Source organism: Rutidosis leptorrhynchoides, chromosome 9 (genome assembly GCF_046630445.1).
Source record: "Rutidosis leptorrhynchoides isolate AG116_Rl617_1_P2 chromosome 9, CSIRO_AGI_Rlap_v1, whole genome shotgun sequence".
Classification (NCBI taxonomy): domain Eukaryota; kingdom Viridiplantae; phylum Streptophyta; class Magnoliopsida; order Asterales; family Asteraceae; genus Rutidosis; species Rutidosis leptorrhynchoides.
This window is the reverse complement of record NC_092341.1, coordinates 315,716,114-315,788,202: the sequence shown is the minus strand read 5'-3', so window position 1 is coordinate 315,788,202 and position 72,089 is coordinate 315,716,114. Positions and strand designations below refer to the sequence as shown.

The 72,089-nt window shown below is 35.0% G+C and overlaps 3 protein-coding genes across 3 annotated transcripts; all 3 read right to left on the bottom strand.

The window, feature by feature from the left end:
- Positions 1–37,298: 37,298 nt before the first annotated feature.
- Positions 37,299–38,753, bottom strand: LOC139869006 (caffeic acid 3-O-methyltransferase-like). The gene is made up of 2 exons (XM_071857342.1): positions 38,733–38,753; positions 37,299–37,595 (listed from the first exon to the last, which is right to left on the bottom strand). Exons 1-2 carry the CDS (start codon positions 38,751–38,753, stop codon positions 37,299–37,301), a joined length of 318 nt encoding a protein of 105 aa, XP_071713443.1.
- Positions 38,754–49,516: 10,763 nt separating this feature from the next.
- Positions 49,517–50,973, bottom strand: LOC139869005 (caffeic acid 3-O-methyltransferase-like). Its single transcript, XM_071857341.1, has 2 exons — positions 50,953–50,973; positions 49,517–49,813 (listed from the first exon to the last, which is right to left on the bottom strand). Exons 1-2 carry the CDS (start codon positions 50,971–50,973, stop codon positions 49,517–49,519), a joined length of 318 nt encoding a protein of 105 aa, XP_071713442.1.
- Positions 50,974–52,645: 1,672 nt separating this feature from the next.
- On the bottom strand, positions 52,646–68,740 carry LOC139869004 (caffeic acid 3-O-methyltransferase-like). The gene is made up of 4 exons (XM_071857340.1): positions 68,412–68,740; positions 58,135–58,445; positions 56,650–56,873; positions 52,646–52,687 (listed from the first exon to the last, which is right to left on the bottom strand). Exons 1-4 carry the CDS (start codon positions 68,738–68,740, stop codon positions 52,646–52,648), a joined length of 906 nt encoding a protein of 301 aa, XP_071713441.1.
- Positions 68,741–72,089: the final 3,349 nt, after the last annotated feature.

The window sequence follows — 72,089 nt, the reverse complement described above, 5'->3', positions numbered from 1 at the left end:
CAGGTTCAATTCTTGGGGTGGCCAGGGAAGGGTTGGAAACAGCCAGGGAGTATTCCTGATAGGCTGCGTACACTAGAGTATGGGGTCGGATTACTCGCCCTTCCCGGGTAACCCGAACAGGGAAAACCTTACAACTATGTTAGTGAATTATTACATGTTGATGATATTGTGTGATATTATGTGCACTGTGTTTGACGCCAGCTGGGCCTGGGGAGGCTGGGGACTCATAACCAAGCCTAGGGAGGTTAGAGTCCGTATGAGGTCAACCGATCCTGGGGATGTTGGGTCCAAAGGCTACTGATTGTGGAGTATAGTTTGAATGACGCATCCCCTGCGTTCGAATGACTATACTATGAATCGAGTAGCGAGGACTATCGGTAGACTCTAGCCCGATCAACTAGGAGTCGTGTGCTCGTACAAGCCGTCGATCCTCATATTGCCGTTGTCTTTGTTTGTATGCTGTTAGGATGTTAGCATACTTTTATATGGTTGTGGGATTGATGCTTAGACTTGATCCGTTAGATAGATTCTATTCACTTAGCAGTTGTGCTAATCCCCCCACATTTCCACCCTTTGCAGGTTAAGTTCTGTTGTATGTTAGATATCAGGGTAAAGATGAGATGCTGGAAGATATGTTTGACAAGTCGAAACTCTGATGTCGCGTCTTTTGTTACTAGTGTCGTTGTTTTAATGTAACACCCAGTTTTTAATATATATGTAATGGACTTTAAATAAATGATATGATGTAAATAAAATATAGTACAAGTGTCTTTTATATATATGTATCAGATTTAATAAACAGGTTTCCGCTGTGACTTAAAAAAAATCAGGGGTGTTATAAGTTGGTATCAGAGCGTGGATTTGGCAGCGTGTTCACAGAAGTGACATGTTCCCAAATCGCCTGTCGAGTCAAACATATCTTGAAGGATGGGTTAAGTGAATGAGATAGGTATAATGACGTTAGTTGTTAGTTGCTAACCAGTGTTATACTAAGCTTTGGTGTGAGATGTTGTGTAGTACATGTATGGCTGATTGTGACGGTAACGCTATGACCCCCAACGCCCCTGGAACAGTCAGAGCTTCAGAGTACAGATGTGTATCAGGTACAAATTTCGGAAACTGATGTCAGGGTTGTAAGGACAGTTACCGAAGGTTCATGACAGGTAATATGAGTTAGAGCAGTAAGTGTAGGTGGACTCAGATATTGTGCCTTCAGATCAGACGGTCTAGTCAAAGTCAGGTGGGTATTTAGTTTCTGTTTAGATGAAATCGTGGTGGGTAATATTTCTCGGTCACTAATGATGCAACCTCAGTAATAGCTTGACAACAGTACCATTATCTGATACATAAGCATTCATCACCAGTAAAAAAAAATAATAAAATAATAATTTTAATAATAAAGGAAAGGATTCCGCTAGACAGACTTTGAGTAGTTGACCTCTTGGGTATTCCAGGTTAAATCAGTCAGTAATCTAGGAAGTTTAGTGGACTTAACCAAGTAGAAGAATCAAGACGGATCGGTACGGGTTCTTTTAAAAAGGTAGGGGGTGATAGGTACATGTTTCCCTACCTTGGGATATGATTTATTCTATCGATGATATCTATGAGATGTGATATGACAGATCAAGACACCAAGTTGGGTTCTTACAGAGGTAGTATATATATTGGATTTGTCAATGTATAGGACACGGAGTGTTTCAGTATTCGACAGATCAGAGAGTGAGTTCTGGGGCGGGGTCTGGGGCACAGATTTCTTCAGCTGGGTAATCTTCTGCGCTTGTGGTCGGACAAGAGGGAAGGAAACCCACAGTGGATACAGTTGGAGCATACTAAATGTGTCAGAGGCTGGTGATACATATGACGACTCGACTCATGGTACGTGTTTATTACATTTTTGTAATTTTTATTAATACAGTTGGTAATATGTAGTTGCATATAGTAAGTCGTCAATGTGGAAATGTATGCTAGACATTTGTTGCTTGATATAATGGAAACTGTTTAGATGGCCTTACACTAGTTTCCTGCTAAGTAGTGCATAGTGGCTTAATTATAGTAATAGGTTGCCATGCTAATTGAGACAGGTTATTTGTCATGCGTGCAACCTGTTGACGTGTTAGTATTGTTTTAATAAGTGTCATGCTATAGGTATTGGATAGATATCTTGAATGCGATTGGCCTGTTAGTCCAGATTTAGTTTATGTTGTTATGCAATATCTGTTAGTGGGAATTAAGACTTGTATGAAGTCTTTTTCTTTATCGTTGGCTATTAACCGGTGGGACACACGTAGTGCCCACATGGACTGTTTTAGGGCCGTAGTTCCCTTACAACTTGACCAGAGACTTGATCCTTAGTTTGTGGCTTTGTGATGTGTAGTCTTTATGTTTGAAGACAGTGACTGAACCAGTAGATGTGATTGGACCTGTAGTATCCTGGTATGACTGGACTTGTTGTATAGGACCCGGTTGTCCTACGGAACTATCTTTCTTTCTTTGGCCAGACGTGACCTTGTGTGTGGTCCTTAGAGTGTAAATGTAGGTGGTTCTCTTGTATTGGTTTCTTGAGTAGATAGAGACGGACTTTGACCAGACCGAGGAGTGAGTATTTTGGATGTGAGTTGACCATAAGACTAGGGTGAGTGTCCGACTGTGAGTGAATTTTTGATTAGTATTACTTAAGGACGAATCGATGTAATTGATAATACCATGATCGGGGGTATTGTAACTATATAGGACTTAGAGAGAAGTGTCAGAATTTACTAGTGTGTTGCGAAAGAAGGATTACTTGGGTAATTTGAATAGTGAAAATGTGCCAGGATAGTTGTAATCAGATAACAAATTTAGAAACCCTGAGTTTAGAATATATTTGTTATTAGTGGATTTTATAACTGTCAGTGATCAGAGTAAATATGACTGTGATGGATTGACAGATTTGATTAGGGTCTTGCTCCGAAATACCCGAAATGAAGGTATGATTTGGGATGATGTATTACGCCTGGCCAACGGAAATACATCATGGTAAATCATACAGTAGTTTCAGGAGTCGTAGGAGATGTAGTGATTGATAGTCTGTTTTGAATTTTGGAGGATTTTGACCGAAAGTTGACCTTGCTGACTTGGTACCGACAGAGGTAATGTACCTAGACTTTGTGAAAGTTATTGGTTAGATATTTTTGAATTGTGGATTCTGATGGAATCATAACCGAGTGGTGACCTTTATAATGTAACTTTAGCGATGTTGGGTGCATGAATTAAGGTTACTTGAGGGAAAAGACCAGTTGACAATTACTCCCGGTATAGGATGACGGTTATTCTATACTAGGGATTCGTGATTTAGTGATTAGATTTGACTTGCAACTGTGTTAGTAAGCGGTTTTACAATGAATAAGTGGACCATGAATGCCATTTAGTCAATGAATTAGTGAGTGAATATCGACACGATTGAGCGAATTTTGACGAAATTCTTGAATATCAGGATTGAAACAGGTATTAAATTACAAAAATTAGGTAATTTATTGTAATCCGAGTTGACTTAATGATATTGTAGTGATGAAATTAGCTAAGTTTGTGCGTTCTAAGGTAAATGATAGCCATTAATCAGTATTTTAGACTGAGTTGAGTTGGGAAATTCGATGAACGTGACTCGAGAATAACCCCAAATCATGAGTGATAGATATAATGTAGTGGGTCGTTAGTGGTGACTCGAGAGGTTAGGGTGTAACACCTAGACTTGAGGTGGAATTTTTGTGATAATTCATAAGATTGATGACATATCAAGTTTGGGATTCGGACGAAATTAGACTTGTTCAGTTATTTATTAGATAGCGGTAGGATTTGACCATTGAATTCCTTTTGCAGGTGGTGAAGACTGTAATCTATACCAGAGTGTGGGGAAACGATTCAGATATCGTGTAATGTAAGTAAACTTGCAGATCAACGTATAACGAGTCTTGACCGTTTGGCGGTAGTCTTAGCAGACGGTGTGTTTGACTTTGGACCAGTGAGTTAGCTTTTAACCTACGAGAATGGATAGAGCTTTGTAAGGCATATAACCGTAAGACATGTTATGACTTAGGTCTAGTTGTACCCGTTATGGTGGTTTGTAGTACCCATGGCCTTTGTTGACCTTGATTGACCAGATTCTGAGGACGAAATCTCTTTAAGGGGGTAGATTTATAACATCCTGATGACGATATTAGTTAGAATTTACCTTTTTGGCCTTTTGTCTGTTTCGTATTTTAAAGAACATTTTAATGAATTAATTAATTGAGTTTTTTCAATTAATTATTAGTCTAGTAGGTGCGTTTTGTGACAAGGGTCACATAAATATTTTATTTATCAATTTTGGACTTTGTTTGAGCTACCGAACGAAGTGTGTTGCGTTTCAGTAATCAGGTAAATACCCGTATTTTATAAGGAATGGGATTTAATACCCATTTAAAGACTAAAACCGCCCCTTGTTTCTATTTTAGTTCCAGAACTTGGTCTTCCTCTTCTCTCTCTTCGTTCCCCTCGAAACCCAACACCATAAACCCTAGTTCTTTGATTTTTGTTGAAGATGATGATTAATTACAAGCTCATATTCGGATTTCTTGCTTCTTTAACATCCATAACAGGTTTGTCTTCTACTAATCTTGTATTTGATTCTTGATAATATAGGGTTTTTGATAAAAAGTTAGAAAATGCAATTGTTGCTTGAATCTTCCTTCTTGTATTGTTATTTCTTAGATATATGTTAGATTAATAATAATTACATGTTTGTATCTCCAATTTCTTGTTTTGTTCCTGATGATTTGGTGTTTTTGACAAAAATGATAAATATTGTATTTTGTGCTTAAATCTTGAATTGATGTGTTCTTTTGCTTGTGGAATGCTAGATTATTGTTGTTGTATGTTTGTTCATCTTTGAGAACCCTTAACTTGGTCAAAATACTACTCGAAACATGAAAATAGTGGGTGAAATCGAAGGGTTCGGCAGCGTAGCTGCTGCTGCGTTATTTTTTTGCTGCTGTGCAGCCTTGTTGCTGCTGTTTTCTGCTGATTGCTGCTGTAGCAGCCCTGTCATGATGATATTCGCCTACGTGGTGTGCACCCGTTTGCCCGTACCTTTGTTTTGTGGTTCATGTGCGTTGTTTGGTCGCCCGTGTGGCTCATGACCCGCTCGTTTGGCCATGTTTAGTGTATGTATTATATATTTATATATAAGTGTGTATATATATGTATATATAAGTGCATATATAAGTGTATGTGTATATATATTCTTGTATATATATGTGTGTATGATCGTGGACTTGTTTCTTGACCAAAAAACTGCTCGAAACTCGATTTTTGTGGGTGAATCCGAGAGGGACAGCAGCGTAGCTGCTGCTACTATTTTTGCTGCTGCGTGCGGGCTGTTTCTGCAGCATTTTTGCAGCTGGAGCTGCTGTTAGCTGCTGTTTGCAGCCTTTATGCTGCTGCTCTGCTGCGCTTCGCCCACCGTAGCGCGCATCGGCTTGGCGTGGTTGCACCCCGATGACCCGTACACTTGTGCTATGCTTCATGTGTTGATTTATTCGCCCGTTTGACCCCATTTGACCCGCTTGGACTATATTGTGTCAAAATGGGTATTTGTTGGTTTTGATACGTCCACAATGTCGTGTCAAGTGTATATGCATATTTCGATATTTTAAAATCGTTTTTCAGGTTATTTGGGTTAAAGCGGGAAAAATGGGTCATTAGTGTCTAGTTGTCCCATTTGTGTGACTTGGCAATGTCCGTGTGTGTGTGTGTGTGTGTGTGTATATATATATATATATATATATATATATATATATATATATATACATGTGCAAATATGTATATATGCGCGATCACCCGTTTTGACCATTGACTCGTTCGTTATAATATTACGTACTTTGATATTATAACTTTTATATCTCTTATATATATATATATATATATATATATATATATATATATATATATATATATATATATATATATATATGTATATATATATATAAGAGATATAGTTAGTATATGTGGTGCGGTTTACTAACTTGTTCATTATTTGTCCTCAGGTGATACAGATGAGGAGAAGACTCGGTGACATTAGACTACCGAGTTTAGCTGACAATCGGTGAGTGGGTCTATCTAAGGATAGAGTTTGAGTAGCAAGCCGCACTACTGTCATTTACTCTATTTTATTAGACTGTGGTTATATCCGATTGCCATGATTAGATATCTGATTGCCATGTTTAGATAATGGTTAACATGTTAGTGAATTATTACATGTTGATGATATTGTGTGATATTATGTGCACTGTGTTTGACGCCAGCCGGGCCTGGGGAGGCTGGGGACTCATAACCAAGACTAGGGAGGTTAGAGTCCGTATGAGGTTAACCGAGCCTGGGGAGGTTGGGTCCAAAGGCTAATGATTGTGGAGTATAGTTTGAATGACGCATCCCCTGTGTCCGAATGACTATACTGTGAATCAAGTAGCGAGGACTATCGGTAGACTCTAGCCCGATCAACTAGGAGTCGTGTGCTCGTACACGCTGCCGATCCTCATATTGTCATTGTCTTTGTTTGTATGCTGTTAGGACGTTAGCATACTTTTATATGGTTGTGGGATTGATGCTTATACTTGATACGTTAGATAGATTCTATTCACTTAGCAGTTATGCTAATCCCCCCACATTTCCACCCTTTGCAGGTTAAGTTCTGTTGTATGTTAGATATCAGGGTAAAGATGAGATGCTGGAAGATATGTTTGACAAGTCAAAACTCTGATGTAGCGTCTTTTGTTACTAGTGTCGCTGTTTTAATGTAACACCCAGTTTTTAATATATGTAATGGACTTTAAATAAATGATATGATGTAAATAAAATATAGTACAAGTGTCTTTTATATATATGTATCAGATTTAATAAACAGGTTTCCGCTGTGACTTAAAAAAAAATCAGGGGTGTTATATAATGTCTCCATATCTTTAATGCAAATACCATGGCACCTAACTCAAGCTCATGTGTGGTATAGTTCTCTTCATGTTTCTTCAACTGCCTAGATGTGTAGGCAATAACCTTTTCTCGTTGCATTAGAACGCAACCAAAGCCTTGCTTCGAAGCATCGCAGTTGATAGTGCTCCAAATGAACATATATTTAGTAGCAATATCCTCCCAACATGTAAATTATTTAGTTGTAATTGTCCTATTTTAAGTTATAGTCGTTTATATTAAATAAGTGCGAAGACAAAAGGCGAAAATGACGATTTGAAGACGCAAATGACCAAAAAGCTCAAATGTACAAGATACAATCCAAGTGGTTCAATTTATTGATAAGAAACGTCTAAAAATGACAAAAGTACAAGTTGCGGAACGCAAAGTACAAGATATTAAATTATACGAAAGGACGTTTGAAAATCCCGAACCGGGACATGAGTCAACTATCAACGCCCGACGCAACGGACTAAAAATTACAAGTCTACTATGCACAAGAATATAATATAATATATAAATAATTATATTAATTATTTATATTTTATATTTATATATAAATTATGTCGACAAGCTAAGATCCAAAAAATTGTGAGCTGAAAAATCAAACTCCACGACTCGTGGAGTTTAAAGGCCAAAAACTCCACGACTCGCGAAGCAGCCAGATTCCAAAATGCCTATAAAAGGCCACGAGCTTCTGCAGTTTTAAAAAAAATATATATATACATAATAATAATAATACTCTGTAATATATATATATATATATATATATATATATATATATATATATATATATATATATATATATAGTATAGGTTAATTTTATATTAGATTAGTTTGGGTTATGTAAAGGTTATTTTACGGGTTTTTGAAGTCGAAATTCTGTCCGTGTAACACTACGCGATAAATACTCAATGTAAGTTATGTTCTCCTTTTTAAATTAATGTCTCGTAACTAAGTTATTATTATGCTTATTTGAGCCAAATTAATTATGATGTTGGGCTAAATATTAAAGATAGGGTTATTGGGCTTTGTACCATAATTGGGGTTTGGACAAAAGAACGACACTTGTGGAAATTAGACTATGTGCTATTAATGGGATTTATATTAACTAAATGATACCGCATTAAATTAATATAGATATTTACAATTTGATGTAGATATAAATAACCACATACGCTCGATCGGACACGATGGGCGGGATATCTATAAATACTAATAATTGTTCATTTGACCGGACACGGGGATGGATTAATAGTCAATGGACTCATTAAAACAGGTGTGGATTACATTCAAGGGTAATTGGTGTAATTGCTAACAAAGTATTAAAACCTTGGATTACACACAGTCGATAACCTGGTGTATTCATTAAACAAAGTATTAAGACCATGTTACAGTTCAAATCCCCAGTTAGTTGGAATATTTGACTTCGGGCATAAGGTTAAATTTGCCGAGCATTTTATAATTATGATCGATGAATTATTGTGGACAAAAACCAGATCGGTTTCAAATACATCCAGGACAAAGGATAATTAACCCAGGATAATAAATTAAAATCAAAACGTCAAACATCATAGTTACGGAAGTTTAAATAAGCATAATATATTTTATTTCATATTTCCTCGTACTTTTATTTATTGTCATTTTAATTATTGTTATTTATTTTATATTGGTTAAATATCGTCATTTACTTTACGCTTCGCTTAAAATATAAAATCGACAAACCGGTCATTAAACGGTAAACCCCCTTTTATATATTATTATATATAATTATATATATTTTGTACAAATATAGTTATTTAAAATATAGTGTAAAATAAGCCAGCTCCCTGTGAAACGAACCGGACTTACTAAAAACTATACTACTCTACGATTAGGTACACTGCCTATAGTGTTGTAGCAAGGTTTAGGTATATCTCATTTGTAAATAAATAATTAAAACTTGTGTAATTTGTAATGTATTTCATAGTAAAATATAGTACTATCACGTACCCCCACGCTACCACATCAAGTTTTTGGCGCCGCTGCCGGGGAACTCGGTGAAACGCTATATTTTTAATTTATTTTTCTATAAATATATTTATATATCATTTTAGAAAAACAATATAAAATTAAAAAAAAAGGTCTTTCAAACTCCACGACTCGCGGAGTTTGCAGGCTTAAAACTCCACGACTCGCGGAGCCGCCCTGACAGACGCACCCAGAACCCTAATTTGGCATTTATTACGAGTATAATTTAATTATTATTATTAAAACTTAATTAGGTTTATATTTAATATTAATATTTAGTTTTAGTTTTTAAATTAATTTGTATTTTAAATATTAATTAGTATTATTAAATATATATATAAATTAATACTTTTATAAAATAAATAGGATAAAAATAATATTTTTATAAAAATTATAATTTTTACGACTTTAATTTTATTTTTATATTTTGTATTTTTTTTAGTGTAATATTTGTATCTTTATTGTTCGTAGCTAGTTTTAAGTTCTAGTATTTTGCCGTAGCTTATTTTTATTTTTGATTTTTAGGGTTTACCGTTAAATCCCTTCAGTGCTATTTCTTTAGACTAAGATTTAGGTGCTTTAGAATTTTGCGACGATTTTAAAATTTTAGTGCCTTTTAAGTCACGACTCGCTACTTTCTTATTTTTATTTTTCGACGTTTTTCGACGCGCATTCTTTTTCTTTCTTATTTCTCGACGCTTTAGTTTTTAGGACTTAGAAATTTTCTCTATTTCTTATCTAATATCTCAAACGGAAAGAAAAATTATTTAAGTGGTTAAATTAATGGACGTTGACAATTTTCTGCTTCGTAGTAATAGTTGGATTTGTTAGTGGCTGAGTTGTGAGCTTCCGATTTAAAGGGTTCTGGCTCCCTGCTGCATCTTTTGGCTATTCGAAACGTGGGCAAAAGCAGAAAAGTCTATTAATTGGACAACTTATATAAGTTTTTCTATTTTTATAACTAATAGGATAATTAGTAAATGCACCACATTGTAGCTAAAATTTGGCCATCGCAATAAAATGGAAAATTTTGAAAACAAGGCTATGGAAACTCTTTTTGATATCCAAAATCAATTAAATCAATACTCTCAAACGGGTGTTGATGACAATTCGTTCGGTTAATCTTGGATCACAAATGACGAAACAATAACTGGTTGTGAAATCTGTGGAGATTATCACTCAACATGGGAATGTTAGTATTACGTTCCTATTGAAAATTACGCACCCACGGAACCTGAATGGAATGATTATGAAGAATACAATTCAAATTGGGATTATTCCCAAGAATATTTCCAAACTCAACAACCAGTAGACGAGGAAAATTACGTGTCTGAAAATTTATTAGACAATATGAAAATCAAACTCGAAGAACTCAATGCTCAAAATGAACAAATGAGAGAGTTTGTAAACCGGCAAGCTGAAACTCTATCAGACTACACACCTGTTGATCTGAGGAGTCGTGTGCAAGAAAATCTCATATCATCGAATTTTGATGAATTCGAGAGCTCCGAAATCACCAACTATCCCGATGATACTTTTTATTCAGTCTTACCAATTTCATAACATATCGACACATTAGCCTCTACCGACGAAATCATCGATCCATCGATGGATAAAGAAGAAGTAAGGGTGACAAATTGGTACTCTTGGGAATACGATAACGTTGAAAATTTTACCCCCGAGGCCAAACCGAACTTCACCATTCCACAACCTTCCAACCCAATATTCTCAATAGACGAGTCATCCACCGGAAATGAACTACGAGCTGTAATAGATAATGACACCTTGAATTTCACCCAATTAGGTAATAGAGGTGAAAACTTTAATCCTGAGAATAAAAGGAAGGAAATATTAGGAATTGTCCACCCTATAGAAATAAGTATGTTGGTGTATATAGATCCATTTGACCAAAAACCAGAAAAGAGACATATCCATTTACTAAAAGCTACACTTAAAAAAGAATTAAGTAGTGACAATCGGGCGAGTCTAAACTTTAAACCCATTGATATATTATACACCACCCGAAATGTAAATAACTGGCTCACTACTCTAATTCGTGGAACTCATTCTACCGACTTCACATGTCGTCAGCTAAGTGTGGGGAAGTCTAACCCCACTTAACGTTAAATTCGGGGTTCGGGTTAGTGCATAACTCGTTAATAAAAATGCATGATAATTTAGGGTAAAATACGTATATTCAAAGATTAGCAAACAGTTCAGAAAAGCAACCGTTTTTGAAGAAAAATATGTGTGATAAAACAAGAAGGAATGAACGATGAGGCGCGCCATCTATCATTTGACGAGCTTTGTAATTATAAACTGGGTATTTTCAATCACTTTTCTACACTAATCACCCACATGAATTTATAATTAGAGTCTGATTTCATGCAAATGAGGGCATTGCATGATCTCAAGTGTGGGGAAGGGTTATAAATTCTCTCGGGTTTATACGCCAAATTTTATGAAAATTTGAAAACTTTTCAACTAACTGAATTTAAAATCATATTTATATATATTTATGAACGGTGAAAACTAGGTGTTAATAACGAAATTATCGTTACCTCGGAAAAGACATAAATTGAGAAACACCCTAAAACGCTTGAATTCATTTAAAATGGAATAAAGGAGAATAAAAAGGCAAAGAAAGAAACTAAGTGTGGGGAGAATGTACCTAGTTATTTAATTAAAAACTATCTAGCACATGTTTCCGTAAAGTTATTGCAGGTGCTTTTGTTTTGGACTAAATTAACTATTTTACCCGATGAAAGAAAAGAAAAGATGGATCTACACGATGAATCAATTCCATCATTAAAAGGAAGTAAAGTCTTCCGAAAAAGACACGCGCTTCTTGATTTAGGTCAAGAAGTTGTCGTCCAGACCAGCTGTAGGTTGACGAAAAATCTAGAAAATTCATCACTAAAATCAGCAGGAAATCCACGGACCTCAGCATCAAACAGGGTCGCCAAGTGGTCAGATTTATCCTAACCATGAGAAGGATTTATCTCGTACAATGGGGGGGACACCGTGCAAATTAGCTTGATAAGACTAATGAATCAGATCCCCAGAAAGGATAATCTCCTTAAAGATTAAAAATCAGCTTTTAAGACTGATATTACTCAATCCTTGAGATTGACCTTAAAGATTGAGAATTCAAACTCATGGAATTCAATGATATCTAAACTCGAACTTGAACGAGAAAATAGTTTGATCAAAATTATAAACCGATTTGTTTTCTAAAAACCCATTTTCAATGCGTTCATTACCATTGAACGTAAAATCCTAGGAATTCACCTGGAATTCATTAGGTCACATGAACCAAATCGGGTGTCAACCGTAAGAATGGTGGTTGCATAGCATGGTCGAAGACAGGACCTTGTGCCAGACCGAAAAATTATAAGGGTGAGCTTTACTATTGCTCCTACAAAGGATAGTAATTGCGTCCGACACGTTATAGACCATAATTAAAAGCATGTCAGGGGACATTGCCTTAACAGTTGCTTGTTCAACGCTTTCCTTTGCAACCGGACGGTAGTTTACCGAAAGGTAATATACGGAGCAAGTATACTGGACGTGTTGCTTTCCTAATACAAGGTTAGCAAGTGGGTGACACAAAACCATAAGTTTTGAGCTAAAATTTTCAAATCTGAAACCCACAAAACCCACAAAAATATTTTGCAACACCGGTGAAGGGTTATTCCGGAAAACTTATCTAGGATAAAAGCTAGAATGAATTTTCAAAAGATCAAATGTTTTCATAAAGATCCAATTTCCTAAAGGATCTAAATTTTTATAGTCATGTGGGACTGTAAACCACATCGTTACTACCATTGTTCATACCGCCATCTCAAAATCACTAATGTATAAAGTGTGAAGAATAAAGAAGTGATTCGTGTGATGTATTATATTTCAAGTTCTGTATTGCTTGAGGACAAGCAACGTTCAAGTGTGGGGATATTTGATAGTGCTCCAAATGAACATATATTTAGTAGCAATATCCTCCCAAAATGTAAATTATTTAGTTGTAATTGTCCTATTTTAAGTTGTAATCGTTTATATTAAATAAGTGCGAAGACAAAAGGCGAAAACGACGATTTGAAGATGCAAATGACCAAAAAGCTCAAATGTACAAGATACAATCCAAGTGGTTCAATTTATTGATAAGAAACGTCTAAAAATGACAAAAATACAAGTTGCGGAAAGCAAAGTACAAGATATTAAATTATACGAAAGGACGTTCGAAAATCCGGAACCGGGACATGAGTCAACTATCAACGCCCGACGCAACGGACTAAAAATTACAAGTCTACTATGAACAAGAATATAATATAATATATAAATAATTATATTAATTATTTATATTTTATATTTATATAAATCAAACTCCACGACTCGCGGAGTTTGAAGGCCAAAAACTCCACGACTCGCGGAGCAGCCAGATTCCAAAATGCCTATAAAAGGCCACGAGCTTCTGCAGTTTTAAAAAAAATATATATATACATAATAATAATAATACTCTATAATATATAATAAATAAATAAATAAATAAATAAATAAATATATATATATATATATATATATATATATATATATATATATATATATATATATATATATATATATATATATATATAGGTTAGTTTTATATTAGATTAGTTTGGGTTATGTAAAGGTTATTTTACGGGTTTTTGAAGTCGAAATTCTGTCCGTGTAACACTACGCGATAAATACTCAATGTAAGTTATGTTCTCCTTTTTAAATTAATGTCTCGTAACTAAGTTATTATTATGCTTATTTGAGCCGAAGTAATTATGATGTTGGGCTAAATATTAAAGATGGGGTTATTGGGCTTTGTACCATAATTGGGGTTTGGACAAAAGAACGACACTTGTGGAAATTAGACTATGAGCTATTAATGGGATTTATATTAACTAAATGATACCTCAATAAATTAATATAGAGATTTACAATTTGACGTAGATATAAATAACCACATACGCTCGATCGGACACGATGGGCGGGATATCTATAAATACTAATAATTGTTCATTTGACCGGACACGGGGATGGATTAATAGTCAATGGACTCATTAAAACAGGGGTGGATTACATTCAAGGGTAATTGATGTAATTGCTAACAAAGTTTTAAAACCTTGGATTACACACAGTCGATAACCTGGTGTATTCATTAAACAAAGTATTAAGACCTTGTTACAGTTCAGATCCCCAGTTAGTTGGAATATTTGACTTCGGGCATAAGGTTAAATTTGCCGAGCATTTTATAATTATGATCGATGAACTATTGTGGACAAAAACCAGATAGGTTTCAAATACATCCAGGACAAAGGATAATTAACCGAGGACAATAAATTAAAATCAAAACGTCAAACATCATAGTTACGGAAGTTTAAATAAGCATAATATATTTTATTTCATATTTCCTCGTACTTTTATTTATTGTCATTTTAATTATTGTTATTTATTTTATATTGGTTAAATATCATCATTTACTTTACGCTTCGCTTAAAATATAAAATCGACAAACCGGTCATTAAACGGTAAACCCCCTTTTATATATTATTATATATATTTTGTACAAATATAGTTATTTAAAATATAGTGTAAAATAAGCCAGCTCCCTATGGAACGAACCGGACTTACTAAAAACTATACTACTCTACGATTAGGTACACTGCCTATAGTGTTGTAGCAAGGTTTAGGTATATCCCATTTGTAAATAAATAATTAAAACTTGTGTAATTTGTAACGTATTTCGTAGTAAAATATAGTACTATCACGTACCCCCACGCTACCACATCAGCAGTAAACAATAAAGTCGTCAGTACCTTCGGGTAAGGATAGAATCGGGGCTGTGGTCAATTTCTCCTTCAGAATCTTGAAAGCAGATTCCTGTTCTTCGGAACCACTCAAACTTCTTCCCTTTTTGATTTAGCTTTGTAAGAGGTTTAGCAAGTAGGGAAAAATCTTTTATAAACCTTCGATAGTAACCGGCAAGTCCCAAAAATTGACGAATATGCTTCGCAGTCTTTGGTATCTCCCAGTTCTGAATAGCAGTAATCATGGCTGGATCGACATGTATTCCGTTTCAATCAACAACATGTCCAAGGAATTGTGCGGTTTTGAGCCAAAACTCGCACTTAGAAAATTTAGCATAAAGTTGTTCCTTTCGTAAGAGTTCAAGAATCATGCGTAAATGTTGCTCATGTTCTTCCTCACTCTTGGAGTAGATCAAAATGTCATCAATGAAAACAATGATAAATTTATCGAGATAAGGTTTGCAAACACGGTTCATAAGATCCATGAACACAGCAGGAGCGTTGGTCAAACCAAAAGGCATGACACAAAATTCATAGTGCCCATAACGAGTGCAAAAAGCAGTCTTAGGAATATCAGATTCCTTGACTCTGAGTTGGTGATAACCGGATCTCAAATCAATCTTTGAATAGATGCTTGACCCTTGGAGTTGGTCGAATAAATCATCAATACGCGGCAACGGATAACAGTTCTTGATAGTAAGCTTGTTAAGTTCGTGGTAATCAATGCACATCCTTAACGTACCATCTTTCTTCTTAACAAATAGAATAGGAGCTCCCCATGGGGACGAGCTTGGATGAATGAAACCTTTATCCAATAGTTCTTGGAGTTGGTTGGATAATTCCTTCATCTCGGAGGGTGCTAATCGGTATGGAGCTTTAGCAATAGGTGCAGCACCGGGAGTTAAATCAATTTGAAATTCAACTTGTCGAGGAGGTGGAAGTCCAGAAAGATCTTCGGAAAACACATCGGGATAGTCTTTAACCACTAGTACATCGTCAATACTCTTCTCTTTCGGCTCAATCATCTTTACGTGGGCTAGAATAGCTGGATAACCTTTCATAAGGTATTTGTGGGTTTTGATACATGAGATAATATTGAGATTGGAACCACTATTTTCACCTTGGATGATGAGAGTCTCTCAATTTCCCAATGGAACATGAACAGTTTTATCGTAACACATGATAGCAGCATGTAATGGACGTAACCAATCCATTCCAACTACGGTGTCAAAACTTCTGAGCTCGACCGGCAAAAGGTCTATCTTAAATTCTTTATTGGCTAAGATTAGGTTTCAATTTTTATAGATTTTATCAACTTGCATGATCTTTCCATTAGCTACTTCCACTAATCGTTTAGTTTCTAAGGGTTGAGACTTTTCAGTAAACACGGTACAAAAATCACTAGACACGTAACTTCTGTCAGCACCAGTATCGAATAAAATAGTGGCACAACAATTATTGACAAGATACGTACCCGTGATGACCTCATCCTCATCTCGAGCTTCAGCAGCAGTGATAACAAATGCACGACCCTTCGCAGCAGTAGTATTAGTTCCAGGAGCGGGATTATCCTTCTTTTTAGGGCAATTTGGACTAATGTGTCCCTTTTCTCCGCAAGTATAACATGTAGGAGGAGCTTTGGCTAGAACAATAGCCTTATCCTTTAGAGGAGTCTTACACGTCTTAGCAACGTGTCCCACTTTCTTACACAACGTACAAGTAGCAGTACACTTCCCTGGATGATGCCTCTCACAACGAACACAGAAAGGATAGGTACCCTTATAATTCGTCCTTGTACTATCCGTAGGCTTCTTACTAGCATTTTGAGTCGAATCTTGAGATGACTCAAACTTTCTCTTACCATCATTACCCTTGGCCTCAACCTGCTTACTAGTCGACGCTCTTCTTCTCTTGGCCAACATCAAATTTTGTGCCATGAGAATCACAGCATCAAGAGTAACCTTCTCGGCAGCAATAACATTCCCCTGAACATCCTCGGGGAGACCTTCAATATATCGTTCAGTCCTTCTAGCTTCGGTAGGAAACATCTCGGGACATAGAGTAGAAAGCTCAAGATAACGGTTGGTGTAGCTTTCAATATCAGTTCCCTTCACCTTGAGTTCCCAGAACTCAGTTTCAAGTTTCTGAACTTGACTTCGAGGGCAGAATTTATTAATCATCATGCTTTTGAGTTCGTCCCATGGAATTGTATTAGCATTGTCAATCCCTACGGACTTGGCATGAGCAGACCACCAAGTTAAAGCATTACCACCTAATGAGCTAGTGGCATACTTTACTCGATCGTCATCACCACAATTGAAAATATGGAAAATGGACTCCATCTTCTCGAACCAACGAACTAGTTCGACAGCTTCTTCATTTCCCTTGAATGCGGGAGGATGACAGTTTGTAAAGTCCTTGTATGAACAAGGTTTCAGCTGAGGATTAACATTATTAGCTTGAGCGTTTCCTTGTGTGGCAGTGAGTAACTATTGGAATTGCTCGGTAGTCAACACGATATTGTTAACAGTAGGTGCAGCTGGACGAACCATGATGTTGCTACATTGAAGTTGACATAAGTCGGATAAGTTAACAAATTATAGGTTTGAGCAATTACAAGTATGAATAAGATAAAGTATTGATATCACATGATATAAATAAAACACTTTATATTATTAAGGAACGAGGCGTTAAATAAGCCTTTTAATACACGATTCGGAAATAGAAAATAGTTTAAGGCATAGCCTTTACATCGATGGAAAATGGAAAAATAACTAAGAAATATTAATATTGAAGTAGTCTTCATATTTCTTCTTCTCGTCCTCAATCTGCTTCATCACTTTGTCCATGTTATCCTTCACAAGTTTCTCTAGCCTTTCGGTTTGAGAGTCGAAGGACTCTTTGATGATTTCCTTCAAGATTTTGTTTTCTTTTTCTAGGTTGTTTAGACGCACTTCTATCCGAGCAACATGGCATCTACTAAACTCACTATTTTTCTCACAACTACTCTGAAGGTTGATGATAACTTCACCCTTATGTGCTTCATGTTATTACAAAATAATGGACTGGTAGTAGGTTCGGGTTGCTTTCTCTTTAGAGTTGAGTTTTCAGACGATTCTTTAATAGGCTCTTCTTCAGGCTCATAATTTGAGAAGTCGCTGTCATAGTTAGGGAGGTCTTGAAGAGCATCCCATTCGGGAGTACTCATTGGTTTATGTACCAATGAGTGAAAAGAGCCAGAGTCAGCAGGATCAGTAGGGCTTTCTCCTTCGCTTTCAGATCCTTGAGTTGGGTGAAAATCAGGAGATACAGGTAGAGTATCTGGACTATCCAGACCATAAGGTGGGCTTTGGACTCATCTCAAAGTTGAAGAGTGTCCAACACCTACTTCGGTGGTAGAATTGAAGCGACCCATATCTTCAAAAGATTTGAAGAGAGTCATTTTATTTGGTTGATTAACGCTTGAGCTTGACATCCTAACATTAGGAAAGAGACTTTGATTAGAATCTTTGAGTCAAGTTTAGTAAAGCATATGTGTTAAGATTATAAGGCAATCCTAAGTGCTTTAAAGTCTAAGGTAGGAAAGGTTATAGTTTCCTAGATTGCTAAGGCACCCTAGCTAGAAAATAAGGCACACATAAAGATGCAATCCTGGTTCTCTATAACAGCCTGGTTATGCTCTGATACCAATCTATCACACCCCCAGTTAGGATCTGGGCAAAATGTGACTTAATATCAAATAAACCAACATATTATAATATACGAGAACAATACTAAATGATAAAATAAACTTTATTGAGTACGCAGCAGAAAATGAAATGTCATTACAAAGGAATAAAGTAAATGTTCAAATGCAAAAGTAGTAAATGCGATATCTCTTGATCCTACATCCAAGTAGCATCACATAAGTAGTAAGTAAGAAAGCTTGAATCAATCAGCACTTGAGACAAAACATGCTAAAGTGTCAACCAAAAGGTTGAGTGAAGTTCATAGGTTTAACAAATAAGTTTGATCGTTGTTTTAGACCACAAGATTTAGTTTGTAAAGTTGATCTCGCAGGATCAAAAAGTTATGCCAATGCGTGATATTTAGACTAAACGTTCAAGTTTGCCCCAAAGACAAGTTGTGTATATACTTGTCGGTTTAATTTCATTATTAAGTAATACAATGACTTGGTCAAATGTATCGGGGACGTTACTCCCGATAGGCCAACCCCCAATAATTAAGCATGCATTCAACGAGTAATTAAAAATATCACTGTAGGGACTTAGTCGGACATAGCCGGGTATAGCATAGTTTTAACAGTTGGCACTTGTGTCTAAATTGTAAATAGTAAAAGTAGCATGTGTCTCACCCCAATAAAAGTAAATAAGTTGCTAGCAATAAAGAGTGGGGCTATGAATTCACCTTAGTAAGTAGAGAGATGAGCTAGTTATTCCTCAGAATAGAAAGTTGGATGAGTGAGCAGAAAAGTCAACCTATTGACATTTAAGAGTAGTAAGTGTTTTGCCCAAGTTTAAGTTTAAGTATGTAAGTGTTTAAGTATAATTTGTTTTACTAAGTTTCCATTCTTAGTAAGTTTCTACTTTTAGAAAGTTTCCATTTATAGAAAGTTTCTATTTTTAGAAAGTTTCTATTTTTAGTAAGTTTCCCATTTTAGTAAGTTTATAATTAGAAAGTTTCTATTTTAAAAGTGTTTCCATTTTAGGATACTTGCCATATTAGATATACTTCCAATCACCTCTTTCCCTTCGAATGGCCATTTCAGGTCTAGGGGCTTGAGCTACAGAATCCTTTAAATCGGAAAATTCAAACCCTTCCGCCTAGAGTTTTGTAGAAACCATTCGTCAAGAAAGTTCGAAGATCTATATATATCTAATATATATCCCAAAATGTTTTTATGTGTTATAATATAGGTAGTATAGTGTATGTATTAATAATAGTATAAGTGTAAGTGTTAAATAATAGTATAAGTAATATTAGGGCTTCATTAATTAATTAGGTTTAATTAATTAGAGTAGTAATTAATGATTAGGGTTTAGTAATTAATAACTAGGGTTTAATTAATGTCTAGGATTTAATAATTAATTAGGGTTTTCATAAATTAGGGTTCGGTTTAGGGTTTTAATTAAAGTAGTATAGTTTAGGTGTAATTAGGGTTTAGTATATATATATGTATGTAACTCGTGTATATGTATATATATGTATATGTATATATATATATATATATATATATATTTTACATGTATATAAATATGTATCGATATGTATATGTATATATGTAGGTTTATTTTGTTTGCTTAATTAACACAAACAAATCTCCTAATTGTTATCTACGGTTTTGAAGATCAAACTTTCCTTTTCCTTTTTTTTTCTAGTCGACATACATGCATACATATATATATATATATATATATATATATATATATATATATATATATATATATATATATATATATATATATATATATATATATATATATATATATATATATATATATATATATATATTTCATGTATAGTTCTAGGTGTGTTTATGTATATGTTTATGAATAAGTTTATAACATGAACATGAATTAAATAAAACTCAAAGTTTATGTAAATAATTAGGGTTGATGTTATACCTTTGAAGATTCGAAGACGACTAACAAAGAAAAGATGAACACGATGAAGATTGAAGATCAAAGCCATTGAAGATTCGAAGAACACCTCGAAGATTCTTGAAGAACACGAAGAACGCGAAGAACACTTGAAGATCACCTTGAAGATTGATGGTGATTTCGATGGTGGTGGTGTAGGGTTTTGGTTTTGGGAGCCGAAACTAGGGAGAGAGGGAGAGAGATTTAGGAGAGAAAATTATTGTTGTGATTTGGTACAATGAAAAGGTTTAGGTTAGGTCTCTATTTATAGGGAGGATAGGAAAATTCTAAAATTAGGGTTAGGGTTAGATTTACTTAGGGAACAAGTTAGCTTGAAGAGGGGGTTAAAGAGTGTTGCTTGGGCCAAAAATTTTAGGGGCATAAGGGTAATTTTACACTTACAAAATCGGCTAGGGTTTAATGGGATTAGGGTTTAACTTTTCCACTTAAATCCTTATACTTTAATTTAGCTTAAATGATTCCTTAATTACCCAGTTTTATTATTTTAAGTACACAATATTTATTTGTTCACGAAAGTTAATTAACTTATTATTTTTATTAACTTGTCAATTAATGTACAAAGTTAATTAGTATATTTTATAATTCTAAACGCTTAACCATTATCGATTAAAGTTTAATTATTAAGTTTAATTATATTGTTGGGCATTTAATATGGAAAAATATAGAACGAAAAAATTGAGGGTCGTTATAGGATGGATTCGTAGCCTCCTTAATTATTGGAGACAAGAAGAAGGTAATCCCTTTCATCCGCCACATTGCCCTCTTGACGAAGAACCTGAAGCACTTACCGACGAACTTGTCCGAAACACCATTTTCTCTCTCATTTTCAGAGTATCTCGTCACGATTATATACTACATCAAATTCTAGATTTTATTTATCCGCTCCTCCGAACCGACAATCACCCCGATGTAATAGAAGAAGTCAACGAACTTCGCGTTCGGGTAGTGGCTTTGGAGAATATGGTGCAAAGGTTACAAACACCTGCAGCAGCATCAGCAGCATAACCAGTACCACCATCATCAACACCAACAGTACCATCACCACCACCAACAACAACATCCGCATCCCACACCTCAACATCACAATCTGTACCTTGAGCATCAACGTCGTACGCACCATAGATACCAAAGAGTACCAACAACAATAACTGATGAAGTATTGATTCATAACTTCATTGGAGAAATATTCTGCGGAGATTATGTAATCTCTAAAGTCTTAGAGATTATCTATTCTAGCTTTAACCATAAATCAGATAAGTGGACCAAAATGATAGAAGGAAGAGTAGAAACCCTGACCGGAATGGTGCACGATTTACAAGCTAGATTTGTTTTACCAACAACATCAACAGTACCGTCATCATCATCGGCACCGTCAGTACCGCTAGCATCACCATCAGTATTACCAACGTCAGCAACACCAATAACACTACAAACTCCACCAGTTACATAACCACCAACGATATCGACCACACCATCACCAATAGATATATTGAAATAACGATTTATGGAGTATTAACTCATTATCTCCAAGAATTTATATAATATTTATATATATATATATATATATATATATATATATAAATTTTTGAAACCATAATATATCTTGTCATACTAAGCTATTACATGTGAATTTTAACTGGTAAATACTACTTGGTAAATTCATGTTACTAATATGCTATGATGTACATCTTTCGTTAACAACTTAACCACCGTTAACTACAATCTCTATTTCAATTCAATAAATTCCATGTCATAATAAACCAAGTGTACTATTCAAATACATGTTTGATATTACGCTTTCATTTTCACTGTACTCGGAACTTTCTAGAAAACATCATTCATATCTTACGAAGTTCACAAGAATTCCATGGGCACCAACATCATTCATCGAGTAAACATCAATAGTGAAGTATTGATGCATGATTTCATTTACGTTGAAGTCATAATCCACGAAGATTACAGAATTTCTAAAGTTTTAGAGATTTTTCATTTCTAGTTCCAGCCGAAAATCAAATGAGTTCAATTTAATATTAACTCATTAAATCTGTATTACATCTAAAGGAAATATATATATATATATATATATATATATATATATATATATATATATATTTATTTATATATATATATTTCATTTATTTATATATATATATTTCATAAAGACTATATAAATAAATAAATAAATAAATAAATAAATATATATATATATATATATATATATATATATATATATATATATATATATATATATATTTCATAAAGACTGTAATAAAATTCTCTTGTACAAAATATTAACTCGTGAAACTTTTAACGGGTAGGTAATACCCGAGAGATATATAAATTCACAATTAATATGTTACATTCTTCGAATTTGATTCAGCAATCATCAAATATACTCTATACTTTCACAACAATATACATTCTTTTATAGAAATCAAAACAACCATACTCATTCAAATCCAATTACATATTCTGATTTTGAAATCGAAGAATTCAATTCGAGATATAGCCGGTATCATCACTCTTAGATTCCTACATCTTTCAAAGCTATACTTTGACTTCAAAACTGTGCTAAAACATCATTTCTATTCATAAAACCCAGAAAAATATTTGTATCATTCAAAATCCTAGAATACCATACGCATATTAACGATTACAATCTGTGTTTAAACCCTTCAAAATTCCCGAAGACACTTCAAATAATGAACAATCGAGATGATGATCCAACCACATGTTACCCATAGTTGTACACCTGAAAAACTTTCGAAACCAAAGTCATAGTTTAACACGTATCCATGTCAGACCCTTTGGCATTTATTAACTAAAATGACTTTTCAATTCCTTTCCAAAGTAGTCAGTTTTGTCACAGCTTCAGCAATTCAACTTCGACTTTTCAATTGAAACAGTCTTATTATAACCTTGATATATACGATGCCCTTTCACCATCGGAGAACCGTTTATGTTCCACCACATTAGCAATAAACTTACCAACAACTTCGCCGATCTTTGATTTTCAGAAAAATCGTTATATTCATTGGAATCCTATCATTTACTCATCCGCATCTTGTAATAAGAATTGTCATGTCAATTACTGGAAATCAGCGATCAATATTTTGAAATCTCGCAGCATGTCTACGCCAAGAATTATATGTGAACATATAACGTCAATCTTCTAGACTTACATACTTAGAATGTAAAGTTTCTGAAAAACACCCTAAACTGCGAACTAGTTCTCCAAATTTTGAAAAATGCTGATGAAGCAGCAAAAACTGTAAACGACCTTAACAGCCAAAAGTTTGATGATAAAGAATAGTGTGTTGGCAAAGCCCAGAAAAAGAGATGGTTTGGAACTGGAAAACGGATTGAGCAAAGTATGAAGGAGGCTGTGGACAAATCACAAAGACTGAACCTGCCTTCAAAGAATCCAAATGATTCAGTATCTGCTGAAGTCATTAACGAATACCTTGCTCCTGACTCTAAATCCTTGCGGACAATATTCTTCATCATCCTCTGATATTAGAAATTCTAAGATATCATCGTATCTTTCATTATAAATATCCTCAATATTTCTGAAGATATTTTCATAATTATTTTTATCTGAAATCATTTACCTCTTCGCGCTATCTGTATTACATCATAAAAGAAACTATTTTAGTTTCTAAATTTTGAAACCTTCGAGTATAAAATAAGAATGTTTTTGAAGTAGTGTTGAGAACTGAAGAATGAGTTAGTATAATATAATGACACTTGATCAACGTGATTATATTACAGTAAGTCAAGCTGAGTTTCTGAATGGAACGTGATGATTCACAGATCATAATATCATCATGTGCCATGTTACATGACTCTTGTATTCTATTTAACCTCTAAAATATCAAAAAATATTTCTTATTGATTCGGTATTTTCCAGGGTATTCTGGTAATTTAACAAATCAAAATCGTACAATTACGATTTCCTTCTTAAAACATTAACTATGTTCATTCCAAAATTCATATCTACGAATTCTGGAACATTATTCGCTTGATTTAAAATCGGGAAGATAAACAAAAGCATGAAGCTTCAAAATATCAATGGGAGTATAAGTCACAGTAAATTGGAGAGAATATTAACTGTGGATGTCAATGATTATGGAAGGACAGAAGCAGAGACATCAAAATATAAGGGAAAATATAAAACCCAACAACAATCTAGAAATTACAAACCATATATGTCTATACATATAGCAACATAAAGACATGGGAGAACTAAAAACACTATAAACCCAGGGGTATAGTAGAAGTAAATAGATTCTTTCGGCGATAGATGAAAAAGAAGAATGACAGATATGAAAGTTAGGAGTATATCAAGAATCAGAACTGGATGAAGCATACTGATGAATGCTTTAAAGTATGAGTTGAGGGAGAAAGAATAGAAGGTGTGAGTTGTAAGGAAATGAAGGGGGTGGATTTATAGTAAAATATCCGACAGAGCAATCAAAACAGATGATCGCATTTAAAGCGGATCCTAATTCCCTTGATTATCGAAGAATCAAATTTTATTACGAAGATTTTCTCCAAATCTCTTGAACTTGGAAATCAATCATATCTACGTCAACAGATATGACGAATCTACACCTACTCATTTCACTATCTTTTGATAGCTTCACTCGTACTCTTCACAAAATCAAATGGTTTTATCCATATTACTCAATGATGATAAAACTCTATTTATCAACTCATGTTTATCATGAAAACATTCTTATTGTTATCCATGACCATCCCAATCAAATTTCGGGACGAAATTTCTTTAACGGGCAGGTACTGTGACAACCCGGAAATTTCTGACCAAATTTAAACTTTAATCATTAGATGTTTCCGACACGATAAGAAAAGTTTGTTAAATTAAATCTCAATAATTTTAAACTGCGTTCATACATTCATTTAACCTCGACCAAATTCCAATGATTCACGAACCATTATATGAATGGATATGATTATATATGTATATGCATATATTATGTTAACAAGGTATTAAATGTATAATACTTTACTTGAACGTAATTGCCACAATATGTTATCGATGGATTAGAATATTATATCAAATGATTGAACTATCAGATACATTGAATTATGATTACGAGTCTCTGTTGAGAGGTCCACGTTGATTTGAGAAATCTTTTCATTTTAACAATATTCGAAAAAATGGTAAAGTGATTTACAAGTAAGAATAAATAGGTCAATTAACGATAATTGGATAAAGGTTAGTAAAGATTAACTTTCAACACAATGATTGCCTCGTGTTTTTGATAAGATAATTATTTAGTTTTCATATTATTGAAAACGTTTATGATATAGATGAAACCTTTTAAAGAATGAAGTTGAATATATACAATAAGTCGGAATGTAAATTGTTAGAACTATATATATAAATAACTTGCATCGTGTATTTAAAACGTGTTTATGAATATTGAAAATATATGATTTCAAAATTTGTTAAATAAACGATAGTAACATTCAGTTATTCGATTCGATTGATTTTTAGAACGTTTGGGAAGTTAACATAAACGTTGGCGCAAAAATGAATTATATCAAGTTAAGTTCTAGAGCATAAATATTAGGTGATATGATAATATCTATTATTTAAACGATTTTAAATTATATATATTGAACGTTGAAATATAAATTTATTTTTGAAAAACTAAAATATAATATTATTAAATAAATGTTTCAATCATGTATAATATGTACAAAATTATATTTTTCTTTAAGAATATATATATATATATATATATATATATATATATATATATATATATATATATATATATATATATATATATATATTGCAAAGTGATTAAATATAATATTAACTAGATACAAAACATTTTGATTTAAATTATCATATGTATATATAACGAGACATCGATTTATAGAAGCAAATGACCAAAACATTCAAATGTATAAGTTACATTTCATGGAGTACAACTATTGGTGAGATAAGTCTAATTATTGATAAAGGTACGTGTCGCGAAACGTAAAGTACAAGTTTTCTAAGCGTACGAAAGGACGTTCGAAAAACCGGAACCTGCATATAAGTCGAGCGTCAACGTACAATTCATCGGTGCTAAAATTTTGAATCAACTATGCACGAGAATATAATATAATATTTAATTAATTCTAAAGATTAAATATATTATATATTAAATAAATATATATATATATATATATGTATATCATAAAAGTGTCGGCAGATGAAAAGTGGTGCATATTTGCTGTCCAAGGGTGCCATGCGATCGCATGGCATGTCACCCTCAAACCCATGCGATCGCATGGTGGGGGGTTGGTGGCCAAATCCTTTAAAACTTGAACGAATTTTGTTATTGTTACACACACTTCACTCATCTCTATCTATATTACTCGTATCTATTTTTTATTATTATTATTATTATTATTATTATTATTATTATTATTATTATTATTATTATTATTATTATTATTATTATTAAGATTATTAATATTAATCTCATTATTATTAGTATTAGTATTATTAGGAGCGATATTATTAGTATTGTACATAAAATACTACACCGAGGTTCTGCTCGCGTGTTTTCAAAATGAGTTTTTCGAGTGGGATAGGGCTAAGGAAATTATGGGTTATAGCTATGAAGGTTATGAGTATGGTTCAGGGTATGCTCGTGAGGTCAATCTAGTATTTATCATCTTCGTTACGTCTACGTACCTTTCCTGCAATATTGAATCACAATATTGATACGTGAGCACTCATAACTTAACTTTTATATATTATTAGTGTATCCCTGACTAGTGCTCGAGTATTTAGGATTATGCATGCTTGTACGTTTAATATTACCGTTAGATATTGAATCCTGAATTAGATACATATGCTACTGAGATAGGGTATATGATATGCATGTTGTTGGAAAGCTAGCGAAAAATTAAGAACTTTTCATTTAGAACTCGAATGGTTTCGATGAACAGATTAGAAGTTATAGTCAACTGAATTGTTGTATTATTGTTAAAATGATTATTATTACTATCATCGTTATTATCGTCGTTATTATTATTATTATTATTATTATTATTATTATTATTATTATTATTATTATTATTATTATTATTATTATTATTATTATTATTAATATTATCCTTATTAATATATGTATCATTATTTAAAAATCGTTATTATTATTATTATTATTATTATTATTATTATTATTATTATTATTATTATTATTATTATTATTATTATTATTATTATTATTATTATTATTATTATTATTATTATTATTGATACTATCATCAAAAATTATTATTAATATTATCATCATTATTATTATAATTACTAGTATTATTATTATAATACTTATTAATATCATTATCTTTAAAACTAATATTAGTATTATCTAATTATTATGATTGCGATTATTATCATTATTATGAATGCGATATAAAAGAGTACTAAAAGCTATTAAACGAATCGATTAAGAAATAATGAGTATGAGTATCATGATGAAATAAAATATTGTAAGTTACTGATTTAGACAAAAATATCATTTTCATTATTTTTATCACTATTATTATTATTATTATTATTATTAAAATTATCTTTTCACTAAAATTATTATTTTTAATAGAAATATCATTGTTATTATAAAATATCATTATTATTATCATTTTAGTATTATTATTAATAAAAGTTACCATTTTATCATAATATCATTTTTAGTAAATATAAATATTGTTATTTTTATTAGTAAAATAATAATAATTATTATTACAAAATATTACAAATTTTATTTATTATTTTTATTATCAATATTATTTTATCAAATAAATATGTGATACAAATATATTTTACTACATATAATATAGTTACATTTATAATACCTATCATTATATTTTTATAATATTAAATGAACTTTATAAATTTTATTACTTAAGATATATAAAAGTATATTTTTATCATATATATATTTTAATTTTTTTTCTAATAAATGACTTTTATTATTTACTCTAATAAAATCTGTTAAATATATTAAACGACTATATTTAAGTTATATAATAATTATGTATAGGTTTTGGAAGTCATTTTGGTCAAGTTGACTTTTGCTGACTTTTGCATATTAGTCTCGAGCATTAGGATTGTGATACACTACGACTTGACCTAAATTGTTAGACAGATATTGACCAACATATAAATATATATAATTAATATAGGTTTGTGAATCCGAGGCCAACCTTGTACTTGTTCAACGACGTCATATGTATTTTTACTACAAAATACAGTATCGTGAGTTTCATTTGCTTCCTTTTTAAATGCTTTTGCAATATATATTTTTAGGACTGAGAATACATGCGCTGCTTTTATAAATGTTTTACGAAATAGACACAAGTAATCGAAACTACATTCTATGGTTGAATTGTTATACCGGATATCGCCCTTGTTGAACTTGGTAGCCTAAGAATTGGTGTTTATTATAATTGCCACCAATTGACGCGAATCCTAAAGATAGATCTATGGGATTTGACATGCCCCAGTCAGAGAATTTGAACTGCTTTAGTACTTCGATGTTATATGTTTAGGGATATTCTAGATGCATTTTGTTAATGTCGGTTACCAGGTGTTCAATCCATATGAATGAAATTTTAAACACTTGCGAGTGTATGATTATTGAATAAATGAAATCTTGTGGTCTATTAAAATTATAGAAATGACTGATTACGATAAACTAATGAACTCACCACCCTTTTGGTTGACACTTTTAAGCATGTTTATTCTCAGGTTTGAAAGAAATCTTCCGCTGTGCATTTGCTCATTTTAAAGATATTACTTGGAGTCATTCATGGCATATTTCAAAAGACGTTGCATTCAAGTCGTTGAGTTCAATAGAGATTATTATTAAGTAACTGACAAGGTTGGATATTATGAAATGGTATGCATGCCTGTCAACTTTCGATGTAAATGAAAGTTTGTCTTTGAAAACGAATGCAATGTTTGTAAAATGTATCATATAGAGGTCAAATACCTCGCAATGTATCCATATGTTATTGTATTCTTCCTTATAGATTAGGACGGGTCGCTTCATCACATGAATCTTAGTCAGCAACGGCGAACAACAATCCACGAGCCCACTCACCAAACCACAACAACCCCCAACAAATAACACTGAACCCAAATCGCTCGTCGGGCATTGATGTGTGCAGTGGTGTAGTACGAAATACTATATATTTTTACTACGAAATACTACAAAATATGACAAGTTTTAATTATTTATTTACAGATGGGATATACCTAAACCTTGCTACAACACTATAGGCAGTGTACCTAATCGTAGAGTAGTATAGTTTTTAGTAAGTCTGGTTCGTTCCACAGGGAGATGGCTTATTTCACACTATATTTTAAGTAACTATATTTGTACAAAATATATATAATTATATATAATAATATATAAAAGGGGGTTTACCGTTTAATGACCGGTTTGTCAATTTTAAAACTTAAGCGTAAATATAAATGACAATAATTAAAGTGCGTAAAATAAATAACAATATAATAATTATGCTTATTTAAACTTCCGTAACCATGATGTTTGAGTTTTGATTTTAATTTATTACCCCGGGTTAATTGTCCTTTGTCCTGGATTATTCGATAAGTCCATCTGGTTTTGTCCATAATAGTCCATCGGTCATAATTATAAAGTGCGAGGGTCTTCGCTAAATTAACCTTATACCCGAAGTCAAATATTTCAACTAATTGGGGATTCGAACTGTAACAAGGTCTTAATACATTGTTAAATGAATACACCAGGTTATCGACTGTGTGTAATCCAAGGTTTTAATACTTTGTTAACAATTACACCAATTACCCTTGAATGTAATCAACCCCTGTTTTAATGAGTCCAGTGACTATTAATCCATCCCCGTGTCCGGTCAAATGAACAATAATTTGTATTTATAAATATCCCGCCCATCGTATCCGATTAAGCGTATGTGATTATATATAGATACGTCAAATTGTAACCTTTATATTAAATTAACGAGGTATCATTAATTTAATATAAAGCCCATTAATAACTCATAGTCTAATTTCCACAAGTGTCGTTCTTTTGTCCAAACCCCAATTATGGTACAAAGCCCAATTACCCAATCTTAATATTTAGCCGAACATCACGATTACTTCGGCTTAAATAAGCATAATAATAACTTAGCTACGAGACATTAATTTAAAAAGGAGAACATAACTTACATTGAGTATTTATCGCGTAGTGTTACACGGACAGAACTTCGACTTTAAAACCCGTAAAATAACCTTTACATTACCCAAACTAATCTAATATAAAACTAACCTATATATATATATATATATATATATATATATATATATATATATATATATATATATATATATATATATATATATATATATATATATATATATATATATATATATATATATATATATTATACTTAAACAGAGGGAGTAATATATATTTTTGTGTGTCTTTAACTCGTCGAATATGCTGGCTATTTATAGGACCTGGCCTGACTTTTCAGGCCATGCGAACGTATGAGTTATAGGCATCCAGGCCATCCGATCGCATGGCCACTGGATCCAGCTCACATTTGTTTGGCCACTTGCTTGTCGACATAATTAATAAATATATATAATATATATATATAATTAATATTATTATATATATATTATATTATATTCTTGTGCATAGTAGACTTGTAATTTTTGGTCTGTTGAGTCGGGCGTTGATAGTTGGCTCGGGTACCGGTTCCGGATTTTCGAACGTCTTTTCGTATAATTTAATATCTTGTACTTTGCGTTTTGCAATTTGTAATTTGCACAAAAAATTATTTTCCTTAACTCCCAAAATCCGCGCAAGTCTTTAACCCACTTTTAGTGGCACTTTTGAGTGTACTATGGCTTTAGTGGCACTTTTCAGGCTTTAGTGGCACTTTTTCTTCAATTCTTTAATCTTCGTGCTTTGTCTTCACATTTATTTATTTAAACGATTACAACTTAAAAAATAGAATAATTACAACTAAAAAATTTACATATTGGGATGATATTGCGACTAAATATATGTTCGTTTGGAGCACTATCAGGCATATAACACCTACCTCGAGAGTGCATCAACCAACAACCTAAATCATAACCCCATTAGTCAGCACAACCAAGCAAACCCAACAATCAGCTCGGAAACCCTAACCTGTTAAAGACCAATCAACCGAATGATCGGGCACCAACCGAGAAAACTACTCCAGGAGACTAATTTTTTGGCGCTTAACAACCTTAAAGTCACTAAGGCGGCAACAACACTGGACCGATCCGAGCCGAAATCAGTGACGAGGAAGATGGAACGAACGGGATCGAACCCAACAAAACTGCCAAGGGCCAAATGAACCTAAAGCCCACAACATCGAACAAGCCACACAAAACCCAAACTAACTAGCCGAAAACAGGCCCAACTCAAATCAAGGCCCAAACCAACCAGGCTTGGCCAGCCTCATACACAAACCCGAAAATCAGCCCCACCAATAAGAGGTCCACTAGTTACCCGTCAAAACAACCGGCCAGATCGCCGGACTCCAGCGAGCAAGAGGGAGGTGAGTAGAGGGTGAAGCAAAATCGCCATTTCTGAAAGAAAAAAAAATATATGAAAGAAAGAAGAATCACCATCGCATCCCTAAACCGTACAAAAAGACGGAAATCCGGCCAAAATTCCGGTCATTGTAACACCCTAGCTTAACATGACCACAATATTGTCCGCTTTGCCCGCAGGCGCACGTCTTTTTCTTGGCGACCACACTCGAGAAGCACTTTCCCAGGAGGTCACCCATCCTGGTAGTGCTCTTGCCCGAGCACGCTTAACCACAACGTACTCGCACTTCTACTCAGCCTGTGATCCCAAAACGCGTTGTGTCATTTAAGCGTGAGTATTACCTTATAATCCCATGATCACTCATGTCCATGGGCGATGTGGGATTTGCCTAGGGTGTTACATTCACCCCCCCTTAGGGACTCATCATCCTCGATGAGGTTTGCCCCACCATCCCCAACGGCACATGAGTGGCTCTGATACCATTCTGTAACACCCCAGCTTAACATGACCACAATATTGTCCGCTTTGCCCGCAGGCGCACGGCTTTTTCTTGGCGACCACACACGAGAAGCACTTTCCCAGGAGGTCACCCATCCTGGTAGTGCTCTTGCCCGAGCACGCTTAACCACAACGTACTCGCACTTCTACTCAGCATGTGATCCCAAAACGCGTTGTGTCATTTAAGCGTGAGTATTACCTTATAATCTCATGATCACTCATGTCCATGGGCGATGTGGGATTTGCCTAGGGTGTTACAGTCATCGCATAAATCTAGTCACAGAACACAAGTGTTCATCGCCTGTAACCAGCTCAGGGGAAGCCACCGGAAGAGACCTCCGTCACACGTGAAGACCAGAACATGAAGAATGCTTATCAATGATAAAACGCAAGATCCAAAGCTCGTGGACCAGGTTCACCACGTTTCGGAGTGGAATGGTTGAAACCTTACCACTCGCCGCATGAAAATGAGAGAAAGGACCATGAAGCCAACAGAAAAGCTAAAACCCACCGGAAAAGCTTTGGAACAGATGGATAGAGGAAAGAGGAAGAAAAGCAGGTAAGAAACAAAAATAAACATGTCGAACCACCGACGAGATGCAGGTGGCCAGAGAAGAGAGGAAGACCGGAATTTACAAAACGTCGGGTACGATCAAGAAGAAGAACATAGTCAATTGGTGCTTTAAAGCTAATAAATGAAGGTGACGATCAGAAGATAATGATGTTGATAATAATAAGATTTTGATGAGAAATATAATATGAAAGGGAGGTTAGACCGTAAAGCTATCGAAGAAAAAAAGTAGATGAGAAAAGTAAGAAGAAGAGTGGCACAAATTTCAAGTTAGAGAAAAGTTGAGAAAAGCTTTTTACAATCAACTAAATCTATGAATAGTAACTCCTTAGGAGACCTTAGTTGTCTTTCCCTTTTATTTTATTTTATTTTTATAAACTCCAACCAACGAATGAATATCATTCACGGATATATTCATTTATCACCCGAAATACAAAAATACAAATAAATATACACATATTTACTAGAATATATGTATCTATTAACGTGTACATCTTTATACATATAGGATTATATATATGAATAGAACTCCTCATGAGACCTTAATTGTCTTTCATTTTTATTTTTTATTTTTTTTTTAACTCCAACCAACCAATGAATATCATCCACGGATATATCCATTTATCACCCGAAATACAAAATACAAATAAAAAATATACACATATTTACTAGAATATATGCATCTATTAACGTATATATCTTTATACATATACACTATAATATTATTAAAAATAAGAATTGTGAAGATATAAATTATTAAATTAATATATTTTTATAAATTATTAAATTAATATATTTTTTTGTTTCACATATACATTAAAATATTCTTATACAAATACATATACATATATATGTACCATTAGTTAAAACATACATGCTCAATTAACGAAAACAGTTATACGTTTTTCAATAATCAACTTATTTTTTTGTATCCCTATATTATACCTTACTTTATTCACTTTTAATTAGACAAAAAATACACGTTAGTCCTTAATGTTTGCAAACAATTTCATAGATTAACCTAAAATATTCTTTAACGTGAATGACCTAATATCAGAAAATATTGTGTGTTTCATCTTGAATGTATCAGGGCATTAAATCCCCACCATTATGTTATTGTGCATCACGTGAGATGCATACAAGGGCATTTTAGTCATTTACAACACCGAGTATATTAAAGCAGATTTAATCTATACATACACTCGTAACCTTTATTTCAATACGTCGTCCAACCTCTTAGAACTCTAAGAAAAAGCTTTCATGTTCGAATTCATAATTTATCCAATGAACATGTATCCAACTTTGTATCATACCGTATAGTTGATTCAATGAACGTGGATCCAACTTTGTATCATAAGTTAGTATGTTGTAAGTCGTCTTTTCCATTCTCGATCAATGTGTGATCGTAGGTTTAGAGTTACGTGATGTTAATATGTTTACGTACGTGGTCGTAGATTACAACTGAAATTTTTAAGATGTAATAAATTACGCCTTATGTCGATTATTTTAGAGACAACAGACTCAACTAGAAAGAATTCGAACAACGTGTTTCGGCAAATGCTTTTGGATATACATTTCTTGGTACCTATTTGTAGTATCAGATGATATTTATGTACAAAATACCAACATATGTTTACGTTGAATATTTTAAAACACGATATATATAAAAACATGATATTTCCTATTCATATGATATCACATTATTCATCCCATGTATGTAGCCGACGAAAAGTGAATTTTTACGAATGGAACTTACCACATACATAACACGAATGTGGCCCAAGAAAAGTGAAACCCTTAGGGTGACACTTACCACATTCCACCGCACCATGTGGCAAACGAAGAGTGTATTCTTACGAATAACACTCACCACATATCACAATCGCAAACGTGGCCAACGAAAAGTGAATCCTTACGGATAACACTTACCACTTTGCATCAAGTGGCCAAAGAAGAGTAAATCTTTATGCGCGGATACCACTAGCCACTTCACCCGCAAGCAAACAAATTATATACGTACACATAGAACTATTCCACTCACCTTGATTATCGGATAAATGAAATCTCAAGCTTGCTCTTCCTCTAATCGACATGTAAACACCTATTACATTTCACACAACGAGCTATAATCAACTATAGCTTCTACAACCCAAAACTCCCAAGTGCAATTTTAACCCATTTGCACTTGAACAACAAGGGTAGGCCAAGACCTTGACCCAAACACACTTAATCACTAATAACTACGGATTAAGTTTCAACTTCACCATTTAAACACAAAATAAGTACTTAAAGTACCAATTTTACACAAAACCCACTTTTACCCATTTTTCAAGTCAAGACTCAAAATCAAGTTTACAACTACTTGATTCAATTCTACAAACACTAATTTTTACAAGTTCCAGTGATTACACTAGCACTTACAAGCTTTTAATCTTACAAATTCGTCATCCAAAACACTAGCACTGCATTCTCGAGTTTTTTTTATAACAGAAAGGAAAGGAAACCGACAGATTAAAAAATAACAGTGATTCTCGAGTTTTTATTTTAAGTGGAAAGGAAAAGAGAGTAGCGGATTAGAAAGGATAGTACAGTTATATTTTATTAACAACACTCTCCGCCCATATTTGGACGGATTAGGGAGGATAGTAAAACACACTCATCCCCTTTCTTTTCCACTCTTTTTCGCTGAAAAATAAACTCGAGAATACAGCGTAGGTTTCAATTTAGGGTTTACACCCTTAAATTACACACCAAGAACCCTAATTTCACAAGAAATTGGGTTTTAGACTCAACATTAACCCAAACCTTAACCCAACTAGAAATTAAACAACATAAATTCGGATTTAAGTTATACCTTAGCAACCAAAACAAACTAGGAAGCTTGCAACACTTGGATTAAGCTCCAAATCAAGTGATAGTAGCCTCCTTCTTCACAAGATTAAGCTCTATATCTAAAATTTACTTCCTCACTCTAAATAGGTGTTTGTTTGAGATGAAATGAATAAAATGACAGACTTAGATCTGTTTTCAGGTCTCCAAAATCGACCATGAAATATTGCATAAAGGTCCGTCATCTTATTTAATTATTTACAGAACATCCATTCATTTTTGGCCAATTTGTGCGGCGCATAAAAATAGTGCGCGTCGCGAGCTACAACTGTAAATCAGGTCAGCTGTTACACTAGAGGATTTCTTCAGCACAATTGGTGATCTATTATATTTAAACGCTCGTTGTTTAAATATTGTTACCGATTTTCGTATTGGGTATAAACAAAAGGGATCAAAGCAATAAATATGAACGCAAATATGAAATGTATGGTACGACATTGATTGTCTACGATTCAATTCTCTGTACTGTTGATGTAGATTTTTTAGACTACACGGAAGAGATTTGCTATTTGGGTGATTCGATCGATATCTCAGTTGACGTAATGATGATTTATAACTGTAAATATAGTTAATGTATTATGTTATTGTTGATGAACTTTCCATTGTTGATGTTGATGAACTTTCCAGATCTGCATATGTGAGGTGTTAACCTTAAAATCTAACGGACGTTATCATGGGGTACCAACCACAAAACTTAAGCAAAACATAAGTGCCAACGATGCGAAAAACAAAGTTTAGGTTTTGTAATGAAAATATAAACAAACTACAGAAACCAACGTCATAATTTTTTCTAAATTTAATATACGGAGTACTTTATTCGATATTTTCAATAATATATAAACTCTCTAATACATACGATTCACGAACAAACACTTTTGTTGATTGTATCTATCAACTTTCATTATTATGTGATAATTTCTCTTTTGTGCACCGTCTCATACACATTTTATTTAATACTCAAATTTGACTACCACTAACACACATGTATTCCATGCAAGTACTATTTTCAACTCAATGTTTGCTAATGACCACCATCCAAGTTCCAACATGCTTCTTGTTTTAGTATGTAAACGTTTGGCATATAGTACATATATGAAATTTTATGAAAATTAATATCCAAGTGTTATAAACCATAACTCCTTAACTACATTGATGGGTTAAAACCCATCTACATACTTGAAAAACAAGCTTGTATTTAAGATATAGAAGACGTGAATTGAAGTACACGTTTTAATCTGAGTCTAGATCGATGATATTACTTATAGAACTCCATAACCCATAATGCGCTAGCAAAGCAAGCCTTTTTGATCCCTGTGAACCCAGCGCCTTTAGCTAATGTAAGAAACTCATCCTCGGTGCGCTCCTTTCCTCCAGGATTGTGTGTCATCATGGCCGCATCAATATGCATGTTGAATTTGTCAATGGGGCTAGTGTTCGGCACGAATGGAAGAATTGCCTCTACGCTAATAATCTTTCCGTCGTCCGGTAAAGCCTTGTAGCAATTTTTTAGTAGCGTCAAACAACGATCATCACTCCAGTTGTGAAGGATCCACTGTTGTTTCGTGTGCGATTGATTAACAAAATGTTCATTAGAATACAAAAAAAGCCTTTGAACTATTGGTAACCATGTATGTCAAGATACCTTAGTAGGTGGTTAATTATAAATATATTTCAGTATAAATCTTTACAAGTTTATTAGATGAACGTGGAACAACAAATATATATACTGTTAACACCTATTTCCTTATGAGGTAAGGCTTAGTGTGCCAACACGATACTAGAAGTAATCTAGCTTTAGGTGGGCGAGTGTTGCCGATTGATGTTTGCCCTTGGGAAATAATCCCTGCAGACCCGGTTCACAAGTATAGAAACTTGTGGGGTGGCTTAATCAATCTGTCATCCGTAGAGCGTAAAATTACTAGCCCGATGACTTCTAGTGAGAGAAAGTGCTAGAGAGAGAGAGAGGTGAAGTCTCTGGTCTCAAATTTGTCAGAATGTCTGAACTCTGTAAAATGACGACCCAAGGGGTCTATTTATAGTGTCAGATCCACCGGATTGTTCGGGGACACGTGTCAGTTGATGATACGTTCTGTTACTTGTGATCCGAAATTTATGCTGAAAGTGGCGTTCTCCGTCTAGGGCTTACGCGCTAGGCGGCCTTCAGGGTTTACGCATGATGGAGCAACCTGTACAGCGGAGAACGCTGGACGGATAATTCCACAAAACTGTTGTTTCCAGTCTTCCTGATGCAACTTTTATGCAACCATTGTACCTTTTATGTGTGTATACGATAGGATACACCATTAAGTCCCCCAGTTTAATGACTTAAGCGTTTGAAAAATGATTAAGTTGTTAAACTTTTGATAACACATCCCAACCAAGTCTTCACGTTTCCCTTTTGCATCGGGGAGCACATTACAGGCATTAAATGATAGGCGAAATTTACTGACATTGTGATGATTGCTTTTTGCATGGTTATAATACCCCACGCGCCTCTAGCTGTAAAGAGGCATTTCGATGTACTCGCTTTTTAATCGTGTCCTTACAAGTGTGTGGTTGAAAATAAATCCCCCAAAATCACCACCGATCACAGCTGTTATATCTTTTTCCTTTTTAACCACCACAAACCCTAATCGATCATTCACTTTTACAGCTTCCTTCTACAGTGTTCATCTTTTACCATCAATACCTTCTTTACTCCCTGTTTCATTAAAACTTTAATGGCATCCATAAAGGATGTTACCGCTATTCATAGCAGAGTAAATGAGAAATATTTGGGCGAGCTACTGCAACGTTTTCCTAGATTAGTTGGTGTTGAACCAATAATTCCTGCAACTAATGCTAGAGCCTGCTCACCACCCCCTGGCAAGGTTGCTATTTATGGCCATTCAATTTTCAATTTTTGTTTGCGACTGCCATTTACGCCATTCTTCTTAGAAGTTTGCAAGTTCTACCGTGTTTCCGTTGGTCAATTCGAACCAGCATCAATTCAAAAAATTCTTATTTTTGAAATGTATTGCCACGCAAGGAATATAGAGCCATCTGTTCGGATATTTTTCCATTTGGTACGTATAGCATCCCACGAAAAAGGTTGGTTTACATTCAACAAAGTTCATGGATTTCCGAGACCTGCAATTGATCATCCCAGCAATGATTGGTACGCTTCATTTATCTTTATAAATGAAGATGCAATTGATGATAAATACTCAGCTGCTCGAGTTTGGCGTAAATATTTGCATACCGTATCAGTTACCTTTCCAAGACTAAAGAACAAGGAAAACATTTTGTTTAAGAGAATTAAAGCTGAACATATCAATGACGTTAAATATGGGGAACACATGCTTTCGTTGACATCTGTAAGCCAGGATTGGGATATCACACAAGGTTATGCTTGTGTTCTTGTTGGGAGGAAGAGTAAGTGCTTACTTTTGCTATATATGCTTAATAAGATGCTCCGCTTTATTTATCCAATTAACCACTGTGACTTTTAATCTTCTGCAGAAATTACTCCGCTTACCGCCATGCGATCGTCGTCTTACTCGCAACTTACCTTTACCACACAGACAATTATTGATGATACTCCCATTCCTGAAGGGGATGCTGTAAGGGAGGAGGAAGATGAAGAAGAAGAAGTAGAAGACATAGGTATGAACCGAGTTGCTTCTAGGGAACGTCGTGCCTCGGGTAATGAGAATGATAACACTGAATTTAGTAAAATACCAGACCACAACCTGTATTTGTTTTCTTTTAGGCTCAGTACTGGTGGATTTTATAATCCAGACCCTTCTTTATACATTATGCCACCCTTGAAATCTTGTGAAGCATATTGGAACTCTTTTATAAGTAACAATTTCCCTTTATCTCCAACAGCTAGCGCATCACGCCAAGACACTACATTAGTGACTCTTCTACCTTCTGCCAAGAGAAGAAGAACTGGTCAAAATCCTCCGTCATCCGCTCAACAAGGAGCTGGGACTAGTTCTTCTCAGAAACAAATTATGCTTCCCAATCTTGATACAAATATACTTTCCTCCTTTTTAAAGGGACCACCACACTCTTACGAGGATTTCATGAATTTTTTGAATGCCATGGTGTGTCCTTCACTAGCCCAATTTTTTAGCAGCCTATCTGATGCAGATGCTAAGAAGGTTAAGGCACAAAGTATCATTCTTAACATTGCTTCTGGGTTAAATGACCTTCAACGCCTATCTGAGTTGCAAAGCAATGAAATCACCACAAATAAGGAACTATCTGCTGAAAAAGAAAAGGTAGTCAAGACTGAACAAGTAGCTACATCCTTAAAGAGGTAATATGATACGATGAAGAGGCTTTATGATAATAGCAACAAACAGAGGGTGGAGTATAAGGAATAAGTCAAAGAACTATCCTCCAGAGAAAAGCAACACTTGAGCAAAATTGATGAACTAGTAAAGGAGAATGAAAAAATACTTGAGCAGAATAACGCGCTGAAAGAACAGCTTAAAACTAAAGAGGAGAATGAAAGATGTATGATAGCTGGGATCCCTGCCCTTGTAGAGCGTATCTTTAATTGTCAAGCTCTGTCTCACAGGATACGCGAGTTCGTCCGTCTTGCGAAGTCTGCTGAACGACTAAGTTTTTTCAACTTTATGAAAAGAAAACTGCCAGAATTGCCAAATCCAATGCCTGTTGTTATTACATCGAAGATTAATGAAAACGCCATGAAAGAAGCTGATGCAGCTGGTGCACTGATAGAAAATATGAAGTTTGCTGATCTTGAAAATCTTTGTAAAAAACCAAATGTAACAATAGACGATGTAATGAATTATACTCCTCAAGATGAATGAAATACTATGTTTGTATACATATGCTTTGCATAACATTTAATATTGTACTTGGTTGTAATTATTAGAAAGGCGCTGTAATTTAGTAAGATTTTTGGAGTGAACAATGCACAAGATATTGATATTGCACTTTGCAACCGTTATGCTTGTAAACATTGAAATTATATTATCCGTTATACGCTTTCCGTCATGAAACTCGTGAGGAAAAGTTATGAATTATTTTCGCCTTTAAATATTTTGCTGGACGCCATGGTCCATTATCCGTTTTGCTCTGCATTTTGTGCATATAAGTTGTGTCATGACATTGATGTTTTAGTGAATTCTACATGTCTCACTATCGATACAACCATTTTGAGTATGATTGCACTTCTACCACCGAAAGGCTATCTTTTTTTCTGCGGGTAGGGATGACACACAGCTATGTGACACATGGGCTAAAAAATCCTTGGCCGGATAAAATTTATGTAAAATATTGCCATAAGAATAATTGCTATTATTCATATTCTTAAAGAAATTTTTACATTTATGACTGTATCTCATGCATTTGACAGTTGATCAAGATGTTCATGCATATAGTGCTACGCGTAAACTTTCTTTAAATTCATTGCATTCCAAGCTCTTTCGTATTGCTCGCCGGAAGGCGCATCAAGCATGTATGATCCATTCTGATTTACTTTTGTGACCTTATAAGGTCTTTCCCATTTTGGGGCTAGCTTTTCAAATTTGATTTGCCTGCTTGCCTCATTATCACGTAGCACCAGATCACCTACTTCAAATTGCACATGCTGCACTTTCTTGTTGTAATATTTTTCCATTTTATGCTTGTGATCTGCTTACCGGATGGCGGCCATCAACCTTCTTTCCTCCAACAAGTTGAGATTCTCCCTTAATGCTTCAGAATTAGCCTCAACATCAAATGCCATAATGCGTTGCGTTGGCACACATATTTCGGCCGGTATTACTGCCTCTGTACCATACACTAGACTGAAAGGTGTTTCCCCCGTGCTCCGCTTTGACGTTGTCCGGTGTGCCCACAACACATTTGGCAGCTCGTCCACCCATCCAGTTTGACTCAATCCTAACCGTGCCTTAATGCCAGCAACGATTTCTTTGTTGGTAACCTCCACTTGTCCATTCGCTTGAGGATGAGCAACAGATGTAATGTTTTGCTTTATGCCCAGCTCTTCACACTAACTCCGAAATGGATTTTCTTCAAATTGCTTGCCGTTATCACTGACTATTTCATTTGGCACCCCATAACAGCACACGATATCATGCCAGACAAACTTCTTGACATTTTCTCCTGTGATCTTTGCTAAAGCCTTTGCTTCAACCCATTTCGTGAAAAAATCAATTGCTACCACCAAGAACTTAGCATTACCAGTGCTTCTATTGAATGGCCCCACAATATCGATAGCCCACTTGCAGAACGGCCAAGCGGATGACACTGGTATCAAGTCATACTTTGGAAGACGCTGAATAGTACCATGCCTCTGACAATTCTCATATGTTTTTATGATTTCTGCAACATCTCGATAAAGGGAAGGCCAAAAATACCCTTGTCGCATGATCCGTGATGCCACAGTACGGAAGCCGGAGTGTTGAGAACAAACTCCTTCGTGCATTTCTTTGACCACCTTTAATGCTTCATCATCGGTTAAACACCTTAACAACGGACCATTGTAAGATTTTCGATAAAGGACACCATTAATAATTTCATACATTGGTGCTGTCACTCTTATTCTTCTTGCTTCCGCCTTATCAACAGGTAACCATCCGTCATGCAAATATCTCAAATATGGAGTCATCCAAGTTTCCTTAGCACCTTCAACTATTGCCATAATTAGTTTTTCATGTATTGATTTCTCCTTAAGCTCTTCAACCAACACTCGTTTGTACAAATGATCAAAGGTTAAAGTAGCTAACTTGCTCAAGACGCCAGCCTTTTTGTTCTTATTTTGAGGGATTCGTACGACTTCAAGGTTATCAAATTTCTTTGAAATTGCCTCCACCAACTTTACATATTTCCTCATGGATGTATCCCTTGCATCAAACGTTCCATTAACCTGCTGGGTGACGATTTGAGAATCAACATATGCTCGTAAATTTGTTATGCCCATTTCTACCGCTATGCGGAGGCCGGAGAGTAATGCCTCATATTCTGCTTCATTGTTTGAAGCATAAAAACAAAATTTCAATGCATAAGTATACTTTTCTCCGTCTAGACTTGTTAAAACTAGTCCTGCACCTGTTCCCTCTTCACTGGATGCTCCATCAGTGTGTAACTCCCACACATGCTGTTGTGGTGCCATTTTGTTGTCATACTCTACTTTTTCATTTGTTTCCAAGAGGAAATCTGCCAAAATTTGTCCTTTAACTGCATTCCGGGGAGCAAAATTGATTTCATACTCCCCCAACACGATGGCCCATTTTGATAAACGGCCAGATGATTCTGGACGCCTGAGTATTTGCTTCAACGGTTGATCTGTTAACACTAAGATAGGATGACCTTGAAAATATCTTCGTAAACGTCGTGCAGTATGCACAAGGGCATAAACCATGCGGTGAAGTGGTGGATAATTTGTTTCACTAAGCTGCAACACTTTGCTAACAAAATATATAGGCATTTGCACGTCATTCCGTTCTACGATTAAGACAGAACTTATCGCTTCTTTTGAGACAGCTAAGTACAAAATTAAGGTTTCCCCTTCTTTTGGTGCTGTTAATGTAGGTAACGTTTTTAGCAACTGCTTGACCTCTTGGAATGAATTTTCGACTTCCGCCGTCCACACAAAAACTTTTTTTTATTTAAACAGCCTTTTAACACCTTCATGAATGGAAGCGACTTTTCAGCTGCTCTGGACAAGAACCTTGTTAATGCTGCTAGACATCCATGCAATCGTTGAACATCTTTCTTGCTAGTTGGCGACTTCATGTTTTCAATTGCTTGAATTTTCTTAGGATTAGCTTTAATACCACGTTCTGTGACAATATGACCTAAGAATTTTTCCTCTTCTACACCAAACATGCACTTCTTGGAATTTAATTTCATATTGATTTTTCGTAGAGATGCAAAAGTCTCTTGTATATCTCGCAACATCTTCTCTTCAGTATGACTTTTGATGACAATGTCATCAACATAAGCTTCTAAATTACGCCCAATTTGATCCTTAAACGCCATATCAATAAGTCGTTGATATGTTGCTCCTGCATTCTTTAAACCAAAAGGCATTTTCATGTAACAGAATATGCCTTCCGTAGTGTGAAAAGCCGTTTTGTCTTCATCTTTTAAAGCCATTGGTATTTGATGATATCCCTTAGCTGCATCTAGGAAACATTTAAATCGATATCCTGCCAATGATTCAACCTTCCAATCAATTTCAGGTAAAGGATAATTATCCTTTGGGCATGCTTTATTGATATCTGTGAAATCCACACACATCCGCCTTGAGTTGTCCGGCTTCCTAACCATGACTGGATTGGCCACCCACGTTTGATATTTAACTTTTAGTGGCACTTTTGAGTGTACTATGGCTTTAGCGGCACTTTTCAGGCTTTAGTGGCACTTTTTCTTCAATTCTTTAATCTTCGTGCTTTGTCTTCACATTTATTTATTTAAACGATTACAACTTAAAAAATAGAATAATTACAACTAAAAACTTTACATATTGGGATGATATTGCGACTAAATATATGTTCGTTTGGAGCACTATCAGGCATATAACACCTACCTCGAGAGTGCATCAACCAACAACCTAAATCATAACCCCATTAGTCAGCACAACCAAGCAAACCCAACAATCAGCTCGAAAACCCTAACCTGTTAAAGACCAATCAACCGAATGATCGGGCACCAACCGAGAAAACTACTCCAGGAGACTAATCTTTTGGCGCTTAACAACCTTAAAGTCACTAAGGCGGCAACAACACTGGACCGTTCCGAGCTGAAATCAGTGACGAGGAAGATGGAACGAACGGGATCGAACCCAACAAAACTGCCAAGGGCCAAACGAACCTAAAGCCCACAACATCGAACAAGCCACACAAAACCCAAACTAACTAGCCGAAAACAGGCCCAACTCAAATCAAGGCCCAAACCAACCAGGCTTGGCCAGCCTCATACACAAACCTGAAAATCAGCCCCACCAATAAGAGGTCCACTAGTTACCCGTCAAAACAAACGGCCAGATCGCCGGACTCCAGCGAGCAAGAGGGAGGTGAGTAGAGGGTGAAGCAAAATCGCCATTTCTGAAAGAAGAAAAAAAATATATGAAAGAAAGAAGAATCACCATCGCATCCCTAAACCGTACAAAAAGACGGAAATCCGGCCAAAATTCCGGTCATCGCATAAATCTAGTCACAGAACACAAGTATTCATCGCCTGTAACCAGCTCAGTGGAAGCCACCGGAAGAGACCTCCGTCACATGTGAAGACCAGAACATGAAGAATGCTTATCAATGATAAAACGCAAGATCCAAAGCTCGTGGACCAGGTTCACCACGTTTCAGAGTGGAATGGTTGAAACCTTACCACTCGCCGCATGAAAATGAGAGAAAGGACCATGAAGCCAACGGAAAAGCTAAAACCCACCGGAAAAGCTTTGGAACAGATGGATCGAGGAAAGAGGAAGAAAAGCAGGTAAGAAACAAAAATAAACATGTCGAACCACCGACGAGATGCAGGTGGCCAGAGAAGAGAGGAAGACCGGAATTTACAAAACGTCGGGTACGATCAAGAAGAAGAACATAGTCAGTTGGTGCTTTAAAGCTAATAAATGAAGGTGACGATCAGAAGATAATGATGTTGATAATAATAAGATTTTAATGAGAAATATAATATGAAAGGGAGGTTAGACCGTAAAGCTTTCAAAGAAAAAAAGTAGATGAGAAAAGTAAGAAGAAGAGTGGCACAAATTTCAAGTTAGAGAAAAGTTGAGAAAAGCTTTTTACAATCAACTAAATCTATGAATAGTAACTCCTTAGGAGACCTTAGTTGTCTTTCCCTTTTATTTTATTTTATTTTTATAAACTCCAACCAACGAATGAATATCATTCACGGATATATTCATTTATCACCCGAAATACAAAAATACAAATAAATATACACATATTTACTAGAATATATGTATCTATTAACGTGTACATCTTTATACATATAGGATTATATCTATGAAAAGGATTATATCTATGAATAGAACTCCTCATAAGACCTTAATTGTCTTTCCTTTTTATTTTTTATTTTTTTTTAACTCCAGCCAACCAATGAATATCATCCACGGATATATCCATTTATCACCCGAAATACAAAATACAAATAAAAAATATACACATATTTACTAGAATTATGCATCTATTAACGTATATATCTTTATACATATACACTATAAACTATTATAATATTATTAAAAATAAGAATTGTGAAGATATAAATTATTAAATTAATATATTTTTATAAATTATTAAATTAATATATTTTTTTGTTTCACATATACATTAAAATATTCTTATACATATACATATACATATATATGTACCATTAGTTAAAACATACATGCTCAATTAACGAAAACAGTTATACAACAACAACAACAACAATACCCAATCCCACACTTGTATAACGACAATACACAATCCCACACTTGTATAACGAAAACAGTTATACGTTTTTCAATAATCAACTTATTTTTTTGTATCCCTATATTATACCTTACTTTATTCACTTTTGATTAGACAAAAAATACACGTTAGTCCTTAATGTTTGCAAACAATTTCATAGATTAACCTAAAATATTCTTTAACGTGAATGACCTAATATCAGAAAATATTGTGTGTTTCGTCTTGAATGTATCAGGGCATTAAATCCCCACCATTATGTTATTGTGCATCACGTGAGATGCATACAAAGGCATTTTAGTCATTTACAACACCGAGTATATTAAAGCAGATTTAATCTATACATACACTCGTAACCTTTATTTCAATACGTCGTCCAACCTCTTAGAACTCTAAGAAAAAGCTTTCATGTTCGAATTCATAATTTATCCAATGAACATGTATCCAACTTTGTATCATACCGTATAGTTGATTCAATGAACGTGGATCCAACTTTGTATCATAAGTTAGTATGTTGTAAGTCGTCTTTTCCATTCTCGATCAATGTGTGATCGTAGGTTTAGAGTTACGTGATGTTAATATGTTTACGTACGTGGTCGTAGATTACAACTGAAATTTTTAAGATGTAATAAATTACGCCTTATGTCGATTATTTTAGAGACAACAGACTCAACTAGAAAGAATTCGAACAACGTGTTTCGGCAAATGCTTTTGGATATACATTTCTTGGTACCTATTTGTAGTATCAGATGATATTTATGTACAAAATACCAACATATGTTTACGTTGAATATTTTAAAACACGATATATACAAAAACATGATATTTCCTATTCATATGATATAACATTATTCATCCCATGTATGTAGCCGACGAAAAGTGAATTTTTACGAATGGAACTTACCACATACATAACACGAATGTGGCCCAAGAAAAGTGAAACCCTTCGGGTGACACTTACCACATTCCACCGCACCATGTGGCAAACGAAGAGTGTATTCTTACGAATAACACTCACCACATATCACAATTGCAAACGTGGCCAACGAAAAGTGAATCCTTACGGATAACACTTACCACTTTGCATCAAGTGGCCAAAGAAGAGTAAATCCTTATGCGCGGATACCACTCGCCACTTCACCCGCAAGCAAACAAATTATATACGTACACATAGAACTATTCCACTCACCTTGATTATCGGATAAATGAAATCTCAAGCTTGCTCTTCCTCTAATCGACATGTAAACACCTATTACATTTCACACAACGAGCTATAATTAACTATAGCTTCTACAACCCAAAACTCCCAAGTGCAATTTTAACCCATTTGCACTTGAACACCAAGGCTAGGCCAAGACCTTGACCCAAACACACTTAATCACTAATAACTACGGATTAAGTTTCAACTTCACCATTTAAACACAAAATAAGTACTTAAAGTACCAATTTTACACAAAACCCACTTTTACCCATTTTTCAAGTCAAGACTCAAAATCAAGTTTACAACTACTTGATTCAATTCTACAAACACTAATTTTTACAAGTTCCAGTGATTACACTAGCACTTACAAGCTTTTAATCTTACAAATTCGTCATCCAAAACACTAGGTTTCAATTTAGGGTTTACACCCTTAAATTACACACCAAGAACCCTAATTTCACAAGAAATTGGGTTTTAGACTCAACATTAACCCAAACCTTAACCCAACTAGAAATTAAACAACATAAATTCGGATTTAAGTTATACCTTAGCAACCAAAACAAACTAGGAAGCTTGCAACACTTGGATTAAGCTCCAAATCAAGTGATAGTAGCCTCCTTCTTCACAAGATTAAGCTCTATATCTAAAATTTACTTCCTCACTCTAAATATGTGTTTGTTTGAGATGAAATGAATAAAATGACAGACTTAGATCTGTTTTCATGTCTCCAAAATCGACCATGAAATATTGCATAAAGGTCCGTCATCTTATTTAATTATTTACAGAACATCCATTCATTTCTGGCCAATTTGTGCGGCGCATAAAAATAGTGCGCGTCGCGAGCTACAACTGTAAATCAGGTCAGCTGTTACACTAGAGGATTTCTTCAGCACAATTGGTGATCTATTATATTTAAACGCTCGTTGTTTAAATATTGTTACCGATTTTCGTATTGGGTATAAACAAAAGGGATCAAAGCAATAAATATGAACGCAAATATGAAATGTATGGTACGACATTGATTGTCTACGATTCAATTCTCTGTACTGTTGATGTAGATTTTTTAGACTACACGGAAGAGATTTGCTATTTGGGTGATTCGATCGATATCTCAGTTGACGTAATGATGATTTATAACTGTAAATATAGTTAATGTATTATGTTATTGTTGATGAACTTTCCATTGTTGATGTTGATGAACTTTCCAGATCTGCACATGTGAGGTGTTAACCTTAAAATCTAACGGACGTTATCATGGGGTACCAACCACAAAACTTAAGCAAAACATAAGTGCCAACGATGCGAAAAACAAAGTTTAGGTTTTGTGATGAAAATATAAACAAACTACAGAAACCAACGTCATAATTTTTTAAAAATTTAATATACGGAGTACTTTATTCGATATTTTCAATAATATATAAACTCTATAATACATACGATTCACGAACAAACACTTTTGTTGATTGTATGTATCAACTTTCATTATTATGTGATAATTTCTCTTTTGTGCACCGTCTCATACACATTTTATTTAATACTCAAATTTGACTACCACTAACACACATGTATTCCATGCAAGTACTATTTTCAACTCAATGTTTGCTAATGACCACCATCCAAGTTCCAACATGCTTCTTGTTTTAGTATGTAAACGTTTGGCATATAGTACATATATGAAATTTTATGAAAATTAATATCCAAGTGTTATAAACCATAACTCCTTAACTACATTGATGGGTTAAAACCCATCTACATACTTGAAAAACAAGCTTGTATTTAAGATATAGAAGACGTGAATTGAAGTACACGTTTTAATCTGAGTCTAGATCGATGATATTACTTATAGAACTCCATAACCCATAATGCGCTAGCAAAGCAAGCCTTTTTGATCCCTGTGAACCCAGCGCCTTTAGCTAATGTAAGAAACTCATCCTCGGTGCGCTCCTTTCCTCCAGGATTGTGTGTCATCATGGCCGCATCAATATGCATGTTGAATTTGTCAATGGGGCTAGTGTTCGGCACGAATGGAAGAATTGCCTCTACGCTAATAATCTTTCCGTCGTCCGGTAAAGCCTTGTAGCAATTTTTTAGTAGCGTCAAACAACGATCATCACTCCAGTTGTGAAGGATCCACTGTTGTTTCGTGTGCGATTGATTAACAAAATGTTCATTAGAATACAAAAAAAGCCTTTGAACTATTGGTAACCATGTATGTCAAGATACCTTAGTAGGTGGTTAATTATAAATATATTTCAGTATAAATCTTTACAAGTTTATTAGATGAACGTGGAACAACAAATATATATACTGTTAACACCTATTTCCTTATGAGGTAAGGCTTAGTGTGTCAACACGATACTAGAAGTAATCTAGCTTTAGGTGGGCGAGTGTTGCCGATTGATGTTTGCCCTTGAGAAATAATCCCTGCAGACCCGGTTCACAAGTATAGAAACTTGTGGGGTGGCTTAATCAATCTGTCATCCGTAGAGCGTAAAATTACTAGCCGGATGACTTCTAGTGAGAGAAAGTGCTAGAGAGAGAGAGAGAGGTGAAGTCTCTGCTCACAAATTTGTCAGAATGTCTGAACTCTGTAAAATGACGAACCAAGGGGTCTATTTATAGTGTCAGATCCACCGGATTGTTCGGGGACACGTGTCAGTTGATGATACGTTCTGTTACTTGTGATCCGAAATTTATGCTGAAAGTGGCGTTCTCCGTCTAGGGCTTACGCGCTAGGCGGCCTTCAGGGTTTACGCATGATGGAGCAACCTGTACAGCGGAGAATGCTGGACGGATAATTAAACAAAACTGTTGTTTCCAGTCTTCCTGATGCTACTTTTATGCAACCATTGTACCTTTTATGCGTGTATACGATAGGATACACCATTAAGTCCCCCAATTTAATGACTTAAGCGTTTGAAAAATGATTAAGTTGTTAAACTTTTGATAACACATCCCAACCAAGTCTTCACGTTTCCCTTTTGCATCGGGGAGCACATTACAGGCATTAAATGATAGGCGAAATTTACTGACATTGTGATGATTGCTTTTTGCATGGCTATAATACCCCACGCGCCTCTAGCTGTAAAGAGGCATTTCGATGTACTCGCTTTTTAATCGTGTCCTTACACGTGTGTGGTTGAAAATAAAACCCCCAAAATCACCACCTATCACAGCTGTTATATCTTTTTCCTTTTTAACCACCACAAACCCTAATCGATCATTCACTTTTACAGCTTCCTTCTATAGTGTTCATCTTTTACCATCTATACCTTCTTTACTCCCTGTTTCATTAAAACTTTAATGGCATCCATAAAGGATGTTACAGCTATTCATAGCAGAGTAAATGAGAAATATTTGGGCGAGCTACTGCAACGTTTTCCTAGATTAGCTGGTGTTGAACCAATAATTCCTGCAACTAATGCTAGAGCCTGCTCACCACCCCCTGGCAAGGTTGCTATTTATGGACATTCAATTTTCAATTTTTGTTTGCGACTGCCATTTTCGCCATTCTTCTTAGAAGTTTGCAAGTTCTACGGTGTTTCCGTTGGTCAATTCGAACCAGCATCAATTCGAAAAATTCTTATTTTTGAAATGTATTGCCACGCAAGGAATATAGAGCCATCTGTTCGGATATTTTTCCATTTGGTACGTATAGCATCCCACGAAAAAGGTTGGTTTACATTCAACAAAGTTCATGGATTTCCGAGACCTGCACTTGATCATCCCAGCAATGATTGGTACGCTTCATTTATCTTTATAAATGAAGATGCAATTGATGATAAATACTCAGCTGCTCGAGTTTGGCGTAAATATTTGCATACCGTATCAGTTACCTTTCCAAGACTAAAGAACAAGGAAAACATTTTGTTTAAGAGAATTAAAGCTGAACAGATCAATGACGTTAAATATGGGGAACACATGCTTTCGTTGACATCTGTAAGCCAGGATTGGGATGTCACACAAGGTTATGCTTGTGTTCTTGCTGGGAGGAATAGTAAGTGCTTACTTTTGCTATATATGCTTAATAAGATGCTCCCCTTTATTTATCCAATTAACCACTGTGACTTTTAATCTTCTGCAGAAATTACTCCGCTTACCGCCATGCGATCGTCGTCTTACTCGCAACTTACCTTTACCACACAGACAATTATTGATGATACTCCCATTCCTGAAGGGGATGCTGTAAGGGAGGAGGAAGATGAAGAAGAAGAAGTAGAAGACATAGGTATGAACCGAGTTGCTTCTAGGGAACGTCGTGCCTCGGGTAATGAGAATGATAACACTGAATTTAGTAAAATACCAGACCACAACCTATATTTGTTTTCTTTTAGGCCCAGTACTGGTGGATTTTATAATCCAGACCCTTCTTTATACATTATGCCACCCTTGAAATCTTGTGAAGCATATTGGAAATCTTTTATAAGTAACAATTTCCCTTTATCTCCAACAGCTAGCGCATCACGCCAAGACACTACATTAGTGACTCTTCTACCTTCCGCCAAGAGAAGAAGAACTGGTCAAAATCCTCCGTCATCCGCTCAACAAGGAGCTGGGACTAGTTCTTCTCAGAAACAAATTATGCTTCCCAATCTTGATACAAATATACTTTCCTCCTTTTTAAAGGGACCACCACACTCTTACGAGGATTTCATGAATTTTTTGAACGCCATGGTGTGTCCTTCACTAGCCCAATTTTTTAGCAGCCTATCTGATGCAGATGCTAAGAAGGATAAGGCACAAAATATCATTCTTAACATTGCTTCTGGGTTAAATGACCTTCAATGCCTATCTGAGTTGCAAAGCAATGAAATCACCACAAATAAGGAACTATCTGCTGAAAAATAAAAGGTAGCCAAGACTGAACAAGTAGCTACATCCTTAAAGAGGGAATATGATACGATGAAGAGGCTTTATGATAATAGCAACAAACAGAGGGTGGAGTATAAGGAATAAGTCAAAGAACTATCCTCCAGAGAAAAGCAACACTTGAGCAAAATTGATGAACTAGTAAAGGAGAATGAAAAAAATACTTGAGCAGAATAACGCGCTGAAAGAACAGCTTAAAACTAAAGAGGATAATGAAAGACGTATGATAGCTGGGATCCCTGCCCTTGTAGAGCGTATCTTTAATTGTCAAGCTCTGTCTCACAGGATACGCGAGTTCGTCCGTCTTGCGAAGTCTGCTGAACGACTAAGTTTTTTCAACTTTATGAAAAGAAAACTGCCAGAATTGCCAAATCCAATGCCTGTTGTTATTACATCGAAGATTAATGAAAACGCCATGAAAGAAGCTGATGCAGCTGGTGCACTGATAGAAAATATGAAGTTTGCTGATCTTGAAAATCTTTATAAAAAACCAAATGTAACAATAGACGATGTAATGAATTATACTCCTCAAGATGAATGAAATACTATGTTTATATACATATGCTTTGCATAACATTTAATATTGTACTTGGTTGTAATTATTAGAAAGGTGCTGTAATTTAGTAAGATTTTTGGAGTGAAGAATGCACAAGATATTGATATTGCACTTTGCAACCGTTATGCTTGTAAACATTGAAATTATATTGTCCGTTATACACTTTCCGTCATGAAACTCGTGAGGAAAAGTTATGAATTATTTTCGCCTTTAAATATTGTGCTGGACGCCATGGTCCATTATCCGTTTTGCTCTGCATTTTGTGCATATAAGTTGTGTCATGACATTTTTTGTAGATTCGTTTCATCGCTTCGATGCTTTAGTGAATTCTACATGTCTCACTATCGATACAACCATTTTGAGTATGATAGCACTTCTACCACCGAAAGGCTATCTTTTTTTCTGCGGGTAGGGTTGACACACAGCTATGTGACACATGGGCTAAAAAATCCTTAGCCGGATAAAATTTATGTAAAATATTGCCATAAGAATAATTGCTATTATTCATATTCTTAAAGAAATTTTTACATTTATGACTGTATCTCATGCATTTGACAGTTGATCAAGCTGTTCATGCATATAGTGCTACGCGTAAAATTTCTTTAAATTCATTGCATTCCAAGCTCTTTCGGATTGCTCGCCGGAAGGCGCATCAAGCATGTATGATCCATTCTGATTTACTTTTGTGACCTTACAAGGTCTTTCCCATTTTTGGGCTAGCTTTTCAAATTTGATTTGCCTGCTTGCCTCATTATCACGTAGCACCAGATCACCTACTTCAAATTGCACATGCTGCACTTTCTTGTTGTAATATTTTGCCATTTTATGCTTGTGATCTGCTTGCCGGATGGCGGCCATCAACCTTCTTTCCTCCAACAAGTTGAGATTCTCCCTTAATGCTTCAGAATTAGTCTCAACATCAAATGCCATAATGCGTTGCGTTGGCACACATATTTCGGCCGGTATTACTGCCTCTGTACCATACACTAGACTGAAAGGTGTTTCCCCCGTGCTCCGCTTTGACGTTGTCCGGTGTGCCCACAACACATTTGGAAGCTCGTCCACCCATCCAGTTTGACTCAATCCCAACCGTGCCTTAATGCCAGCAATGATTTCTTTGTTGGTAACCTCCACTTGTCCATTCGCTTGAGGATGAGCAACAGATGTAATGTTTTGCTTTATGCCCAGCTCTTCACACTAACTCCGAAATGGATTTTCTGCAAATTGCTTGCCGTTATCACTGACTATTTCATTTGGCACCCCATAACAGCACACGATATCATGCCAGACAAACTTCTTGACATTTTCTCCTGTGATCTTTGCTAAAGCCTTTGCTTCAACCCATTTCGTGAAAAAATCAATTGCTACCACCAAGAACTTAGCATTACCAGTGCTTCTATTGAATGGCCCCACAATATCGATAGCCCACTTGCAGAACGGCCAAGCGGATGACACTGGTATCAAGTCATACTTTGGAAGACGCTGAATAGTACCATGCCTCTGACAATTCTCACATGTTTTTATGATTTCTGCAACATCTCGATAAAGGGAAGGCCAAAAATACCCTTGTCGCATGATCCGTGATGCCACAGTACGGAAGCCGGAGTGTTGAGAACAAACTCCTTCGTGCATTTCTTTGACCACCTTTAATGCTTCATCATCGGTTAAACACCTTAACAACGGACCATTGTAAGATTTTCGATAAAGGACACCATTAATAATTTCATACATTGGTGCTGTCACTCTTATTCTTCTTGCTTCCGCCTTATCAACAAGTAACCATCCGTCATGCAAATATCTCAAATATGGAGTCATCCAAGTTTCCTTAGCACCTTCAACTATTGCCATAATTGGTTTTTCATGTATTGATTTCTCCTTAAGCTCTTCAACCAACACTCGTTTGTGCAAATGATCAAAGGTTAAAGTAGCTAACTTGCTCAAGACGTCAGCTTTTTGTTCTTATTTTGAGGGATTCGCACGACTTCAAGGTTATCAAATTTCTTTGAAATTGCCTCCACCAACTTTACATATTTCCTCATGGATGTATCCCTTGCATCAAACGTTCCATTAACCTGCTGGGTGACGATTTGAGAATCAACATATGCTCGTAAATTTGTTATGCCCATTTCTACCGCTATGCGGAGGCCGGAGAGTAATGCCTCATGTTCTGCTTCATTGTTTGAAGCATAAAAACAAAATTTCAATGCATAAGTATACTTTTCTCCGTCTGGACTTGTTAAAACTAGTCCTGCACCTGTTCCCTCTTCACTGGATGCTCCATCAGTGTGTAACTCCCACACATGCTGTTGTGGTGCCATTTTGTTGTCATACTCTACTTTTTCATTTGTTTCCAAGAGGAAATCTGCAAAATTTGTCCTTTAACTGCATTCCGGGGAGAAAATTGATTTCATACTCCCCCAACTCGATGGCCCATTTGGATAAACGGCCAGATGATTCTGGACGTCGGAGTATTTGCTTCAACGGTTGATCTGTTAACACTAAGATAGGATGACCTTGAAAATATCTTCGTAAACGCCGTGCAGTATGCACAAGGGCATAAACCATGCGGTGAAGTGGTGGATAATTTGTTTCACTAAGCTGTAACACTTTGCTAACAAAATATATAGGCATTTGCACGTCATTCCGTTCTGCGATTAAGACAGAACTTATCGCTTCTTTTGAGACAGCTAAGTACAAAATTAAGGTTTCCCCTTCTTTTGGTGCTGTTAATGTAGGTAACGTTTTTAGCAACTGCTTGACCTCTTGGAATGCATTTTCGACTTTCGCCGTCCACACAAAATCTTTTTTATTTAAACAGCCTTTTAACACCTTCATGAATGGAAGCGACTTTTCAGCTGCTCTGGACAAGAACCTTGTTAATGCTGCTAGACATCCATGCAATCATTGAACATCTTTCTTGCTAGTTGGCGACTTCATGTCTTCAATTGCTTGAATTTTCTTAGGATTAGCTTTAATACCACGTTCTGTGATAATATGACCTAAGAATTTTTCCTCTTCTACACCAAACATGCACTTCTTGGGATTTAATTTCATATTGATTTTTCGTAGAGATGCAAAAGTCTCTTGTATATCTCGCAACATCTTCTCTTCAGTATCACTTTTGATGACAATGTCATCAACATAAGCTTCTAAATTACGCCCAATTTGATCCTTAAACGCCATATCAATAAGTCGTTGATATGTTGCTCCTGCATTCTTTAAACCAAAAGGCATTTTCATGTAACAGAATATGCCTTCCGTAGTGTGAAAAGCCATTTTGTCTTCATCTTTTAAAGCCATTGGTATTTGATGATATCCCTTAGCTGCATCTAGGAAACATTTAAATCGATATCCTGCCAATGATTCAACCTTCCAATCAATTTCAGGTAAAGGATAATTATCCTTTGGGCATGCTTTATTGATATCTGTGAAAATCCACACACATCCGCCATGAGTTGTCCGGCTTCCTAACCATGACTGGATTGGCCACCCACGTTTGATATTTAACTTCTCGCAGGATTCCAGCATCTACCAAACTACGTACCTCATCACGGAGGAATTTACTTCTTTCTGGCGCCATGCCCCGCTTCTTTTGACAAACAGGATGTATGTTAGGATTCACATTTAATCTATGTTCTGCAACTTCCCTTGGAACACCGGTCATATCAGACGGTTGCCATGCAAAGATGTCTAAGTTTGCTGCCAAAATGGTGTACAATTTTTCTTTGCATTCGGCGGACAATGTATGCCCAATTATGATTTTTTGATCTGAAAATTGTGGATTTGGCGAGATTGACCCGTCATCATGTATTATTGGCTTAACTATTGCTTTTGTTACTTGAGAACACTCAATTGACTTCTGCCGTTCTGCATATAACGTTGCTACTCTGCCTGGCGTTGGAAACTTCATCATGCCATGTACAGTTGATGTTACAGCTCCAAACATCATTAAAGCAGTTCTTTCCAAAATTATGTTGTACTGTGAATTTGCTTTAACCACCAGGAACTCAATGTTGGCTGTGCGTCTCAGAGGTGGCTTGCCCAATGTTACTTCAAGCAGAATACTTCCTTCAGACCAAGACGGTTCACTTGTAAAACTTGCTAACGGCACATATGTTTCCTTCATTTTTTCTTGTACATCTTTGGGAAGCTGTATGAAGCAATGTTCATACATAATGTCTGCTCCAGCTCCTGTGTCAGTATAAATGTTGCGTATTAAGCAATTAGAAACTCGCGCTTCTATAACCACTGGACCATCGGATGGATTTGTGTTGAACATAGAAGGAAATGATATTAATTGCTCTTCCCAATCTTCTAACACTTCTGCCTTCCTCCGTTGTCCAGCTTTCCATGGATGTATCATGCCTACTTCTATGGGTACCAATTCATTATCCTCGCCGTCTTTATCAGTGTTGGTGAGATGATTCATCTTAATAATGGATGGCGCCATTGTTAACACCTATTTTCTTATGAGATAAGGCTTAGTGTGCCAACACGATATTAGAAGTAATCTAGCTTTAGGTGGGCGAGTGTTGCCGATTGATGTTTGCCATTGGGAAATAATCCCTGCAGACCCGGTTCACAAGTATAGAAACTTGTGGGGTGGCTTAATCAATCTGTCGTCCGTAGAGCGTAAAATTGCTAGTCGGATGACTTCTAGTGAGAGAAAGTGCTAGAGAGAGAGAGGTGAAGTCTCTGCTCTCAAATTTGTCAGAATGTCTGAACTCTGTAAAATGAAGACTCAAGGGGTCTATTTATAGTGTCAGATCCACCGGATTGTTCGGGGACACGTGTCAGTTGATGATACGTTCTGTTACTTGTGATCCGAAATTTATGCTGAAAGTGGCGTTCTCCGTCCAGGGCTTACGCGCTAGGCGGCCTTCAGGGTTTACGCATGACGGAGCAACCTGTACAGCAGAGAACGCTGGACGGATAATTCCACAAAACTGTTGTTTCCAGTCTTCCTGATGTTACTTTTATGCAACCATTGTGCCTTTTATGCGTGTATACAATAGGATACACCATATACCATGATAATGTGGAGCGTTACGAATGACATGAGGCTGATCGAAATTGATTCCCTTAATTGTGGGATATTTAGATACGATCATATTGATATTGATTCCAAGGCCACCGGCTACATCGACAACACTTTTAAGCTCCTTGAAACCATGGTAGCATTCAAGAATTCCGGTCATGGCAATCACAGTATAACTATCCATGGCAGTGTTGAATACATCGTTGAACCTCGAATCTAAAGATGGATATTCATACAAGTGTGTTCCATGTACCTTGTTAAACGGTACACCTCCTTCCATAACTGAATCCTTAAATGCAAACCTTGTTTAGTTATATGAAACATATGCAACATCAGATTATTGATCGATCTATTCACACTTCGAAATATCAAAAAATTGATTTCTAGTTATATTATAGCATAATAACATATTGTCGGAAACGGTGACAAGAAAAATTCGATTAAACTACATACAGCAGAGTAAAAATAATTCCTCTTCTCGGATAGTCTAGCTAGGGAACCTTATCCATTTTAATTATTTAATATAGTTACAAAAAAACATAGAATGTTGCTGATACGAACATGGATCACGTGGGTCTGTGATACGTAGAAGAAATGGGTTTCATCCATGACCATTTGACTAATATGGAAGAAATGGGTTCCACGTGCATTCATGTATGCACTTGATCTATGTTTTCAGATAGTGTTATCAGTTGAGGATAATCTGAAGTGGATTTGTGTGTTGGATTTGTGTTTAGGTGGGTTATGCATATTTCCATTACATTTAGTGCATATTGCGACTTAATATATTACTACTCCATTCCTCTTAATTTAATAGTTCTTGATTTTATTTTTTCTTAATTTTAACTTTAAATGTAAAATATTTTTTTAATTATATAAATATATATATGACGAAGTAGATAGGAATAATTTAAATTTTATATATGTTTTCATTTTGTAGCATAAAAAAATTATTTACAATCAAAGTTATGAAAATAAATCAACCAATAACTTAAAACTGAAACGGGGAATAGTAGTTTATTATTGACAAAATTGCGCAAGTTATCCCTGTGTTATATCCTTTTATCTGATTTCATCCCTCATTATTAAAAACTGCTCAATTAGTCCTTAAATTGATATTTTCATCCCAAACTCATCCCTAACTCTAACGATTGTTAAATATCTGTTAAGTTCCACCCATGTGCAGGTCATGTGATTTGTTTTTCTTTAAATCAAAAATTCTAAAACCTATCAGAACTTTCACTCATGTTGCAATCCATATTATTGAGGAACATGGCAAATTCTAGTTGATCTGGTGTTAAACTGCTAATGACGTGAATATTTCACTTAGAATCTTCGGTTGAACGTGGTTATCTAAAATGAAAATCTAAACAATAAAATCATTCCAAAATGAAAATCCAAACAATAAAATGACTGTAGTAAATATTAATTCTTGTTATCCTAATTTTAACTCATGAAACCTCGAAAATCCAGTAAGGAACACATGTGTTTTCCAAATCAAAAACCCAACTCCAAATCGCAACTACAAATTAGTACTGTACATAAGTTTTCCAAATCAAAACCCAAACTCTGAATTAAAAACACGACTGTGAAGACCGACCATAAATGCTTCGGTTTAAGTAAATTCATTCAATATATTAACTCATCTCGCTCAACTTATTTCCTTAAACAATTGGTGCGCGTAACGATCGTCAAATGCGTGGAATGTGCAAAGGTTGAATCGATTTTTATGTCATTCTTGTTTGTTTGTTTGTAATTACACAGAATACCCATTGATTAACTAATGTGCAATATAATATTTATTAAATAGGATAATTAAAATTGAAGAGAAAACACAAAAATATGAAAAGTTTTTAAAATATTAGATCTGTTATAAAAGGTTTGAAACTTTAATAGATCTGTTAAAAATGGGTTTGAAGTTTCAAGATAAAGAAAAATTATGAATCTTTTGGTGTTAGTGATTGATTTATATTTGGTATTTGTATGTTTTATATTTGGTTTTTGTATGTGAATGGTGATTTTGATGGTGAAAATGGATATAAACAGAGACATGTAGATGTATAAGTGGTAGAGATAGATGTATAAGTGGTAGAGATGAAGTCACGTACAAGATAAAGAAGAGGGGATGGCAAAATGACTAAATGGCAAAATGACTAAATTAACCTTACATACAAATCACATGATCTGGTGGAACTTAACAGATACTTAACAATTGTTTGGGTTAGTGTTCATGCATATTTTTTCCAAGGGAAAACCTACGCACGGACATCAATGCGAAAGGGTTTTTTTAGGCGTCAATGTCGTTGATCTCCGGTCCGGTTACCGTGAATAACCCGTACCCGAGATGATGATCTTGGGAGGGTGGCCAACGAATTGCCCGCCGGTCGATAGTCGGACCCTATCGACGGCAAAGGGAGAAAAAACCCTACAAGACCCGTAGGTAAAAACCCTAGAGTTGCGATCGTGAAGACGATCGTGAAGAAGATCCGGCGATAACTGCCGTGTGCGTTGCGGACTTGCGGTGGCGGCGTTGCGGTGTGATCGAATGATCGTATGAGGTGGTGCTTTCATTGAGAGAGTAAGAGTTGTATGCGATTGGGAGATTGTGAACTTGATGTAGGTTTTGCCCCATATTTATAGATGAGAATTAGGGTTAATTGACTTGGGGCCCAAGTTAATTGTTTGTAGACCCTAATTGGGCTAAACCCTAAGTCATCAAGTCCCCCAAGTTCGGTATGATATTTTTGTCAAGTATCGTATCGAACTTCTCATTATGCTGCGAAAAATAAGTTCACATGAGCCTGCGCAAACAACTGTGCGTAAACCCACGAACAGATGCGCAAAGAACCGCATGCAGAGTGCGTAGGGAAACCGCGTGAACTACCATGCGTAAAACCGCATGAAAATTGCGTCTAAAGTCGCGGACAACTGTGCACAAAGTGTGCGTAACCTGGACAAAAGCGCGTGGACAGTTGCGCAAGCGCGCGAACATCTGCGCTAAATATTCATGTACTTAAACCGCATATAACGAATTAAAAGCTCAATAAGAAAAGACAAACCTTCTCAAACCGAACGATAGACGGTAGAAACACGAGACATAATGCATCGTGTCCCACGGATGGCGCCAAATGTTCATGCATATTTTTTCCAAGGGAAGACCTACACACGAACATCAATGCAAAGGGTTTTTTTAGGCGTCAACGTCGTTGATCTCCGGTCCGGTTACCGTGAATAACCCGTACCCGAGATGATGATCTCGGGAGGGTGGCCAACGAATTGCCCGCCGGTCGATAGTCGGACCCTATCGACGGCAAAGGGAGAAAAAAACCCTACAAGACCCGTAGGTAAAAACCCTAGAGTTGCGATCGTGAAGACGATCGTGGAGAAGATCCGGCGATAACTGCCGTGTGCGTTGCGGACTTGCGGTGGCGGCGTTGCGGTGTGATCGAATGATCGTATGAGGTGGTGCTTTCATTGAGAGAGTAAGAGTTGTATGCGATTGGGAGATTGTGAACTTGATGTAGGTTTTGCCCCATATTTATAGATGAGAATTAGGGTTAATTGACTTGGGGCCCAAGTTAATTGTGTAGACCCTAATTGGGTTAAACCCTAAGTCATCAGTTAGGGATGATTTTGGGACAAAAATATCAATTTAAGGATTAATTGAGTAGTTTTTAGTTGGGAGGGATGAAAAAGGATAAAACGGTATAACAAAGGGATGATTTGAGCAATTTTGTCTTTATTATTTATCATGTAACTGTTGGTAACATAAATATGTATGCACTTTTTTGTTTGAAAATATATGATAAATGAATATTGGTTTAATTAGCCCAAAAAAATCTCTTTGTTATAAAATATCTATATTGTGTTATAAAATATCTAGATTGGATGTTAATTTTATTATTATTATATTTCTTGCATAGTAATATTTTATACTATAAATAGACATGTATGGTAACCATTTAAGGTGCACCATTTCTCTTGAAATATCAATATCAATATTTCTTCTCTCCTTCTTCTCTCTTTTTCTCTCTTTGTTCTTATAACCATTAAAGGTAGTTATAAGCCTACTGAATTATAACACGTTATCAGCACGAAAAGCTTAGTGTAATTAAAAGATATCTCAAACGATCACGAATCACTAATCAAGGTATGAAATTATTAATAATTTTCAGACTCGAATATATCAAATTTTGGACTACTAACATTTATATTTATGTTATTTAAGTTATATATGGTCGGTTATACCACCTGAATTATATTTCTGTAATCTAACTTTTACTAACTTCACTAACATTTATATTTATGTTATTTAAGTTATATATGGTCGGTTATACCACCTGAATTATATTTCTGTAATCTAACTTTTACTAACTTCACTAACATTTATATTTATGTTATTTAAGTTATATATGGTCGGTTATACCACCTGAATTATATTTTCTGTAATCTAACTTTTATTAACTTCACTAACATTTATATTTATGTTAATAAGACCTCATGATTGTACGCAACACGTCATTTGACAACACGGTACTTTATGTACGCAACACGTCATTTGACAACACGGTACGATGGGTCGAGATTAATTCCGATCAATACGAATACGACGGGGTCTTTATATGTTATCTAACATTTATGATTACTTATGCAATTAATCATTATTTATTTCATGCATACTAATGTTTATTCTTAAATTTATAATTTTAAAAGTTAAAATAAAAAAATAGTTTGTATTTTTATTAAAAGTAAATCTTAAAAGTTAAAATAAGAAAAAGTAGTTTGTACTTTTATTAAAAGTAAATCTTAAAAGTTAAAATACAAAAAGTAGTTTGTATTTTTATTAAAAGTAAATCTTAAAAGTTAAAATAAGAAAAAGTAGTTTGTATTTTTATTAAAAGTATATCTTAAAAGTTAAAGTAAGAAAAAAAAGAGGATGGTAAAATGGAATAGTTTTTTGTCAAAAATGAAGTATTGAAAATTAAGTGGTCTCCTTCTATAACTAAAAAAAAAATATATACTTTTATCAAATGAATTTTTTTTGTGGCCGACAATTTCAAACACGAGTCCGTATTTAGTTTATCAAGAATATCTCTTGCTTTGGTGAAAGGTCACGATCACGATATCAGGTGTTGTGAAAGAATTAAAAAATTGGTCAAGTGGCCTTTTAAAAACTAGAAAAAAAATTTAAACAAAAAGTTTTTTTTTATATATTTATAATTTACGGGTAACGTAAAAAAAAAGGAAGTTTTTTTTTTAAAAAAAAAAAACAAAGAAAGTGTTTAAATGAGTTTTACAGAAAGGGGGAAAGCAAAGTAAAAAAAAAAAACTTTTTTCCAAACAAAGGTATAGGACTTAATACAAGAAAAAAGTAAACATCTCCTAGACGTGATAAAATCTATCAATGATAAGTATTAGACTTGATGAGCTAAATGTGACAAAAATATTTCAACATGCCTTATGTTAATTTTCTAAAATAAGTTATTATTATTCCGAGTTTAACACATATACATATGTTAATTAAAAACAACCTTTTTGTTCTTATGTAGTGTTGGGTTGCAATTTTGGTTGTATGCCATAAATCCATCCAGTAGAGTGACAATAGAAAACTTTTGATGATAATCAATAAAAAACTTTTTTCCAAACTTGTCAAATGTTTTGTTAAAAACGTGACCGTTGAAAAAAGGAGGTTGAATAATAAAACTTAAAAAACAAATTATTTTTTTAAGAGTGTGCATCAAAATGGCCCGTTTAATAATGGGGAGTAAAAATATAGTCAAATTGTTTCAACGAACAAGGGTTCAATTGGATGTCTCTTAAAAAAAAAATCCAAATTTCCAGTTATTTGATTTAAAAAAAAAATCCACGGGTACGGGTGATGGATCCAATGGATTTGCATCCACGACCCGCGGGTGCTATCCCTAATTGTGACAAGTACGAATCAACTAAAAGTCTAAAAGATAAATGCTCTTATAGGGACCAAATGTTCACAATAATTGCCTAAGCTAGATATGAAACAAATAGTTCATCAAGAAAAAAAAAAATATGCATCTAAAGCTTCTACTGAAAATTAATGTGCAAGGTACAACATATAACTATATGGTCAAATTCATTTGAGCCTTCGGAGTCACAAGTATATGATGTATATATATTACTCAATTAACAAAATAGTAAATCGAAATTAATTCATATGAATAGTAAAACGAAATTAATTAATTTACTATTCACATAAAAAGCGCATATTATAAAAGCGCATATGATGAAAAACGCATATGATGAAAAGCGCATATGATGAAAAGCGCAGCGCATATGATAAAAAGCGAATATGATGAAAAGCACATCGCATATGATGAAAAGCGCATATGATTAAAAGCGCATATGGTGAAAAACACAGCTCATATGATTAAAAGCGCATATGGTGAAAAACACCATATGATTAAAAGCATATATGGTGAAAAGGATATATGATGAAAAAACACATATGGTGATTTATAAAAAAAAAAAACACATATGGTGATTAATGGAAAACATATATGGTGATTAATGAAAAGTATATTGTGAAAAAGAATCACAAATATTTCTTGAAAGAATTCAAGGTAAGATATATGAACCAATTCATCCATCATGTGAACCATTTTGATATTTCATGGTTCTAATAGACGCATCTAGCGGATGGTCTCATATTTGTATGTTATCAAGCCGTAATATGGCATTTGCAAAGTTTCTTGCACAAATTATTAAATTGAGAACACATTATTCTGATTACACCATTAAAAGGATGAGACTTGATAATGCTGGTGAGTTAACATCTCAAGCATTTAATGATCATTATATATCTACAGTGATTGTTGTTGAACATCCAGTTGCTCATGTGCATACACAAAATTGGTTTAGCTAAATCAATAGATAAACGCTTGCAGCTAATAACTAGACAATTGATAATGAGTACAAAACTATCAATATTTATATGTGGACATGTAAATTTACATGCTGCGACATTAATTCGCATTATACCATGTGGAAGTCATAAATATTTTCACTTACTACTTGATTTTGGCCAAGAGCCAAATATTTTTCACCGTAGAACATTGGTTGTGCAGTGTATGTTCCAATTGTATCACCACAACACAATAAAATGTTTTTTTAAAGAAAGATGGTAATATATTTTGGATATAAAACATCTTCAATCATAAGATATACTGAACCCATGATGGGTGATGTTTTTACAACACGTTTTGCTGATTGTCATTTTAATAAAACATTGTTCCCTAGATTAGGGGGGTGAAGTAAAAAATAATAATAAAATGATGCTTCATGATGTGAACATCAATTAAGGTATATTGAACTCGCACAAAAGAATGTGAAACGAAAGTTCAAAAAAATAATGCATATGCAAGAACTTGCAAATTAATTACTTTATGCATTTACAGATATAAAAAAGTGACTAAATCATATATACCAGCGATAAATGCTCCAGCTCGAACTGAAATTCCAAAAGCTGGCAATAATGTCACTGTTGAGTCTTTGCCACGCATCAAACGTGGAAGATCAATTGGTTCCGAAGATAAAAATCCTCGAAAAAGAAAATCAGCTGATAATGAGGTAAGAGAAAGTGTTCAAGAAGAACCACAAATCAATATTCCTTCTGCAGAGGATATTGATAAATGTAAATACTAAAATTGCGATAAATTATGCAATATTATGGAACCGAAATGAAACTAAAATCTCTATGAGATATTTTCATATAATGTTACAATGACATCATGAATAAAGATGATGATCTGGAACTAAAATCTGTCATTGAATATACAAAATGGACATGATTGAGCTCAATGGAAAGGAGCAATAAGAGCTGAATTAGAATCGCTCGATAAAAGAAAAGTTTTCGGATCAATCGTTATCACTTTTAAAGATGTGAAACGTATGGGATACAAATGAATTTTTATCCGAAAAGAAATGTGCAAATGAAGTTACAAGGCAAAACTAGACTTGTAACTCAATATTTCCCACAAAGACCAGAAATGAATTAGGAGGAAAAATTATCCTCCTGTAATGGATACAATTACTTATTAGATACTTAATCAACCTGGTAGTTATTTAAATGCATCTCATGAATGTTGTTACTACTTATCTGTATGGATCACTTAATAATGATATATATGAATATACCTAAAGAGTTAAGGTGTCATAAGCATCTAATGTAAAACCCAAGGGAATATATTCCATTAATTCACAAAGATTTCTAAGTGGGTTTATACAAACGGGACGTATGTGGTATAACCGATTAAATGACTACTTGATAAAAAAAAGGGTATAAATATAAACTTATTTTGCACGTATGTTTTATAAAAACAATGTTCGGATATGAGATCGTAGTTGTTTATGTCAATGTTCTTAACATCATATGAACAAATAAAGAGATCTATGAAATCATTCAACTTCTAAAGAATTATTTTGAAATGAAAGATCTTGAAAAAACCAAGTATTACCTTGGATTGCAAATTGAGCATATGCCTAATGGTTTACTTGTACATCAAACAACTTATACCGAAAAGATTTTAAAACATTTTTTTTAAAGACAAACTCATTGTTGTTAGATCACTCAATATTGACACTGATCTATTTCATCCCTGCGAAGATCATGAAAATCTTAACAGATCGGAAGTTCCATATTTTAGTGCAATTGAGGTTCTTATGTATCTTATAGATTGTACAAGACCTGACATTTCTCTTGCAGTTAATTTGTTGGCAAGATTCAGCTCAAATGACAATGGAGCGGGATCAAACACATATTTTGATACCCTTGAGAAACTGCTGATTTAAAATTATTTTATTCTAACGTTTCAAAACAAGATTTGGTTGATTATGTATATACAGGTCATTCATCAAATCCTCATAAAGATAAATCTCAAACTCGATATGTATTCCTAAATGGAGGTACCACAAAATCATGGCGTTCTTAAAACAAACACTTGTTGCGACATCATCAAATCATAACGAAGTGATTGCATTATATGAAACTACTCGAAAATGTGTTTGGTTGAGATCAATGACACAAATCATTATTGATTCTTGTGGACTAGAACGCTATAAAAGACTAACAACTATCTTCACCAACAACTATATATGAAGATAATGCAGCTTGCATAATACAAATGAAAGAAGAGTATCAAAAGTGACTGAACAAAATATAAATACTGACGAGGCGCCAAAGCCATAGACGGTCTTAACGGTCATAAGTTTGATGGAAAAGAATGGTATATTGGTAAGGCTCAGAAAAGACTACAAGGGAATAGGAATTGAAACAAGGGTTTGAGCAAACCATGAAGGAGACTGTAGACAAATCACAGGGGCTAAACTTGTACATAAAAGATTTAGATGATACAGTTTCAGATGAAAACCTCAGATTCTTCTCATATACTCAAGATCTCGTAAAAGACAACCAGATTAAAATGAGATACGTTCAATCAACAACTCTGCTGATCTTTATACCAAAGTACTGCCAACTGCTATTTTCAGAACACACGTTCATAATATTGGCATGAGGCATGTTCAGAAGATGTAACAACTCAGGCGTTGCCTACTTGAGGGGGAGTCAACTCTATACTGCACTCTTTTTCCCTTAGCTAAAGTTTTATCCCAATGGGTTTTCTTTAGCAAGGTTTTTAACGAGGCAGTACTAGTTATTCTCTAATAAAATTGTCATCCAAGGGGGAGTGTTATAAAATATCTATATTGTGTTATAAAATATCTAGATTGGATGTTAATTTTATTATTATTATATTTCTTGCATAGTAATATTTTATACTATAAATAGACATGTATGGTAACCATTTAAGGTGCACCATTTCTCTTGAAATATCAATATCAATATTTCTTCTCTCCTTCTTCTCTCTTTTTCTCTCTTTGTTCTTATAACCATTAAAAGTAGTTATAAGCCTACTGAATTATAACACTCTTCTTAATCTTTTGTATTAAAGATATTAACTATCTCGAATCATTCTTCTATCAGTTACATTAACCAAATTATGGCTCTCCCGGTGCTCCTCTAATCATAAAGTCATGGGTTCATGCTATATTTGAAAAAAAAGAAAGAAAAAAAAATCTTTATAGAGTGTGAGTTGTTTGATAAGAAAAGATGGAAAAAATTACTTGTCATATAAGTGGATAAAATGTGCCTTATAGTATTCTATATACGAATAATATTTTTGTGCACAAAACGTCGTATGTCAAATTTAAAGCAAATTAACATGCATGATTTAACTTACCAACTATCAACGAACACCTTGTCATGAACCAACAATACTGACGGGCCAAGGCCTAACGACGACCCATCTTCGTTCGGGATAAAATATTTTGCAACTGGAGTGAGTCCATACATCCGAATTGGCTTTGATTGATGATCTTGTTGAGTGCAAGTGACAACAGAATGGCTAGCGAGTAACCTAAGCATCCGATCAATCTTGTCCGGGGCATCTTGGTTAGAGATGGACAAACGAGTTGCGATCTCGTGAGCCGAGAGTTTGGCATCGGGTCCCGCCATAGCTATAGCCTCTAGGACCTTAAGCTTGATTGCACTGTCAAGCATCATTGTCATTGCTATGGAGGAAGAGATTTGTAGTGCATAAGCGAAGTGATCTTCATTTGACATATTCACACAATCACACAACTCTAATGTGTCTATATATAATACTTTCTTTTGTTGTGAATGGTGAGGTGATATGATGATATTTATAGAGATAGAGATATTAAGGGCCACGAGTCACGACTACATATCAACTCAGATGTATAGTATATGGCATGTGCATCAGACATGTGCATCTCGATAGAAAAAAAAATGGGTCTTACACAATATTGCTTTGTGTTAGCCGGCATGTGTCAATTGGCGGTGGTTCTTGACTTTTATTTTTTATTTAACGAATTGGTAATAACAACGACGGCTGTATGATTGGTAGTATTTGATAATGATATTCACAGCCGAATGGTAGTTCATGCGACAACATGCAACTACTTTTTTATTTTTATTTTTTTTATTATTTTATTTTTTTTAGTATGAGATGAGATATGAGATAATGAATAAGGATTAGACAGGGCAGCTCAGAATAGAGTCTTGGAGGTCTCGGGATTATATCCTTCTAGGAGGTCTCGTGATCATACCCTTCTTGGAGGTCTCGGGATCATACCCCTCTGATACCATGTTGAACAATGAAATCACGTGAGGACTACTTTATTACATATGCGTATTTACATATTACATAGCAAAATTTTAATTGGTAAAACCCTAATGAACCGAGCCCACAATGCAATCGGGCTGGGCCAATACTAATACTCTAACAGAAATGTCCTGAATAAAAGTCGGTCGTGACTTCACATAAGCCCATTCTACCCGGACAAGTTTGTCGGGTACCGGCACCGCTCACCCGAATATGAAGCATCGAGAGGTTACGAATCATATTTCAACATCAAGGTCTACTTAGCCAAATACGCTGGTCACCCGATAACCTCTACAAAAATATTACGAACGAACATGTAAACCAGTTGTAACCTTACCCGAATAGGAGAAGTACCAGATAAATATTGGGCAATACTCATATGTAAGACCTTTTTACCTAAACAAATGTGTGTTGTCCATCCATCACATTGTAGACGGATCAGGCTCACCATTCCGGAATAATCACACCATTCCGGAATAATCACACCGTTCCAGAATAATCACACCGTTCCAGAATAACCAAACAATTCCGGAATAATCACACTATTCTGAAATAATCCCACAGTCACGGAACAAAGCATGGTTTCAGAATAGGCATTTGGTCTTGGAATAAACACATGGTCCCGGAACAAACGCATGAACGGATCGTATGCCACGTCAGCCCACAAATCTAGGAAAATTTGTTAGGATTTGTTTGTTATGTCAATGAAAGGGACATGTGCCACGTCAGCCCACGAATCTAGTAAAAGTTTGTTACGATTATGAAAGGGACATGTGCGACGTCATCATTCCCTCAAAACATCTATAAATACATCCCATGGGTCATTCATTACAACACACTAAACACGTACTGTTACTTTGCTGAAACCATATTGTAACATTGTTCAACTGAGAATACAGCTCCGATTAAGATTCTGGTCTATATCCGAGCTCATCAACATCTAAAATATTAACTTATTTGATCGAATCGAGTAAGGTTAGTCCAATCGTTTGTTTTACGCCAGATTTCAAATGGGGTTTGCACAGTTATTGGAGGTAAAACAATCGATCAATACAAGTAAGAAGGGAACGTCCGATGTGGTTCCAAACACCTTGGACAAAGAAATTTCACCAACGGTGGAACAACCGCAACCCCAGAAGCAATCGATCGCTCACATCCTCTCCGACGAAACATCGAATGATGAAATGCACATTTCAGGCGGTGAAGAAGGTGAACAACTAGAGAAATCACCCACTGGCTACAGAAGGCTGAATCTCAGTATTTCGATCTCAAAACCAGTGGTTCGAGTGGAATCGGATCATCACAAGATGACATCGAGGTGATCACCAAAATGATCTCAGCGGACGTTGAGAGACAAGTAATCGAGAAAGTAAAAGCCATGGTGGACGACAGTCCCCACCCATCAAGCAAACAACAGCCGCAGAACTCTAGCATTTTGAAGGTCGGTTCTCTGTCGGCCATCAGTACAGGAGGTGTGTAGCGACCCGAAAAAATCGTCATTGACAGCATCGTTAACTTAGGTCCTGTTACGTGGTCATAGTCCCTAAATGAGACGCGTTTGACCAAAAATTATGTCGCATTCATTTGAAACGTACAAGACTTACAAAGTTTAGTTTACCGAACGGTTCGACAACAAGTTTAAGTTTACAAAAGTTATAAAGTATAAATGAAATAACTTGCGACATAATTAGTTTAAAATCACGGTTGCTATAAATAGCGTAAGTATGTATGTATGCATGAATCCAAAAGTGCTATCGCTAGCGTATGCATGTATGCTTGACTCCAAGCAAGTAATCAAAGTGTGCGGAAGCATGTATCAAGTAGCCAAGTATGAACCTGAGAAACATATAGAAAACTATCAACGAAAAACGTTGGTGAAATCATAGGTGTTTGTAAACGTTGCTTTTGAACCACAAGATTTTGTATTTCCATAACGTTGATTATCCAAATCGTTTGCATTCCAAAAGTTGTTGTTTGTATCGCGAGCACCCAATTATCAAGACTTAACTGTTTTCCACCTTGTTACGTAGTGTTAGAACATACACTATACTCGAAAATATATTTCATTCGCTAACGGTAGCGAACCGTCCGAATGAGGCTCGTCAAGCCCATGTGATCACATAATATAAGTTCACGTTTACACCCTGCAAGTGTAACTAATGATAATTGAATTGAGGCTTTTTGTTCTAACTCGCACGTGGAATGTTTGTTTTCGTACTTGTGTTCAAAGCATAAAAGTATGATACGTATATGTTTCTCATCCCATGATTTAAAAGTATAAAAGTTGTTGAAAAGATGGGACTATGATCTCACCTCGAGTGCACGAGTATAAATGTACTTCACAAAGTAAACGTGTGCATGAAAGTTGTTTAGCCTTGACCTAAACAAGTAAGTTGTATCAATTAACTGGTTACGACACAAGGTCGGGCGAAATGTGTTCAATTAGTCATATGGCTCGTTACGACTCGAATATATAGCATGTGAATCACGTTGTTAAGTTTCATGCAAGAATCAAGTATAAAAGCACGTTAGAACGATTGCATAAGTGTTTGGTTAATTTTGACTAAAGTCAAACTTGGTCAAAGTCAACGAAAAAGTCAACGGGGTCGGGTCGGGTATCCGACAATTTTTTTGAGGTTTTTAATCATATATAAGCATGTTCGCCAAGTTTCATGTTGATCGGGGGTGCGTGGCATAGTTAGAATTAAATGAAAATGCGTATTTTTGGACAGC

Excerpts from the sequence above, each read along its gene's own strand:
- LOC139869006 (XM_071857342.1), bottom strand. The coding sequence starts at position 38,753 with ATGAAACAGGGAGTAAAGAAG. Across the intron at positions 37,596-38,732 it reads TGAAACAGGGAGTAAAGAAG|TGGATCCTTCACAACTGGAG; the intron begins GTATTGATGGTA and ends ACGAAACAACAG.
- LOC139869005 (XM_071857341.1), bottom strand. The coding sequence starts at position 50,973 with ATGAAACAGGGAGTAAAGAAG. Across the intron at positions 49,814-50,952 it reads TGAAACAGGGAGTAAAGAAG|TGGATCCTTCACAACTGGAG; the intron begins GTATAGATGGTA and ends ACGAAACAACAG.
- LOC139869004 (XM_071857340.1), bottom strand. The coding sequence starts at position 68,740 with ATGACAATGATGCTTGACAGTGCAATCAAGCTTAAGGTCCTAGAGGCT. Across the intron at positions 58,446-68,411 it reads AAGGTGTTCGTTGATAGTTG|GTTTGCATTTAAGGATTCAG; the intron begins GTAAGTTAAATC and ends TAACTAAACAAG. Across the intron at positions 52,688-56,649 it reads GTAAATTCCTCCGTGATGAG|TTCATCAATTTTGCTCAAGT; the intron begins GTACGTAGTTTG and ends CTCCTTTACTAG.